A 72,089-nucleotide genomic window follows, 5' to 3' on the forward strand; every position below is an offset into this window, starting at 1 on the left:
ACTTTTGAGCCTGGAGAAAGGTAGTGACCATTTCCGCTTCATCCATGGGAGGCTTCACCCTCGACGCCTGCTCGCGCCACTTAATAGCATACTCTCTGAAGCTTTCTGAAGGTTTCTTTTTCAAGTTCGACAGAGAATTTCGGTCTGGTGCGATGTCGATGTTATACTGGAATTGTCTCACAAAATATCTAGCGAGATCATCCCAGACATGCCATCGGGACATGTCCTGGTCCATGTACCATTCCGAGGCTATTCCTATCAGACTTTCCCCGAAATATGCCATTAGCAATTCCTCTTTTCCGCCGGCTCCCCTTAATTGGTTGCAATATTTCTTTAGGTGAGCAATGGGGTCACCGTGCCCGTCGTACTTCTCAAACTTTGGGGTCTTGAAACCCACTGGTAGGTGTACGTGAGGGAATATGCATAGGTCGGCGTAAGAGACGCTCTTCTGTCCGCTCAAACCTTGCATATTCTTCAAACTCTGTTCAAGGCTTCTCATTCTTTTGGCCATCTCATTTTGTTCTGCAATTCTGGGGTTCTGATCCTGCCCATGGGCGAGCTCGTACTGAGGCTGTGAAGGATGGGTGCTGGTAACGAACCGAGTTGGTTCCATTGCGAAAGAGGGTGCCTGGAATGTAAAGGAGGATGAGTCAAAACCTGGCTTGTACGTAGTAGGCTGAGCCGTAATCGGGCAGGGCAGTGCAGTAAAGATGTTCATACTTGCATCGGTGGCTGACATTCGGGGATGAGGCTCAGAAGGCGATCCAGCAGAGAAGGCTGAAGTGGCTGGGTACCCGAACGGGGTAGCAGGATAATTTATGGGGATATTAGAAGTCCCGCTTGACCTGGAGAATAACTCAGGGAATCCGGGGACGACACTTGGCGACTCTTTCCCATTATTCCAGTCGTCCAGCATTTCCAACATGCGGAGCCGTAGGATTTTATTTTCCTCCGCAGTTGCAGACTCGGGTGTGAGGACAGCCGAGATCGAACTTTCCTCGGAAACAGGGATTGTTGGCATCGAAATCTCTGAAGACATTTCTACACTTCCTTTTGACCTTGTGAAGTAAGTGTGAGCACTGCCTCCTGTCTTAACAATAGGTAATAGAACACTCCCTTTCGACCTCGTGAAGTATGAGTGCGAGGCCAGACTTTCACCAAACCAAATGCCTTTTCCAAAAACCTGGAATAAACTTAATGACAAACGAACGGTTAATTCGAATTAAATAACAGATAAGCAACCTCACGTTGGGGCATGATGCACCTATATAGTTAAATGGATTCCTACATGTTTGCGACGAAAGCATGTGTCATTCCGGCATTCTTTTAGGCTTTTATTATTTTTTCTTTTTTTTAATCATTTCTCTCTTTTTTCTTTTCTTTGTTTTTCTCTTGCGTTTTTTTATTTTGCGGTAAAAAATGCGACCGGATCCGATGAGGATTGCCTATGTATCACGATACCAGGTGAATCAGATCATTACGTAGTTCAAGAACACAAATGAGTGTTAAAGAAACATGCCTTTTATTGTTGAAACGGTCTATTACAAACTACATTTTGCAAAATAAAGAGCAAACCTTGAAAACAAAACCTAGACTCAACGTAGACTAAAACAAACTGATGGGAAAACATGCCGAAAATGCTAAGATACAGACTCGACTTATGAGTACATTATGGTTTTGAAAATTGGTGCCCGCGGGGCATCATTCGTCCTCGCCGCGGTCCTAGGTGTGAGATCCCTCTCAAGCTGCTCCAGCTCATGCATGGTCTATTTGACATAACCCATCACTGCCGAGAGGACGGTAACATTGGTCATGTCCTCACATCGTAGGCATCGCCTGGTGATGGCATGGGCAATGGCCTTGATCCTATCTCTGGTTTACTTCTTCTCTATGAGTAGGCGTTTTATCTGATCACTACATATCTTGAATACCTGAGAATCCTGTATATGCTGATTCTTCAGTCGCCGTACTTCTAACTTCATTTGGGCTAATGAGTCGTACCAGTATCTGCTCTCAATTTGGAAATCCTTAGCCTGATTAGCTGCTTTGATCTCAAGCATAGCCATCTCTCTCTTCATTTTGGCAACCGTTTTCTCGTGGTCGCGTTTGGATTGGTTCAAGTATCGGCGATGCTTCTCTATTCTTATTCCCCACTGTTCCTCGAGATTTGCCATAATCTTTCCCGATTCTTCTAAACCATCTCGCCATTCCGCGACTTCTCTTTTTAAACCCTTAATCAACTGCTGGTCTGATCAACTTCTGGGTTGTTCATCAAGACACAATCTCAATTTTTGGATTTGGGCCTTAAGTTCTTCATTCTCTTGGACCAATTTATTCTTTTCGCTTTGATCCGACGCGATTTGTATGCTGTTATTGAATTTCAGACTGTCAATTTGTAGCTTCAAATCACCGATCTCTGCCCGATACCCCTTTTCTTTTGCTAACCAGTTCTATTGCCCTTGGGATGATTCCACAAAATCTTTGAGATGCGGTCTCTTAGCTGGTCTTTCGCAAGACAGGTCGCCTCTGAACCAAGCGTGATACCCTGGGGCAACTTCCCCTTTTGTTATATCTATCACACAAGTGCTTGCTGTCAGATGTTGGCACTCACTCCAGATTTGGCGAACTTCTTCTTCGGGGAAACGACCGTCTGGACTGATTTCAATCACTTGGGTACTCAGATCTTCATTTTTCGGCACCACTTGATATCTCCCAAGTTGCCTCAAAACCCGATATGGTGCGTAGGGTTGGATGCTTTTAAGTCCCATCAACAAGAAATGGGGCCTGGTTGCCGGCATGTATATGATTTCCTCAACAGGCGACCATCCGAGCGTCCACTGGATTTGGCTAGCAGTGAGAGTTCAGAAAAATGAGGTCCATGATGTGACGCCCTCAGGTAGATTGAAACCTTTGACTCTAGTGTAGAATTCTCCAATACAAGTCTTTTCGGGCGAACCGTAACCCAAGAGCGGGGAGCGGTGGCATAAATGATCGGTCATCCATATTTGCAACAGTAGGTTACATCCTTCGAAAAAGTCGCCCCTGGCTCGACAAGCAGTGAGAGCCCGGAAAATGTCAGCCATAATCATAGGCGCTAAAGTACTTTTATCTTGGGTGAGCAAAGTACTGACGACCCCAGTTATTTTTAGATCGATGTTGCCGTCCTTCCTTGGGAACACTATAAGACCCAAGAAGGCCGTCATAAAAGCTAACAGCCTGTGTTCGTCCCACTTTTGTCGGTTGCCTTTACTACACAGTTTGAAATCCGGCTTATTGAACCCGCCCTCGTGACCGTATCTAGCATACATAAGGTGGAGACTGCAGAAACCTTTGGCAAGATCTGGATGGTGAAATGTTCGGGGTATTTTCAGAAAATCCAGAAACCGGTGTACCGTGACGGCCCTAGGTGCAATCAAGTATTTGAACCTTAACGGAGCTTCATCACCCCCAATGTATCCCGCTATTTCTTCCAATGTCGGGGTGAGTTCGAAGTCTGAGAAATGAAATACATTGTGCGCCGAATCCCAGTAAGTGACCAATGATCTGATAATATCGCCCCGAGGCTGAATGTCTAGTAAATCCGGGAGATTTTTCAGATATTTCCTCACTTTGCCTTGCCCCTCCTTGCCTAAGTCGTTCCACCATAATCACAACTCAAAAGGGATCTTGGTCATTATTGAAAACGGTTCGTTTTATATCGTGCTCATCCTGCACATTTATTTAGGGTGATAAACTGTTATTACTCAAAAATTAAAATTATCTAGATTTTTTTTTAGAGATTTTTTTTGCAAAAACGGGAGGTTGGACCCGATAAAGGTTGCCTACGTATCTCACCCCGTGCGAGAATCAAACCGGCGTAGTTCGGTCGGATCAAAATAGGGAAAACAAAAAATAAAATCCTCTAAAGAAAAGAAGAATAACTCTTTTTTATTATTATTTATTTTTTGAAAAGAGACCAAGGAAATACTTATACATTTTAAACTTCCTTTTATTTTTCATTTTTTTGAAATTTCAAAGATCTTTTAAAGAGATACTACAAATGAAACAAATTTTTTTTATTAACTTTTTTATTTATATATATTTTGGATTTTGAAAGCGATTAAAAGGAATAGTCAAACTGAAAGACAAGCTTTGTTTTTTTTTTTTCATTTTTTTTCTTTTATATATATATTTTTTTTTAAAAAGAAAATTCCGGTGAGGTTTTGACATTACTTGGACATTGGTTTTTTTTTCCAAAAGAATAAGTAATTATCTCCCTACCCTGCTATTCCTTTTTTTTTTTTGAAAATTTTTCGAAAACCGGTCAACATGCAGATCTGAAGCAAATAGATGCGCAAAACAAACGGGATGCAGCAGGATGGTCTTTTCATTCCAGGTTGTCTGTCCTAGACGGACCCAACCCCTGTGTTGAGTCCCCTATGTCAAATGCAACATGATGCAGATAAGCGTTCCTACTAGGGATCCGACATGAGGTTTCGTTATACTAGGTTTATAACCTGGGTAGATGTTCTAGACTGTGTACCCGAGCGGACAACTCGAGTCGAGGAGGGGCAACTTACCGGGAACCAAAAGGCCGTCCGGCTTCGTAACTTATCCGTCCTCTTTTTTATCTCAGGTATTAACACTAACAGAATAGGGAGCCTCGACCAGCGAGCTTCTCCCCTGAGGTAAGAAGAGAAAGGTTTCGGCACAGTTTATATACAGTTCAGATAATATCAAAGTGGTAAAAGACAACATTTAGCACGTTATGCAAAAATATGTAATAAAGATCAAATAATAAAGCCAAATATAACAATTATTCTAAGCTCGAATTCTTGAACCCTGAACCAGTGGTTCTGGGAACATAAATATTCCCCAGCAGAGTCGCCAGAGCTCTCACACCTCCTTTTTGCGCGCTCCGCCCCGAAGGGTAGAAAATGCGCGAGGGAGTTTTTCCAATTTAAGTGACAATATTCGAAATGAGATTATTTCTTTAATTCAGAGTCGCCACTTGGGAAAGGTTTGGCTTTTGGTGTCCCAAGTTACCGGTTTATCTTGAATCCCAAATCGAGGAAGTTTTCGACTTTTCCAAATGAAGTCTGCGAACCAGAAATTCTAAGTAAGGAATTCTGTTGACCCGAGGGAAGGTGTTAGGCACCCTCGAATCCCGTGGTTCTAGCACGGTCGCTTAAATTGTTATAATGGCTAAATATCTGATTTAAATACATGTTATGACTTACGTGCTTTTATTAAGTTTAAACCGCTTTTATTATTATCATTTATTTTTATAAAATTGCAACGTCGTGAAAATGCATCTCGAACCACGTCACAATCAATGCACCCGTGGTTGTCGACACATTTTGACTCCGTTGAGATTTGGATTTGGGTCACATCAATGTGCACCCGTGTTTAAGAAGGTTAAATTATTAAAGGTGCGCCTAAAGCAACTAGCGTATTGTTATTTTGGAAAGTCGTAAAATTCGCTAAACGGCCTGTTCTGAATTCTAAGTATTTTAGTATATACATTTAGAGGGCCCCGCAGCTTGTTCATTTTTTTTGTTTGTCGAGGCTCGTCTCAATTTTATTTAAAGGATAAACCTATAGTGACTATATTTTCTATTAGGTTCGCCTTTAATAAAATGAAAGAAGGAGAAATACACGCTAATTACATGCTTGACCAACTTCGGATTCTTATTTGATTATCTGATTAGTTGTTCATAAGGCGTGAATTGTTTTGTGCCTTATTTCATGGATGAACATGTTGTTAAATTGCTAGAGGAGATTAACATACAAGATTAATGAAACTGCTAAAGCCTATGTTAAATGTTCTTCAAACCCGAATTTGAGACTCATTTATTTAAACCAGGTCAGTAGAATTAACTATCGGAAGCTGCTACTAATAGGGTTTGAACGTGGTCATGTGAACTACCTAACGAGATCCGATAAAGTTAGAACTCTAAAGATTAAAACTACATTATATTTGGCAAGGTTAAGGCGTTCTGCTCTATACATGCAAAATATAGCCGAAAGGTTAAAGCATTCTGCTCTATGCATACAAAATATGGCCGAAAGGAAGTCTAATTATCTGTGTGCCAAACACTCATGCATTCCTTGTCATACAACCCACTAAATAACTGAAATCACAATTTTAAAACAAACTAAGCTCCAATTAAGTACAGGCTACCTAATGTGTTTCTTTATTGAGTTACAAACTAAACAAGTTACACAAATCTAATAACATTCATAAAAACTGTAACTGCAGTAACGAATAATTAAAACTCCAGCGTATCTTTTATTTCATGCTTTCATTGTTACATAAGATGCGAAGTTCTAGTATGTACCTGGATGTTGGATACAACAGAAGAAGCAGGGAGGTCAGTAGAGCAATAGAAGTAATACCAAACAGCAGCAGTAACAGCAGGTAACAAATAGAACAAATCCCAATGCAAGATGCAGCTAGAGTCGATGGAAAAATGGCAGAATGACAGCAATAACCAGTAGTATGGAATCAGAATTCAAGCAGAACAAATCCAGAAATGAACTAATGCTACACACAACCATTAACCTCAGTCAGGACTCAGAAGAAATTAGTGTGGAGCAGGCAAGTCCAGACCAGTGAAAATCAAGACAATAATGGAAATGCAGTTCCTATTTTTCTCTGTTATGCCTCTCTCAATGTGTATCTGTATAAGCCTCTCTGTGATATCCCTCTCACTATCTCTTTTCTTTTCAAAATCCAGTGCCAATTTTTAGTCTTGAAATCTATTTGAGTTATCAAGAATAATTCTTTTTCAGTTTTCTCTTTTTTTTCCCCACCTCAGTTCTCAATGTTCCCCCCTTATAAGCCTAACATCAGGCCATTTAAATAGCCTGTTAATCAATCAGAAAACCCCTCCCATGTGCTGTTTTTTCTCTTTTCAGTTTCCACTCAAACATTTAAGTATATCCCCTCCCATGATATTCCCTGACAAACATATATCTGGATGGGGCTCATTATTTCTAAATTAAAAACAGGGCATGGGCAGCAGGGGTGTGTTCTGACAACACCTGTTGACAGCTTATTTTAATCCTAAAAAGGCCCCTAAATGCACATGTTGTGCAGAAGTGCACATGACCACAATTCAGATTGCAAATAAACAAAACAAATCCTTTTGATTCAAATTAACAACTATAAGTAGCTAAAACTCAATTCCTAATTGATTCAAACAATGCTTAACAGAAGCAGATCAATTTTTATTGTTCAAATAGCTGAAACTAATTGACGACATATGTCGACTCGACTATACTAATCATAACACGTACAATCGAAACCATGATCAGACATCTAACAGTATCGAACACATGATTCGAATTGTAATGACTAAGCAGAAACTGTACCGAGGAATCAGTTAATTAGTCAAGTTCAAAGTTCAATTAATTGCACAGCACATACACATCTACACATTATCAGGGAATAGAAGAAAGACTCGATCAAACACAGAGGTTCAAGCAAGGTGGACAGGATACAGTTGGTAAAATTCAAAACACAAATTAAACAAGACATTTGGCCAACGAACAGACCTTTAATCAACACATGGATTGAATAAAGAAAAAGGAAAAACAAACTTACCTTAAATCCCCGAAAATTCAGAAAGCCTTAGCTGGACTTGAATAGACCTTTCTTGGGGTTGAACGGACTTTAATCGAAGTGTTTCTCAAATGAGAAACACTTCGATTAAGGTCCATTAGACCCTAATCACTTGGCTCAAACAGACGCGGACCAGGCCCTGGGGTTTTCTATGGTTCCTAGATGACAGATTTGGGTTTTGAGTCTCTACGGTTAGATTTGGACCAAACCAAGCATGGTTTGGTCACGAGGGAAGTCCGGGGACTGTCTGGTATGAATCTAGGGCAGATCGGTGTAGATCGAGTTTTGACTCGAATCTTCAAATGAAGATTCGAGAAGGTGGGATGGGATTCGATCTAAGCAGTTAACAGATCCATGTTCAGGGTGGTGAGGTGGTCCTACGGTGTTAAGGTGGGAATCACCGGCGTCCAGGCCGCCGGCTTTCATGGTGAAGGTGTACAGAGGCGGCTAGGGTTTGGGGGATTGAGGTCCGTGGAGGGGACGACTAAGGGGGTTTGGATAGGGGGGCAGGGTAATGGAGTGGGATTATATAGTAAGTGAATGATCGATTCCTGGCCGTCGGATGGAGTGAGATGAAGGGTCAGGATCTTTTGGCTAGTAAGGAACGGTGTCGTTTTAAACTAAAGGGGGTTGGGTCGGTCCGGGTGGAATGGGTCGGGTTTGTTCATGGGTTATGGGGAATGTGATCTTGGCCGTTGATCATTCTGAGATCAACGGCCCAGATCAAACCAGATCAATACGGCGTCGTTTGGACGCCCCCTGAGGTCAGCTGGTCTGGACCGGGTACTCATGGGGTTTTGGGTTGGGTTGTTTGGGCCAATTTGTTCTAAAATTGGACTGGCCCAAGTCCGAAAACTCTTTCTTCTTCTTTTTTTTTCTTTTTAATTTCTTAAATTAATTTGCCAAATAATACCATATAAAACCATAAACAACAATTTACATACAATTAACATTTAATTATACTAACATCACTTAATGACAAAAAATAAAAATGAAAGATGCACACATTTTTTATTTTTTATATATTTTTTTTGAATAAAATAAACACGGACGAGATTACAGATAACTAACAAATATGCCACATAAAATCCAAAACTTGTACAGCAGGACCATTTGTTATTATTTTATTTCTTTTGGAGCGATTGTCGCGTAAAACAAAAATCACATGCTCACAGTCGTACCCAAATAACGAGCAAAGTATGATGACACATAAGAAAAGGTAGAACCGGGATCAAATAATATAGAGGCATCTCTGTGGCAGACTTAAACAATACCTTTAATAATAGTATCGGAAGTAATAACATCTGGTCTAGCTGGAAGTGCATAGAAATGGCCTGACCGCTACCTGCTCGACCTCCCCCTATAGGGTGGCCCTTGGCTGACTAACCTCCACCTCTAGCTGGCTGGCGAGTGGTGGTGAAGTAGCTAGCACTGAAGCTGATGGCTAACTCCTCTGTTGAGATGAACCCGCAAGATGACGATGACACTGCCTCCACATATGACCCATCTCTCCACACTCATAACAACTCCCAGGTGCTAGAGAAGGGGACTGAAGGGAACCCCTAGCACCGGAATGACTAGCAGATGCACTTGACATAGAAGAGCCCTGAATCGATGGAGCACGGGATGAACTCTAAGTTGGAAGGGCACTAAGTGATGAATGGCCCTAATGAGAACTGTGAGAACCATGACCCGATGATGCCCCACGATAACCTGGGCGAGCTGGCTGAGCATGCCTGAATGGACGGCCTCTGTCGTATTGAAACTGACCTCTCGAAGGAGCACCACTATAACTACCAGATCCTCAAGGCCTCTTGGCCTCCATCTCCTTTCGCTCCTGGCGACGAACAGACTCAATCTCACGAGCAATGTCTACAACCTCCTCGAAAGTAGCACCAATCACCCTCTCCCTAGTCATGAGAATACGAAGCTGATAAGTGAGACCATCAACAAACCTCCTAATCCTCTCTCTATCTGTCGGAACCAACCAAATAGCATGACGAACTAATCAGAGAACCTCATCTCATATTGTATCACAGTCATCTCTCCCTGACACAACCACTCAAACTGCCTGCGCAGCTCCTCTCTGCGAGACTGTGGCACATACTTATGCAAGAAAAGAACGAAGAACAGCTGCCAGGTAAGGGGTGCTACACCAACATGCCTATTCCTCTCAAAAGCTTCACACCAAGTGAAGGCAGCTCAAGAAAACTGATAAGTAGTGAAAGCAACCCCGCTAGTCTCCAGAATACCCGCGATACGATGCATCCTCTAACACTTATCCAAGAAACCCTGGGCATCCTCACACTCTGCACCACTAAAGGTCGGAGGCTGAAGTCTACCAAACCTCTCCAACCTACGTTGCTCGTCCTCTGTCATAGCAGGAACTACATAGTCCTGAGCAGCTACAACCGGCTGGGCTAGATGTGCCCCCGGTTTCTGAAGTCCCTGCACGACCTGCTCAAGTGTGCGAGCAGTGGGAGTCTGAGTTCCTCCCCCGGCCTGAGAAGTAGCTGCAGTTGTAGTAACTGAGACCACCTGAGCTAGTCCAGTACAAACTGATAAGATCTAAGCCAAGGCCTCCTGAAGACCCGAATCACAATGGGCACAGCTGGTGCCTGAGCTAGTGCTGCTGGAGCGTCCACAACTGGGACCTGATCTTGAACTGTGGCGGCGGGTGGATCTGTAGGTGCTGCCCTAGCTGCTGTGCGGGCCACACCTCTACCCCTACCGCGACCACGACCGTGTCCTCGGCCTCTAGTGGCCATAGCTGGTGGTACTTGTGGTCATCCATCCTGACCGGTAGCACGTGTCCTCACCATCTGTGAGATAATAGAATAATAGAAGTTTAGTACTCGGATCAACAAATTTGCACGATAAGAATTTCAAGAATATGACGTTTCCAAAAGGTTCTACAGCCTCTCGAGGATAAATACAAACATCTCCGTACCGATCCGCGAGACTCTACTAAACCTGCTCATGACTCGTGAGACCTATGTAACCTAGGCTCTAATACCAACTTGTCACGACCCTAAACTCAGACCTGGTCGTGATGGCGCCTCTCGTGAAGACAAGGCCAGTTGACACACTCCCGATTCATTTTAAAACAATTCAACAATATGAATTAAGTCTAAAACGCAATAAATAATCCTAAAGTGAGTAGTGACAAAATAATTTGCGAAAAAACAAACCCAACACAGCCCGATATCGGGGTATCACTAGTCATGAGAATCTATCAATTTAATACAGGTTTGAAGAGTCTAAAAAGCTACTATAGAGTCACTAATAAGGGAAAAGAAATGAGATAAAGGGGGAGAAGCACGGGGCTGTGGACACCGAACAACTACCTTGTGAACATTGAAATCTGCTGGGATCTCTCAACCCTCGCTAGCAGGATTAGCAATGCCTGAATCTGCACACGGGGTGCAGGGAGTAAAGTGAATACTCCAACTCAGCGAGTAATAATCATAAATAAAGACTGAAGAATACGAAATCACGTAAGGCACATAATAGGCTATAAGGAAGCAGTAAAAGCGAGTAAAATAGTGAAGCAGTAAAGATGTGTAAAGTTACTGAGTTTAGTTTTTAAACTTCATAAAATGCCTTTTTAACAATTTAAACAATGAAATGACAGGCAAATAGTAAAGATAAACACATAAAGGATCGCCCCTCGGGCACAATGTTAACAAATCCGCCCTCGGGCAATATCTCAGAAATAATACCAGCTCCACGAGCTATATCTCACATCACAATGGGTACCCGCACTCACTGGGGGTGTGTAAACTCCTGGAGGGGCCCTTTACGGCCCAAGCACAATATCAAGCCATCTCGTGGCATCATCACTAGGCTCTCAGCCTCATATCAACAAGCCACCTCATGGCATACAAATCTCAGGCCCTCGGCCTCATAATCATAATCAGGTGTTTCCTCACATCATAGGCCCTCGGCCTTGCTCAGTCAAAATCCTCACAAGCCACTCGGGCAATAGTAAAATATAGTGCTCAACCCAAAATATCATTTAAGTGTTAAAGCAGAGTAAACATGGCTGAGTTATGAAAAACAGTAGATTATAGCATGACTGAGTTCAAATATAAAGTCAAAACAGTGAGGAAATATCAATAAAAATCCCATAAGGGTTCAAATATTTGGCACGAGGCCCAAATATGGCATTCAGCCTAAAACAAGATGATAGCAAATAGATTTCAGTCAAATATGCGATAAAATAGTCATTCGGGACGGACTAAGTCTCAAATCCCCAATAGTGCATGACCCCATGCTCGTCGTCTAGCGTGTGTGTCACCTTAATATAGCACAACGATGTGCAAATTCGGGGTTTTATACCCTCAGGACATCATTTACAATCATCACTCACCTCAATCCGGTCCAACTCTAGCCCGCGACGCCTTTGTCCCTCGAATTGGCCTCCACTCGCGTCAAATCTATCCAAAATCAGAACCACGACATCAAAATATGCTAAGGGAACGAAGCCCAAGGAAAAATATTCAATTTACAACATAAATCCCGAAATTACCAAAATTCGACCCCCAGGCCCACGTCTCGGATCCCGGTAAAAATCACATCAATGGATTCCTTATCACTCCCCGAGTTCATTCATACTAAAAGCATATAAATCCATCCACAAACGACCCATCAAATCCCAAATTGTAGGTCTAGTTCTTCAATTTTAGGCTTAATTTCCATGATTATTAGATAGATTTCACTTTAGAATCGAGTATTAAGTCCATGAATCTTACCTCCAAGTGTTTCCCCTTGAATACCTATTCAATCCTCTTCAAAAAGCTCCAAAAACACTCAAAAATGGTGGAAATAAACCCCAAAATCGCGGACAAGACAACTATTTAAACATTCTGCCCAGGCCTAAATTCCTTCTTCACGAACGCGGTCAATGCCTCGCATTCGCGAAGCACAAAATAACTTTGACCAAAAATCCTCTTACCCGAACGCGACATGCCCATCGCGAACGTGACATGCCCATCGCGAATGTGATAGTTCTTCAGACTAACTCTTCGCGAATGCACTCCCTCTCTCACGAACGCGATGAACAACTCGACCTCAAACCCAGCTAACCAATTTCCTTTACGCGAACGCGACTCCACCTCGCGAACGCGATGAATCACCTCCCAGCCCTTCGTGAACGCGAAACCTTCCTCGCGAACGCAAAAGCTAAAATATCAGCCTCCTTAACTAACCCTTCGCGAACGCGAGGACCTACTCGAGAACGCGGAGGTCAAATTCTCTACAACATTTCAACAGTTTTTCTGCAATTCCAAACAACATGAAATGGTCCGATTGACCACCCGAAACTCACCCGAGGCCCCCAGAACCTCAACCAAAAATGCCAACATATCCCATTACCTCATTCAAACTTGTTCCAACCTTCAAAATGCTCAAAACAACATCAGAACACTCAATTCACATCGGATTCATGCCTAAGAATTCTAAAATTTTCTAAATTACGCTTTTGATAAAAAACCCAACCAAACCACGTCCGAATGACCTAAAATTTTGCACACACATCACAAATGATACAACGGAACTACTGAAACTCTCGGAATTCCATTCCAACCCCTATATCAAAATCTCACTTATCAACCGGAAAATGCCAAAAATCCAATTTCGCCAATTCAAGCCTAAATATACTTCGGACCTCCAAAACACATTCCGATCACACTCCTAAGTCCCAAATCGCCTCCCAAAGCTATCCGAACCATCGGAACTCTTATCCAAGCCCTCTAACACATAAGTCAACATCCGGTTGACTTTTCCAACTTTAGCTTCCTCAAGAGAGACTAAGTGTCTCAAACCTTACCAAATCCTTTCCGAACCCGAGCCAACCAACCCGATCACATATAGAACCAAAAGACAAAGCAATAAGAAGCAAAAATGGGCGAAACAAAGCGATAACTCATGAGATGACTTGTCGGGTCGTCACATGAAGTGACTACTTCATTATAGCGTTTCTATCGTGACTCACTTTTTATGACAGTTGCCTCTTCTTATAAATACCTCCTTATGCCATTGCTTTAATGAAAACCTTCAATCTACATTATTCTTATTCCATAATAGTTCTTGTTCATCAGCTCATATTATACAACTATCTCTTCTTCAAATCCCAATCCTCGTAGAGTAGTTATAGTAGATGAATTTCCCCTTTCATCTACTCCTATCAGAAGTAGAAGAGGTGGAAGATTATGTAGTTTAGGGTCTATGTCTATTCGTAGTTCTTCTTCTCAACCCAGTGTTACTCCCCCTTCATCTTCTAGAACTAGGGCTTCTTCTTCTCATAGATCTTCTGCTAGAAGTAGGGATTCTAGTGAACCTCTTCGAGAGCCCAGTGTTGATGAGATTGTCCCTGGTGAACTTTCCTTCTCTACTGATCGAGAATCGATTAGAAATTAAGTTACATCTATGACTTCACATGATCATGTTGATGTTTACCCTTTCCAGATTACTGAGGGCTTGATTTCCCTTGTGCGAAGTGAATGCCATTGGAAATTTGATTTCCCAATTTTAGTCCCTAATGCAAATCAAAGGATTACTTCATACAAAGCTGGTTATTCTTTTGTTTATATATATCCCTTTACATTAGGCTTCAGACCACCTATTGATCTAGTCATTATAGAATTTTGATGTTTCTTTAATGTTTGCTTAGGACATATTGGTCATATTATATGGAGGGTTGTGGCATGCCTTAGATACTTGTCAAACTTGGTTGCTATCTGATTCATCTTTATTCCCCCGAGTTATTTTATTTTGGGGTGTTTACTCTCGTGGCCAGGAGTAAGAGTGTTTTAGTGAGCCCCAAAGATGATAAGGATCGTAGTTGGTATGCCCGATTCGTTTCTACTCCCACAAGTAGGTTAGTGGGAGAAGAGAATATGCCTTTTACAGAAAAGTGCAACTTTGCACGTAAGTTTCTTTTCAGATTTTCTATTTCTCTTCTTCTTCTTTTTTGTGAAGAACCTGCAATCTCATAGTTGTTTTACTTTTCTTTTTCAGCAACCATGGAAGCGGTTGAGGAGATTCTAGACTTTCGTGGTTGGGTAGAAAAATTGTTGATTGTTATTAATATGGAAGGAAGGTCTTAGAAGTACCTTTCTAATAGGTTTGGTTGGAAAGTGAAGACTCGTGGTATCTTTCCTTTTAATTTTCTTCCATGCATCCATATTTACTTGAAAATTTTCTAACTTCTTTCTTTGTTAGAGTTTCCTATTTGGGGTGTTAGCACAGCATCTATGCTGCTTCAAGACTTTCTCTTTCTAGGGCTCAAGATATGATTTTGAATTCTTCATCAAAGAGAAAAGCTGACAAGGCACCCGGTTCAGAGGTTGAAGAGGATCAAGAGGTGCGCTCGCTAGTTCGCAGGTTTCGAGTTAGAGACGTGTTATTTCGAATGATGAAGTTACTCCTCCTCTAAGTACAGTTCCCATGCACGAGACCAAAAGTCCCACTTTGGTGAGCTCTGATGAAGAGATGCTTCTCGTACCCCATGACTCTACATAACAGCTTTTTGCTCATGGGTTTGACCATGATAATTTTGACTTTATTTCTGAGGAAGCACCTCTTGCCTCTTTTCCAGTGTCTGTTCCAGTTGATCCTCAGTTCTCCGCACCCGTTGTTGCTGCTACTGCTCCGCCCGTGGCTGTTTTGACTCCCTCGACTGTTCCTACTATTACAACTTCTCATGTTGAAGTTGGTTCCTCTAGTAACAGTAGGGTAATGAAAAACGTTACCATCGAGGTTCCTGAGGATGGCAATCTTTTGAAGAAATCTGGCAAGCTGATGTATGGATGAAATCATTGATTGGCCCAGTTGAGAAGTCAAAGTTGGAAAGTAACAGTTCTTTAACGTGAATGAATGATATTGTTCATTCATCTTTAAAGGTATAAGCCTTAGCTTTTTATTTTGTATGTGACTTTCTTTTCATCTGTATTCTATAATCACACTTTCCTTTTCCTTGTGTATATCAACCTAATTGGCACGGAGCTGATGAAGAGGATCATCCATACTGAGCAATTAATGAACGACTATCGCATTGAAGTAGACAACTGGAAGGAACAGTTTGATAGCCTTGAACTTGAGAAAGAAATTTTAGATAAGAAGAAGTGTACCTTGGAGGAACAAGTGAAGATAATGGCGGTAGAGTTGGCGGTTGAAAAGCCTCTTCTAGTCAAGTGGGCAAGGATAAAGTCCTCCTCAAGTCTTCATTTGTCGAGCAACTTTCCAAAGCCACTGAGAAAATTAGAAGTTTGAAAGAACTGTTGAACCAAAAGGAAGTTTATACCGGGAAGCTTGTTCAAACGCTCACCCAAACTCAAGAAGATCTTCGTGTTTCTTCTGACAAGGTTCAGTTCTTAGAGAGGTCATTCGCCCCCTTACAAGCTTCTTATGATGTTGCTTTGACTTAAAAGGATGAGCTAATTGCCGAAATTGAGCAATGGGAGAGGAATTATGAAGCCCTTAAGGATAAAGCTATTGTTGATGTTAGTTGGGCTTTCTTGAACACATGCCTCAAAACTTTAATGGAATCAAGCCAGGAAGGCTTTGACTTGGCTGCTGAAATTGCAAAAACTAAAGAAACCATTGACAAAACTCAGCATCAAAACTTTTCAACACCTGAGGTTGACATGCCCGTGGGTGATGAACTTACTCTTGGTGAAGTTGTTATTCAAACCTCTTCTACTCAAGTTGAACCTCCTGCTGCTGATGATGCCATCTTGAATCCTTCTGATAATACTGGTTCAAAACCTGCCCTATAGTGAAAGTTTGATTGAAAGGTTTGTAGTTTTTTGCTTTTTTTTTGTGGAACGTTTGGAAGTTTACCCCAAGTCATGTTTGGGTTTTAGTAATATTTAAGAAATTTTACCCCTAGTTTGTTTGGGGTTTAGAATCAAATGATTAGGTTGTAACTAAGTTCTTATACTTAGTTTTAACCAAGTTTATATAATATTACTTTTCAAGTTTTTGTCTAACTCTTATAATATCTTTATTTTGAGTTCTGTTAGACCATCTTATCAGTTTATGGGTTTTGAAGACAAGTGTTTGCCTTATGTTTATAAATTTGGGCTTTATTTTCCGCCTATTTTAATGTTTGGGTTTTTGTTTTACCCTTTGCTATTTAAGTTTTGCATTAAAAATGCTTCAATGCTTCGTGACTCTTTTTGAATAAGCAAGAATTATAAAAGACGGCCTTTTTATAAATGATACTTAATGAAGAAGACGTCTCAACTTCATATTGATGTAAACATATGAAAGAAGAAGTAGGAACATACATATTTCTTAGAATGAACTGAGGAAGTTTTGTATTCTTGAACTTTCAAACTGTATACTTTACATGTATTCGAGTAATATCTACAACTCTTTTATAATTGTTTTCTTTATAACAAATTTAACAAAATTGAAGGGTATATCTTGCAACCCCCGATTAAATATTGCATATAACCTAGATACTCTTAATATTTTATAGTTTACATCTGCGAGTGTATACTTCATCATAGGTTTTTGAATTAGGCTTGAATTTTTGGCTCTTGATTTGCTCACTCTTAACTTTTGATTTGTTGGGTAGATTGCCTCAGGCTTGACTTAAATTCAGACTTTTCTAGTCTTCTTCGCCTTCCATATATATAGAGTCCCCCAAGTGTTAAGAGCTTTGAAGTATGAAATTTCGGACACTTGATTATTCCTTCCATGTGATCCATTTCCTGAAAAGAAAAAACATATGGGACTCGGAGGTATAATTTTACATGATGACTGCTTAACTCTTTTTATTTTCATCAGAAAGGTTGCAACCCAGACCGGGAATAATTTTTCATCTCGCATGTCTTTTAGGTCTAAGATCATCATTTGGAGGTTTCCCTTTCAGAAGTAATACTTCTTCAAATGAACAACATTTCAATTTGATGGGAGTACTTTGTCGTCCATTGTTTCTAACTCATATGCACCCTTTCCTGCAATACCTCGAATCATGTAACGTCCTTCCCTATTCGGAATCAACTCTCTTGCATTGGCTACTTTCATTGATTGAAAAACTTTTTTGAGTACAAAGTCCCCAATCTTGAAGTACCTAAGATGAGCTTTCTGATTGTAATATCGCTCAATAATTTGCTTCTGCGCTGCCATCCTTATCAAGGTTGTTTCTCTCCTTTCTTCAAGTAAATTGAGATTTATTTGCATCTCTTCCTCATTTGACTCTTCGGTTGCTTGGATGTATCTCGTACTTGGTTCACCTATTTCAATTAAAATTAAGGCTTCAACACCATACACAGGTGAGAACGGAGTTTCTCCCGTACCTATTTTGTTGTCGTGCGGTAAGCCCATAAGACTCCTGGTAACACTTCTGGCCACTTACCTTTTGACTCTTCTAATTTTTCTTCGAGTTATTAATGATAACCTTGTTTGTTAATTCAGCTTATCCATTGGCCACGGGATGATAAGGTGTTGAAGTTATCCTTTTAATCTGCTAACTCTAAAAGAATTCTGTGATTTTCGCACCTATGAATTGGGGGCCGCTATTACACACGATATCTTTTGGAACTCCAAACCGATATATGATGTTTCGCCAAATGAAGTCCATGACTTATTTTTCCTGTACCTGTTTGAAGGAACCTGCTTCTAGCCACTTGGTAAAATAATCAGTTAGTACTAGTAAAACTCGTACCTTTCCTCTGGCTTGTGGTAGTGGACCCACGATATCCATCCCCCACTTCATAAAAGACCGTGGTGCAATAATCGGATGTAATAACTCCGTTGGGAGATGCATGTTATTACCATATCATTAACATTGTCACATTTGGCCACAAAGATTTCCGCATCTTCCTCCATTTTTGGCCAATAATATCCTGTTCTAATTAGAGTTTTTACCAAGGATCTTCCTCCTGCGTAATTTCCACAATGTCCCTCATGTACTTTTCTCATCCCATACTCTGTTTGAGAAAGTCCAAGACACCTTGATAAAGGTCCACCGAACATCTTTCGATATAAATTACCTCGATCCAAACAATAACGCGCAGCTTTTTTGTGAAGTGCCTGTGCCTTTTTCTTATCTTCAAGTAGGATCCCGTACTGAAAAAAATTGATGATCTCGTTTCTCCAATCCCAAGTTAAATTATTGAAATTTACCTCATTTTTATCTTGGTTGAGTGGCGAATGAAACAAATATATTACGGAAGCATTTTCTTCATTTGTCACTTCTACAGCGGACGCAAGATTAGCCAGCGTGTCTGCTTCGACATTTTCTTCCCTGGGTATTTTCACGATTTTCCAAGATTGAAATTGTCTAATTAAATCTCGTGCCTTTTCCAAATATTGTTGCATCCTTGCCTCTCTAGCTATATAAGTCCCCTGTATTTGATTAACTACAAGCTGAGTCGCTCTTGATTACAACATGCTCTATTCCAAGCTCTCGTGCCAATTCTAGACCTGCAATTACAGCTTCATATTCTGCTTCATTGTTAGTAATGGGATGGCACTTTATGGATTGCCTTATAGTTTCTCCCGAAGGTGGGATTAGGACGATGCCTAAACCCGCTCCTTTAACATTTGAGGAGCCATCTGTAAATAGGGTCCAAGTGATTAGACCCGTTGAATGCATGCAGTTCTTTTTCTGCTTCTTTTATCATCCCTGGGCTGAAGTCTGCCATAAAAAATCTGTTAAAACCTATGATTTTATCGCAGTTCTAGGTTGGTTTGTGATATCATATTCACTTAGTTCTATAGCCCACTTGGCTAATCTACCTGATAATTCTTGTTTATGCAATAGATTTCATAAGGGGTAAGCGGTCACCACAGAGATAGGGTGACATTGAAAATAAGGCCTCAACTTTCTAGATGCCATTATTAACGCTAAAGCAAGTTTTTCAAAATGAGGATATCGAGTTTCAGCATCCAATAAGGACTTGCTAACATAATAAATTGGAGATTGTTTACCTTTGTCCTCCCGAACTAATATTGCGCTTACCGCCACTTTTGAAACATCGAGACAGATGAGTAGCCTTTCTCCGTCCTTTGGTTTAGCCAGCAACGGTGGGTTTGACAAGTATGCTTTTAGATTTTTGAGTACTTGTTGGCATTCCTCAGTCCACTCAAATTAATTTTGCTTTTTTCGATAACTTTTCTCCGAAGATTTAAAAATAAACCTCCCTAATGTTGTTATCCTACATGTCAACCTCTGCACCTCTTTTTGCTCATGAATACATCTGGTATCTCTACGATGGCTTTAATCTGTGCTGGATTTACTTCAATTCCTCAGTTAGAAACAAGAAAACCTAAATACTTACTTGAAGACATGCCAAATGCACATTTTTCAGGGTTTAACTTCATATTTAAATTGTGGAGAATATAAAATGTATCTGACAGATGTTGGATATGATCCCCCGCCTGTTGTGACTTGACTAGAATATCATCGATATAAACCTCCATGGTCTTTCCCAGATATTCTTGAAACATTTTTGTTACTAACCTCTTGTATGTGGCTCCAGCGTTCTTTAGGCCGAAAGGCATGACTTTATAATGGTAAATCCCTCTATTTGTAATAAAGGAAGTTTTTTCCTCATCTGAAGGATCCATTTTTATTTGATTATATCCTAAATATGCATCTAAAAAACTCAACAATTCGTGTCCTGCAGTAGTATCAATTAGTTGATCTATGTGTGATAAAGGAAAATAATCTTTAGGGAAAGCTTTATTCAAGTCAGTATAGTCTATACAAACTCGCCATTTACCATTCTTTTTGGGCACCACTACAGTATTAGCTGGCTAATTAGGATATTTTACCTCGCGGATAGACCCAATTTTTTAAAAGTTTTTGTACCTCATCCTCAATCACCTGGTTTTTGAAGGATCCTTGCTTCTTTTTGTTCTGTTTGATTGGTGGATACGTTGGATCTTTATTCAGCTTATGGGTCATCACCTCAGGTGGTATACCTGTCATATCTATATGCGACCAAGCAAAGCAATCTGCATTAGCTTTTAAAAATTCAATTAACTTACCTTTCATCTCTAGGCTCAGGTTAGTTCCTATGTAAACTTTTCTGTCCGGCCAATATAAAAACAACACCACCGCTTCGAGTTCCTTAATTATTATTTTGATGTTTTTCTCTTCTGTCTCTTGAATAGTATCACGCCTTGAGTCCACTTCTATTTGTCCATCTCTAGTTGAGGTTTGTGTTGTCGAATCCTCAACTGAATTATATAATTGCTATTTTTTGTCTGCAACATCATTTTTCATGCTTGAATCTGCCAATGAATTGATACTTCTAGAAGCCTGTTGATCACTACGGATTTATCTAATTCCCCATTGCGAAGGGAACTTAATAACCTGATGTAAGGTAGACGGAACAACATCCATCTCGTGAATCCAAGGTCTGTCGAGGATCATTTTGTATGCCATGTCCATATCTATTACTTGAAATTTCGTATCTTTGACTACTCCTTCTGCGAATGCGGTGAGCACTATCTCCCCTTTTGTAACAACGCTTGAATTTTCAAATTCAGATAAGGTACGTGCTCAACTTGTCGCCAGCTTGCATCTCATTTACCACTCTTAAAAGAATGATATTTACAGCGCTACCTGGATCAATCAAAACTCGTTTGACATTAGTATCATGTACAAGTAAAGATATTACCAGTGCATAATTGTGTGGAATCATCACGCCATCTACGTCTGTATCATCAAATGTTATGTTGTCTTCTTCCAAAACTTGGCGTGGTCCCTTTCCGTGGGTGAATGTGACTTTTGAAACCTTTTTCGCAGCTGTATATGTCACACCGTTTAGCTCCTCTCCTCCGCTTATCACGTAACCGTTCTTTTTGGTGACGGAGGTTTGGTGGCTCTTGTATATTTTTTATATATGCTTGCTTACCCTTCTCACTAAACAAGTTGGTTAAATAGCCTTGTTTTAATAAGTGCTCTACTTCACCTTGTAGCAATCTACAATTTGTTGTTTTATGCCTGTGATCATTATGAAACTCGCACCAGAAATCTGGGTTTCTTCTATTGGGTTCGATCTCATTTCTTTTGGCCACTGCATTTTATCTCCCATGCTTCTTAAAACATCTACCAACTCATATGTGCTAACATTGAAACTGTAATCACCAATCTTTGCTTTTGTACTTCTGTTGTCGTCCTGTGTGTCTCGCTCCTTTCCAAACTTGGATGACGAACCAGTGTCTCTATCCCTTGATCTAGAACTGTATCTCAGGTTCTCCTGTTTAGATCATGAATCCTTTCCTGCTGGTCCCATGTAAGGCTCGTACCTGTTCTTACTGGACTTTTTTCAGTTTCTGGTTGCCTCGAACTTACTCTTTCACCTCCCCTGACTGAGTAGTAGTATCTTCTTCTATCCGCAGCTTCGTGCTATACCTGTTGCAAACATCATTCCAAGTTGTTGCAGGGAATTCTCGTAAACTCTCTTTTATTTGGCTAATTATAAAATAATTTGGTCTTATTAGGACCAAAAATAATACATTACATCAAGAAATGCTTTTGAAATCATTTTTGAGGTAATTTTGTAATTATTTCATGGAAATAAAATGCTGGATAAATTAATAAAAATATAAAAAAATATCAATTGCTAATCAATGCATGATTTTGAAGACATATATGCAATTTGAAATATCTTTTGGGAAAAATTAGGTATCAACACCTGAAAATTCTATTGATTCTTTCGCTGAGCTTGCAGATTCATTTATAAAAGCACACTTGGGAGCGCAAAAATCAAAAAGAGGATGGAAGGCATCTTCAAAATAAAACAAGGAGATACAGAGCTACTCAGGAAATTCGTGGATAGATTCCAGCGTGAAAGGATGATGTTACCACGTGTACCTGATAATTGGGAGGCTATGGCATTTGCAAGTAACCTAAATGAAAAAAAGCTGAGAATCCACGAGGAGACTAAATACCTTTTGGCTATAATTACAATAACTTTGCAATTATAGCCCAATCATATGATTTTGTACTATTTTCATCCAGAAATTAATCATGTGTATTTTTAAATACTAAATAAATATTTTTAAATTATTTTCTATGCATGAAATTCATTTTTATAATTAACAACTATTTTTGTAATTTTTTTTAATTAATTTACATTGGGTATTTAATAAATAGCCACTTTCATTTCAATTATAGCCTAATTAAATCAAACCCCAACCCAATTAAAACGGCCCAAATACCCCAGGCCCAATACCTTATCCTACCCGACCCAATCCCTTATCTAATCTGGACCGTTGATCAATTTTAATCAACGATCCAGATCTCCACTTTCCATAATTAACCTAAAAGACTACCCCCCCAAGCCCTCATTCCGATTCTCTCATTCTCTCTTCTGCTCCGCTGTTACATCCTCTCATGTCTTTCAAGCTCTCTCTGCTAAACCCTAAGCTCCTCTCACCGGCCGTTGGCTCGCTGGTAACAATGGTGGCTCAACCACCATCCCTAGCCTCCATGGCTCCCTCACATGCCAGATCTTTGCTACCTTGAGGTCCTCAAGGGGACCAGAGGCTGTTCAACTCACACCCATGGCCTTTTCATGCCGTTATTAGGCCACCCTTGGCCGTTCGAGTAAGATCTTTATATTTTCCGGCTAGATCCATGGCTTCTAAGTCGGAATCTCTTTATCTCTGGGTTATCTCTCTCTGAAACCCTAACTCATCTCTTGACTCTTCAGTATACCACAGATCTGAGTATATTTTGAGTTATCTTTACTATTTTCTTAAGAATCTCTCCAATTTTTCAAAAATGTCTTTTCATCTTCAAACTAGGATTTCTTAACACCTTTTCAAAATGACTTTTCCTTCTGATTTTCCGTATTATTCTATGATTTTTACTACGTATGAACGTTTATTCATGTTTTTACCCTTTTATTTGATTTATTATGTTAAAACCTTAAGTCCCTTGGTCCTAATCCTAGGTTCTGAGTCTGTCTCTGATGATTTGATCCGTATGTGTGCTTGTTTCTCATGAACGTTCTGAGTTTCTGAAATTTTACCCTATTATGTTCATTAGGGTTTCTAATTTTTGCTTCTTCCGCTTATATTATGTTTATTCTGTCAATTCCTATAATTATTACTATTTTTTCTAGTTGAATCCCTGATTCTATGTGATTTTTACTACTGTGCTCATTAGGGTTTCTGATTTTTTGCCTCTTCTTGCCTATTATGTGTTTTTCCGTGTATGCATAGAGACTTGTGGTAATCTCCCCTTAATCAGTACTACTCATGTTTGAATCCCTAATTTCCAATAATTGATACCTTTCACTAATCTCTTGTGATGATTTCCTTTCTAATTTTCAACCTCTAAGATATTTTCTTTCCTTATGTTTTGGTCGACTATGCTGTCAATCGATTTTTAAGTATTTTCCTTAATTATATTTTTCTGAACCTAGCCTAATTACTTGTTCTATACTTACTATGCCTGAAAATATTTCCTTATGTGCTATGTTCCAGTGTTATGTGATCTCTTTTCTTATTTGTCTTTACCGTTTGAAGTTAACTCCCTTAATTGAGGAGTAATTACATTGATTTTATACTGATTGGTTCTGAGTCCCCATAATTACTGCTTGACTTTGATTTTTACCTTATTATTCTACCTAGTATCAAACTATATATACATACTCTCTCATTAACACAAACACACGAACACATTGGTTTAAAAAAAGTATCTCTCACACTTAAAGCTTTCTGCTTTCTTTCTTTACTGCTTGCTACTGTCTTGAATTAGCCGGCTGTGAGCCAAGGATAATTATTGTGCTCTCTTATCCTCCACTTTGTGTTTACTATCTTCTTTACTGGTATGTTCTGATTTTAATTCAAGTTTCAAAAACAATATGTTTCTTTTACTACTTCATTCATCCTGTTTCTAGTATGTTTTTATCTATGGTTTTGTTGTGCAACTTGTAGTTGAGATGTTTTCTTGTCTATCTGGTTATGTTATGTACTACCCCCATTAGGATCAGCATGCTTATGAAATATTACCCCCCCTTGAAGTATGTCTCAATGTGACTCTGTTCCATTTTATGTTTAACTGGTTTTAGTATGAACCTTTCTTTGGCAAAAACATTTGTACCTTAAGTTACTTGGTTCTGTGTTAATTCTGAAGTTCATGGTGTACCCTAATCCCTATCTGTAGCTATGTGCACTTCTGTCTATTGTGTGTTCATTGCATACGCTTTATATGTCCCCAATTCCCATTACCCCTATGTGAAGGTTGTTCTTTGTATGCTGCAGAACCTATTTTGGTTCTGTGTTGGGTATGTTGTTTATTTGATTCCACAACTCTTATCAAAAGACTATTTTACTGAGCAACTCTCTTTATTATATAAAACTATTTCAACTGAGTCTCTTTCAACACTATTTTCATTCAAACCTTTTCAAAACTATGTCAAGCACTCTCACACTACTCTTAGGTCCTTAAGTTCTGGCCCCTCTGATGTGTGACTGCTTAGGGACCCCTATGAGATCTCTCTAAACTCTGATGCATTGGAGTTGGATCTTCCACACTGCACTTACTCAATTATGGTTGTGAAATATGGGTATGAGCACTGTCCGGGATCCCTTGAGGTCCTTTAGGGAGCTCTGACACACCCAGATATGAGAAAGGCTATAAAATAATCTGGGCATTTGAGGTTCTGGAAATCTGGGCCTGTTTTCAGGCTCCCTATAGTGTAACTTCTTATTTTTCTTTATCTATGTAATTCATTTCAATACTGGTTCGTAATAATTATTGTAAATGAATATTGGGGTTAGCTAGTGAAAAGGGGAGGGTAGTCATATATGTTATAAATATCAATGGGTAGAAACCATGCTTTAGGTTTACATTTCCCATATGTGCATTAGAATCCATGTTTAGGACCAATACATGCAAAGCATATCATGCATTAGATACCATGCTCCTAGGTTTCATGTATACTGTTTTCAGCATCTCATTTTGACATCCTTATTATCACTTAGAAATCCTGTTTCTAGGATAAACGACAACATTAAAATAAACTATTATTTATGCATATTTTGAAATCATATTGTAACCTGCTATGCGTTTAGAAATCCTGCTTTAGTAATTCTGCATATAAACCATTCTGAACCTTATATGTGCATATTAGATACCATATTTAAGATCTCGTTCATACTCGCTCAGTCACACCTAGTTAATCTACTGATGCATGAAAAAGGATATAAAACAATCTCACGTCTAATTATCTTGTTTAAGTAAAACTGGTAATAATTCTGTATCTTGTAAAACTTAGAACAACATGCTTTAGGTAAAATATCTTCTACCATGTTTTAATAGTTCTGGTAATAATTGTGCATTACCCCAAGCCTAGGCAAGCCTTAGGTAATTAAATTTCTTATAAACCTGGAAACTATCTCTTTGTGTTTATTGCTTAATGATTAACATGCTTAAAAACAGTAAGCAAACTGATTAGGCCCTTGCTTCTAAGTTTAAAAAAAAATCTGCATGTCTCTTGTGTTCTGATATTCACTTAGACATCATGCCTTAGGATCTTGTTTAATAATACTACCCTTATTTGTGTTCGAGTCGTGTTGTTAAGTGCATTATTTGTGGAGGTAAACATGAGCCTCTAATTTCTTCTTTCCTGCCTTATTTGCTAAAGTCCTATTTGTTCTTGCCTGTCGCCTAGTATTTTCTCCTTTTAAACCTTAAGGGTCTGTCTAGAACTGCATATAGGTAGAGGTCCTGATTTCCTCCAAGACCATTCAGAAGGGACGGGTAACAACACGCAATAGAGATCGTTAAACAACACTCGCTATAATAACCATTAAGGGGTGGGAAGGGTAGATATGAATATGATGACTATGCGCTAATGTCACGTGTATCCCCTCATTGAGGAGTGTTTACCGGACATTGCGTGGAGTGATCCTGTAGGCTAACCAACCTAGGATCCCTCCTTCCCAAATTCCCTTTACTTTTCATATGTGTACAATTTGTTTAAGCCTTTCCTTTGTCTCATTATTTGAGTCATGCTCTTACTTGTAATTATGTGTTTAAAACTATTTATTCGTTAATGGACTATTTCAAAAGTATAAGTTCGGTCAGGACCCACCGTTGTGGACCGAGAAGGGTGCCTAACACCTTCCCCTCAAGGTTATTTCGAGCCCTTACCCTAAATCTCTGGTAATTCAAATCAATCCAAGAGTTAATCGCTATGGGTGCCCTAACGCACCATAATCGGTTAGGTGGCGACTCTTCAAATACCCAATTCCCAAAAGGAAATAAGTTATTACCCCCCATGAATGTCGAAACCCGGACTTTCTCCGCGGAGGAAAAAAGGGGGTGCGACAGCATGACGACTCTGCTAGGTATACCTTTAGGCTCTTACCATAACGAACTTGTCTTTTGTGAATCAGTCCAAGCATGTTTTACCCCGTACCCTTTCCCCTTATTTGAATTTAACTGCCTATTTTAAGCATTTATATTTCTTTTATTCATGAAACTGACATGCCTCTTTGTTTTCCTTTTCCATAACTGTATTTCAACTATTTAAATATTGTATTTATTTTTTCCTACGTGCAAATACCTGACTACATGATATTAATTGTTGCATAAATCATGCTCCATATCATATTCTACTCATGCGTATCAAATCCTATAGCAACGTTTAATGAGTGGTTGCGCTCTTCCTATTTATTACCCTTAAATTCGGAAAGGCTTATTTGTGGTAAAACCAGTCGATCAGCAGTGCAGTCGACGATTTCGTGTCTTTCCCCCTCAAGTTGTCCGCTTGAGGGTACTAGTCTAAAATCCCATAGTAACCTTACTCTGATCGAAATTGTGCATGCATCATGGTCAAACCTAGTCGGATCAATTATATTGTCCATATAATGATCCTTTAAGATGAGCCTTATCCAAAGTCCACCGGGGTTTCCATAATTCCAACGGATACAACCACATTCTGTGCATTAATTTGGAGAACAAAATACCAATATGCTAATCATGAATGTATAAATAGTCGAGTATGGTGGGGAAAAAGGCCTAACCCTTTTTTGTTTTGCAAAAAATGAGGAACGAGGTCCCCAACTTCGGTATGGTTAGTACACCCTTACTCTTGCTAGACTAGTGAAGAAATCTTCCATCAGATGACCAAATTAATGAATGGAAAGAGAATCTAGCGAAAAGCTGGAATATCTGGAATAAAACCTGTTAGAATTGGAAGGAAAAGTGAGGAAGAAAGTCACCGACTGCCAGAATGCTGAGGGAAACTGTATTGGGAAAAAACTGAGTTTATATTAAAAGATGATGTGGCATGACACGTGGATTAGTTAAATGGTCAAAGCGCAGCAATTGACTAAGAGGCACGAATGGAAACAGCCACAGGAAGAAGAATTTAAATAGGCACGAGACGATGTATAGATACGAGTCTCGTACCAATTTAAATTATCTACAGCCAACGGATAGAAGGCATTGAAAGCAAAGATCTGGTGACAGAAAGGAGTCCAAATTCATTATTAAATACTTGATACGTTATGAAATCGGTATTTAATAGGAATGATTGTATAACGGCTTATTTAATATCATTTATTACTCATGATTATATCATTAAAGCTGAGGCTTCATTCCTTTACCTAGAATTATATGTAAAAGGAAGAAGCATCATCATTTGTAAGGACACAGAATACTATTGAGAATTTATTAAAATATACATCTATTTGCTTCTTTACCATCGTTCTCAAAAGTATTTTATTTTTGTCTCCTGATTATCAGTAACCCGAATTTCTTTTTAGCTTTGACCAAAGACTCAGATTTTTGGTTAAACAAATTGGTTCCGTTACCGGGAATCTGATAATCTTTCCTTTTAAGCTACACCATGTCAAACAACAACGCCGACAACAATAGTAACAACACATTGGGAAACCATGAGAATCAAATACATCAAAATCAAGATAATGTGGTTCCCTCTCCTCTAAATTCACCACGTCAATCTCGTGAAGGCACTCATGTTACTGAATCACGTGCTGATCAACAAGAGCAATCTGAACATTTTGAAGGAGTTACAACTGAAGCTTTACAAAAGCTAATTGATGCACAGGTCGGCAAAGCTCTTCAGGCACTTGTTAGTCGATTGCCTGCTGCCCCACCTACACCAACTCCTAATAATAATACATTGGAGAACCCCCGTTCTGGTCTTGATAATTCTGGAAATGGAGCAACCCCCAGTGAACCACAAGAAGGGGGACCAGGTAATTTAAATAATTCGTATTTGCAAAATTTAGTACTAACCTTGCAGAAACAGCTTAAGGAACAAAATGAGCGTATTGAACAAATCCCTGGAGTTCCACCTGTAATAAAAGGAGTAGACATGGACAAATACTCACAACAACCATGGAAGCCTAGTGTTGCTCCCCTTCCAATTTCGAAAAAGTTCAAAATGCCTGACATCCCGAAATATGATGGTACTACAGACCCACGTGACCACGTAACTGCATTTACAACCGGCGTAAAAGGCAACGACTTGACCAAACAAGAAATTGAATCAGTATTGGTCAAGAAATTTGGAGAAACACTCACCAAGGGTGCATTAACCTGGTATTCTCTTTTATCTGAAAATTCTATTAATTCTTTTGCTGAGCTTGCAGATTCTTTTATTAAAGCACATTCGGGAGCACAAAAGGTTGAGAAAAGGATGGAAGATATTTTCAAAATCAAACAAGGGGATTCAGAGTTGCTTAGAAACTTCGTTGATAGATTCCAGCGTGAAAGAATGACTCTACCTCGTGTGCCTGACAATTGGGCTGCTATAGCTTTTGCAAGTAATTTAAATGACAAAAGTTCTGAAGCCACGAGACGACTCAAAGAAAGTCTTAGAGAATTTCCTGCAACCACATGGAATGATGTTTACAACAGGTATAGCACGAAGTTGCGAATCGAAGAAGATACCGTACCTAAGCTCCATCATGAAAAAAGGGGCGGTACCCGAAGGTCAGAAACCGAAAAAATATCAGGTAAAAACAGGTACGATCCATATATGGGACCCGCAGGAAATGACCCACGGTCGAAACAAGATAGCCAGCAATATGATCAAAAATCAAGGAATCGGGATTCTGGTTCTTTTTCAAAGTTCAGGAATGATCGAAACAGACAAGAATCACGAGATGATGACAGGAGTTTAAAGGCACGATTCAGTGGATATAATTTTAATGTATCTACCTCTGAGCTCGTATCTGTTTTAAGAAGCATGGGAGATAAGGTACGGTGGCCGAAAGAGATGCGGTCAAATCCAAGTAGACGCAATCCAGATCATTGGTGCGAATTTCACAACGATCACGGGCACAAAACTTCAGAATGCAGATTCCTGCAGAGTGAAGTGGATCATTTATTAAAGCAAGGGTACCTCACTGAGTTATTTAGTGAGAAAGGAAAACAAGCTTATATGAAAAACAGACAAGAGCCACCACAACCTCCTTCACCCAAAAGGACAGTGAATGTCATAAGCGGGGGAGAGGACATTCACGGCGTAACCTATACAGCCTCCAACAAGGTTTCTAAGGTAACAATTACACACGGGAAACGGGTGCGGCAGGTCCTTGAAAATGAAAGTATTTCATTTGATGACGCAGATACCGAAGGAGTAACAACTCCACATAATGACGCACTGGTAATATCTTTACTTGTACATGATACTAATGTAAAACGAGTTTTGATTGATCCATGGAGTTCTGTAAACATTATATTATTAAGGGTACTACGAGAGATGCAAGCTGAAGACAAAATGATACCCAAGGCGCACACCTTGTCAGGCTTTGACAATTCAAGTGTAGTAACAAAAGGTGAGGTATTTCTAACAACTTTTGCTATGGGTGTTGTGAAGGAAACTAAATTTCAGGTAGTTGATATGGAAATGGCCTACAATATGATCATGGGGAGACCATGGATACACGATATGGACGTTGTCCCATCAACTCTACATCAGGTTATTAAATTCCCATCACCATGGGGAATTTACCAAATTCGTGGGGATCAGCAGATGGCTAAAAGTGTCAACGCTGTAACAAGTACGAGCGCTGAGAATAAAGAAAAGTAGCAATTACAGGAAACAGTTGAAGGTAAAAAAGATCAAACTTCAACTGAACAGGAAAACACGGATTTGGACTCAAGACCTGACACAATTCAAGAACCTGAAGAAAATGAAAGCATCAAAACGACAATTGAAGATCTTGAGGCAGTGATGTTATTTGATCAATGGCCTGAACGGAAGGTTTATGTCGGGGCCAATTTAACCACGAACATGCGAGGTATGATAATCGAATTTTTAAAAACTAACTTAGACTGCTTTGCTTGGTCCCACGCTGACATGACAGGTATTCCACCGAATGTGGTAACTCACAAACTCAATGAGGACCCCTCTTTCACACCAATAAAGCAAAAGAAACGGAAACAAGGTGCTTTCAAGAACCAGGTGATTCAGGAGGAAGTCCAAAAGTTATTAAAAATCGGATCAATCCGTGAGGTAAAATATCCTACTTGGTTAGCTAATACGGTGGTCGTACCCAAGAAAATTGGTAAGTGGCGTGTTTGTGTAGATTATACCGATTTAAATAAAGACTGTCCAAAAGATTCCTTTCCCTTACCGCATATAGATCAACTAATTGATGCAACCGCAGGTCATGAACTTTTAAGTTTTTTAGATGCATACTCAGGATATAATCAGATTAAAATGGATCCTGGTGATGAAGATAAAACTTCTTTCATCACAGACAGGGGGACTTACTGTTATAAAGTAATGCCCTTTGGCCTCAAATATGCTGGGGCAACCTATCAAAGGTTGGTCACCAAAATGTTCCAAGAACATTTAGGAAAAACGATGGAGGTATATATAGACGATATGCTCGTCAAAACCCAGCAATCTCACGACCATGTTTCTCATCTATCTGTTACTTTTGAAATTTTGCGAAAATTTAATATGAAACTCAACCCAGAAAAATGTGCATTTGGGGTTGCATCAGGTAAGTTTTTAGGTTTTCTTGTTTCTAATCGTGGCATTAAAGAGAATCCTTCTCAGATCAAAGCAATAGAAGAAATCCCGGATATACTTACTAATAAAAAGGAAGTACAAAGATTAACGGGAAGAATTGCAGCTTTGGGGAGATTTATTTCCAAATCCTCGGAAAGGTGTTTTAAGTTTTTCTCTGCACTTAAAAAGCAAGATCATTTTGAATGGAATGAAGATTGCCAACAAGCTCTTAGAAATTTGAAAGCTTATTTGTCAAAACCACCATTGTTGGCAAAACCGAAGGTGGGGGAAAAACTTCTCATTTATCTGGCCGTGTCTGAAGTCGCAGTAAGTGCTGTTTTAGTCTGCGAGGACCAAAGTAAACAATCTCCTATTTATTATGTAAGTAAGTCCTTATTGGAAGCTGAGACACGATACCCACAGCTAGAAAAATTAGCATTAGCTTTGATCATGGCATCTAGAAAGTTAAGACCTTATTTTCAATGTCATCCCATTGTAGTTGTTACTGCTTTTCCACTTCGAAATATTTTGCATAAACACGAACTTTCAGGAAGATTAGCAAAATGGGCTATAGAACTAAGTGAGTATGAAGTTATTTATCAACCCAGGACCGCTATAAAGTCTCAAGTACTAGCTGATTTCGTGGCTGATTTTAGCCAGGGGATGCATTTAGAAGCAGAAAAAGAATTATTAGTTTTTAATGGTGCGAACCCGGGGACTTGGGTTTTATACGCTGATGGTTCATCTAATGTAAAAGGGGTAGGCTTAGGAATAGTCCTCGTACCACCTGCGGGTGAGACCATTAGACAGGCTATAAAATGTCATTCTATAACTAACAATGAAGCAGAGTATGAGGTTGTAATTGCAGGTTTAGAATTGGCACGAGAACTCGGCATAACACAGATTATAATCAAGAGTGATTCTCAACTCGTGGTTAATCAGATGCTGGGGACTTATACAGCCAGAGAGTCACGAATGCAAGAATACCTCGCAAAGGTACGGGAGTTAATAAAGCAATTCCAAACTTGGAAAGTAGTGCAGATCCCAAGGGATGAGAATGTAGAGGCAGATGCTTTAGCTAACCTTGCATCCGCAGCAGACGTGGCAAACAATATAGATGCTTCAGTCATACATCTATTTCATTCCATTCTTGAACCTGATAAAAACGAGGTAAATTTTAATCATCTAACATGGGATTGGAGAAATGAAATTGTTGCCTTCTTACAGCACGGAACCGTGCCTAATGACAAAGGAAAGGCTTACGCGCTTCGCAAAAAAGCTGCACGATATTGTTTATATCAAGGTAATCTTTATCGAAAGATGTTCGGCGGACCACTAGCAAGGTGTCTCGGTCCCTCTCAAACCGAATATGTCATGAGAGAAGTACATGAAGGACATTGTGGGAATCACGCAGGAGGACGGTCACTGGTAAGAACGTTAATTCGCACAGGATATTATTGGCCTAAGATGGAAGAAGAGGCAACCAGTTTCGTGTCCAAATGTGATAAATGTCAAAGGTACGGCAATAATATGCACAGACCAGCTGAGTTACTACATCCTGTTTTAGCCCCTTGGCCCTTTATGAAATGGGGAATGGATATCGTAGGTCCACTTCCACAAGCAAAAGGTCAGGTAAAATTTCTACTTGTACTTACGGATTATTTCACTAAATGGGTGGAAGCAGGGGCATTTAAACAGGTACGAGAAAAAGAAGTTAAAGACTTCAATGGCGAAATATAATATGCCGCTTTGGAGTACCAAAAGAGATCGTGTGTGACAATGGACCACAATTTATTGGAGCACAAGTTACAGAATTTCTTCGAAGTTGGCAGATCAAAAGAATAACGTCTACGCCATATCATCCGGTGGGGAATGGACAAGCAGAATCAACTAACAAAGTTATTATTAATAACTTGAAAAAGAGGTTACAAGATTCAAAAGGTAATTGGCCTGAGGTGTTACCTGGAGTACTATGGGCTTATCGTACAACGACCAAAACAGGCACTGGAGAAACACCATTTTCGATGGTTTATGGTACAGAAGCCTTAATTCCAGTTGAAATAGGTGAGCCAAGCACACGATACGATCAGGCAACGGAGGAATCTAATAATGAAGAGATGCGGGTTAGCCTAGATTTACTTGAAGGAAGAAGAGAAGCTGCTTTGATAAGAATGGCAGCACAAAAGCAAGTAATAGAACGATATTACAATAGGAAAGCACGCCTCAGATTTTTCAAAATTGGGGACTTCGTGCTTAAAAAGGTGTTCCAATCTGCAAAAGCTGCTAAATCAGGAAAGCTAAGTCCAACATGGGATGGACCATACAAAGTCCGTGGCATTGCGGGAAAAGGAGCATACCAGTTGGAAACAATGGATGGTAAAGTTTTACCCTCACATTGGAATGTTGTCCACTTAAAAAGATATTACTTTTAAGAAAGTACCTACGGTCAGGTATCATCATGTTAAAATTTCTCTCTTGGTTTATTAATATTTTACTAACGATTTTAGATGCTAGGCAAAATATCCTAACTCGTGCCAAATGATGAGTCACAACCTGCAAGGAAAAATGGAGTATTCTTAAATTCCTAGCCCAGGGTTATAATTAATCTGATGGAAATACACACGAGTTAGGCAGTCTTCATCTATAATCGCACCGTCGAGTCCCGTATATCTTTCTGTTTCAGGAAAAGGGCCAAAGTAAAAGAAATAAACAAGTGCTCGAGGCTTCATACTTCACCGCTCAAACACTTGGGGGACTGTAGATTATACACAGATATGTGTAGAGAAAGAAACAGATACGAGTATCGAACAAAAATCGGCTACAAAGAAGCAAGTGTTGAGAAAAAGTTACGAAGTCTTTAGCATTCATGAGAACAACAGAGTCATCTCTCAAACTCATAAACAAAGTCACCTCTCAAACCCTTCTTAACATGTAAAGATAGGGTCATGACTATGTACTGAAACAGGTTATGAAGAAAAACCTTGTTTATTTTATGTTATTTACAAATCTGTTACAAGAAAAATAGTTACGAGAAAGTTGTAGATGTATTGTAATACATGTAACAGTCAAACACTTGTTAAAAGTTTATGAATAAAAACTTGCCAAAGTTGTTTCATATAAAACGTGTGTTTTCCTATTACTTTCATCGTATTATAACACCATTATGAAGTTGAGACGTCTTCTTCATTAAGTGTCGATAAAATAAAAGGGCCCTCTTTTATAAGCCTCATGTTAATAAGTCATGAGAAGTATCATAAAGCATTTTCAAAGGATAAAAATGCTAAACTATTCTATAAGTCCTAAATAAGTAAGGTAAAGGCAAGAATAGAACACATTGCAGTACTAACAAAACTTCTTAATATAATTAAAAAGACTAAGTAGAAACTTAGTCAATAAAAGTTTATACAAGTGTCCCATTATGATAACTGGGGACTTTCACCAAAAAATCCCTTAAAAACTAAGGGATAAAACCATCATTCAATTGAAGGGGTTAGCGCATCAGAAGTTGCAATATTAATTTCACTTTCAGCCATAGGCACGGTGGCAACTTCTGAAGAAGCAGTAACAAGAACGGTTTCAGCTGAGCTTGAAATGTTAGGATCAACGAGGGAAGCAAGAGTCACGGAAGCTTCAACTTCCACAGACTGAGTCATAGAAGTTTCACCCTCTGAAGCTGGAATTGCAACATTTTCAGCTGAAGCAGGAATTGTAATCCCAATTGCTGCAGTATTCACTTCTTCATTTAAAAGTTCTTCTGTTCCAGGAACTTCAAGTGCAGGAGAAGGAGTATCAGCAGACTGTTGGCTTTTCTCGATGGTATCTATGACTTTGGCCAGTTCAGACTGCAAGTCAAAACCTTCTTGAGCAGCTTCCGTCAAAGCATCACGACGAGATTTCAGGAAAGCCCAACTCACTTTTATGTTAAAATTTTCCTCTAGAAGTCCATATTCCTTTTCCCACATAGCAAGATCGTTTTTTAAGATTTGATATTCAGCTAAATGGGAATCAAGGGAAGCTTCAAGAGAAGCATGAGAACTCTTCAAGGCATGAATCTCGTCAGAGGAAGTCTGTAAGTCAGCCTGAGCTTGAGTCAAGCTTTGCACTAACTCTCCTGCATATTCTTCCTTCCTAGCCAAAAGTGCCTTCAGCTCTCTAACTTCTTCACTAGCCCTGGATAATTGTTCTGACAAAGAGCATTCCAAAAGCTCTTTGTCTCTTTTCAATTGGCTTGAAGAGGCTTTGACAGTTGCCAGTTCAGAAGTTAAACCACGGTTTTGCTGCTCCAGGAGATTTTTATCTTCTTGCAACTCCTCTATGGTCCCTTGAGCATTCTCGCACTGCTCCTTCCAATTGGTTGCTTCAAGCTGGGCTCCCCTAGCTATTTCCTCGGCCTCGTGCATAGTCTTTTCAGACTCATGAGCTCTTCTTTCCAGTAGGAAAATTCTTCCCATTAATTCCGTGCCAATAAGGTTAGCCTACAGAGGTAAGTCATGGAAATGAGAGATTGAAGATAATTTAAAAAAAAACTTGTTGGTAAAAATACCTTCAAAGTAGAATGAACTACGTCATTCATCAGAGTTAAGCAGCTATGGCTCTCCATCTTCTTCTTCTCGATATCTCCAATTAGAGGTTCGATCCAAACATCGGCTCTGCCGGTCTTCCTCAAGAGGTTATGATTGGCAGGAACCTCCAAAGTAACACTTCTCATAGTCATACTTCCACTGCTAGAACCTGTCTCTGTATGATGAACAGAGGGAAGAGGAGCAATGGAAGGAATGGAAGGAAAAGATGTAGAAACCAACACAGGAGCGGAAGCAGGTGCGGTAGAAATAGCCAAGGGAATGGATATAGGAGCGGTAGAGACTGGCAAAAGAACGGAAGTCGTCAAAACTGGTAACGAAATACTTACAGCTGGCAGAGGAATGGAGGAAATAGGAACAAATGAGGAAAGAGGAGCTTCATCAAAAACAGGGCCGAGATCGCCACTCCCGAAACCTTTGTCAAAAAGATGCTGAATTGATTCATCATTATATCTTGGTTCGGTGTCCTCATCAGATTGAATCAAAACAGGCTCGGTGGCGGAGGTACGAGCAGGAGTGTTTTCAATTTCATCATCAATGATTATTCGTCTCCTGACCCTCGGCCTGGTAATTAGGGAGGTACTCTCCTCTTCTTCTTCAGAACTTTCCTTTGTAGCTTTCCTTTTAGGCAGCAAGGCTCGAGCCTTATCCAAATCAAGAGCAGCATTCGCAGACATGCGAATGGCCATAGCTACTTCAGCCGTCATTCCTCTAATGCCAAATCCTGATTAAAGGATGGATATACATGATTAAAGTTGAGGAAAAAGCGCTTAACATGTAAAAAAAATTTCATATAAAAGGGGGATACCATGTGTTTTGACTTTCCAGCCATGTAAGGAAGAAATTGATTTCCAAGTTCTCTGCTCCCTAGAAGCAATCTTCAAAAGTGAGTCTACCCAACCACGAAAGTTGGGAATAGGTTCCACATTACCCATGGTTGCTACAAAAAACCAAGAAGGGACGAGATTGAAAAACAACTTTCTTTTGAAATTCTCAAAAGTAGGTACGGTAAATAAAAGGAAACCTACGTTCAAAATTTCACTTCTCAGGGAAGGGAATATTTGCTTCACCAATCAAGTCCACTGTATGGACAGCAACGTAACGGATATACCATCCACGATCTTTGTCATCCTCAGGATTTACCAAAACCTTTTTGCTCCTCACAGTTAAGGTAAAAACCACATGGCGTATTAAGTTAGGATGGTATAGATGAATGAGGTGAGAAAAGGTGAAATTGACATTGGCCTTGGAAGATAAATATCTCAAACAAGCCACTGTTCTCCACACCAATGGACCGATTTGGGCCAAACAAATTGTAAAGAAACGACAAAAATCGAGAATAACTGGGTCAATCGGAGGATTGAAACCTAAAGTGAAAGGGTAAGTGTAAACAGAAGAATACCCACTTCTAAAAGAGGAAATTCTTTGATTTGGGGAAGGAATTGACATTCGAAGACTATCCTTCCAGTTACAATCTCTTCTTATGGTGGGGATTGTAAGCTCGGTTACTATTGTTGGGTAAGTATCGGCTCTTTCTAAATTTTTAATTTGTTTTTGAAGAGACATTTTGTCACTTTCAAAAGACAAATCACCGGGAACTATATCATCAACAGAGGGTTCTTTAGAAGGATCAAGAATTTCCCTACTCTTAGAAGAAGGGGCTTTTGGGATAGAACTCCTTGAAGAAGAATCAGAGGAGCCGCCTCGCGTAGATTCTAACCCTATTCGAAGCCTACCTCCTCCGCCTCTTCTGTGTCTAACAGGGGCGTTGGGGAATTGATCTAGAATTGGAAATTTTTTATGGTTAGGGTTTGAAGAAGACATTGTTAAGAAGGAAGTATGTGTTGAAGATTTGTGAAGAAGACAAAGGAGGACAAAGTTATGTGTAAAATGGGAACCGTCAACTTTTTAAGTGTAATGATGAAAAGCCTATAATAAAGGCAGCTATCACTTCGTAAATAGTGAGAGTGAAGAAGTCTCGAAAAAGAGTATGAATAGTGGAATCAATTAGAAAATGACACACGGGCAGAACATTAAATGGAAAAGACTGATGAGACGTTAGTACTGTCATGAGCATTAATTGTGGTAAAAATTCCTTTTACATGAAGATCCACTTCCCAATTATTTAATTGATAAAAAAAATGGAAAGTGGGGGGACTATCTGTATTGGGAAAAAACTGAGTTTATATTAAAAGATGATGTGGCATGACACGTGGATTAGTTAAATGGTCAAAGCGCAGCAATTGACTAAGAGGCACGGATGGAAACAGCCACGGGAAGAAGAATTTAAATAGGCACGAGACGACGTATAGATACGAGTCTCGTACCAATTTAAATTATCTACAGCCAACGGATAGAAGGCATTGAAAGCAAAGATCTGGTGACAGAAAGGAGTCCAAATTCATTATTAAATACTTGATACGTTATGAAATCAGTATTTAATAGGAATGATTGTATAACGGCTTATTTAATATCATTTATTACTCATGATTATATCATTAAAGCTGAGGCTTCATTCCTTTACCTAGAATTATCTATAAAAGGAAGAAGCATCATCATTTGTAAGGATACGGAATACTATTGAGAATTTATTGAAATATACATCTATTTGCTTCTTTACCATCGTTCTCAAAAGTATTTTATTTTTGTCTCCTGATTATCAGTAACCCGAATTTCTTTTTAGCTTTGACCAAAGACTCAGATTTTTGGTTAAACAGAAACGAAGGAAGACATTTGGCAGAGGCATTCTTATTGGTGAACCTACGCGAACTGGAGGATTTGATCAACGAGAGCATTCAGCTTGAGGAAGGTCCTTGTGGGACCAAATAGGCTAGATTATTTACTTTCCTAAAATGTAATAAGGTCAAGTGCCAGTGGTGACTTATTTTTATTATCTTTGTGTCGTTTTGGGATTCATCTATTTTTATATTATGAAATGAAGCATTTATTGGCATTTAAATTTCTCCAAATTTATTGGTCTCTAGGCCTACCTCAGGCACAATGAGGTTGCCAAAGTAGGACACTAATTTACATTTCCGCAATATGTGTTTAAATATTGCTCACATTTCAAAATCCTCACTGACTTGTTACCTTTTTTGTTTTTTCCTTATTTTATTATTCTCATCCCCTTAGGTTTGTTCACTCATATTGGCCTCGTCAGCACACCAGATCTAGAGGCCCTCCACCTCTTCCTCCTCCAAGCAACACAAAAGGCAGAGGAAAAGTAAAAATGGACGACTTAAGTGGTATCCGAAAGGAGAATGTTGAGAACGCAGAAACCTCAGATGGCCGTAGTACTCCGGCCCCAAATGTTCTAGTCCTGAGATTGGAACAAAAGATATTACAATTGAAATGAGAACTTGAGCAGGTTCGTAACTTGGAAAACTTGTCACTCACCATAAATGTCCCCAACATCCACCAACAAACCACAAAGAACCCAGCACCTCCCCATAACGCACAAAACCAACATCCACAAAATCCTCCCGCACCAAATCAATATGCAACTCCACCCCAAAATCTCAATCCATTACCAATACCAACTCCGCCACAACATCACCATCAGCCAATTCAGTACCCACCAACCACCACTTACTACATACTGCAACCCGTTCCCGATCCCCAAAACTCCACCAACGACCATCATTACACCCAAGTCCCTGGAACCCATCAAAGAAACCCTATATACATAGAAACCATACCTCGCTCCATCCAACCCGTATCCTACACACAGGAATCCTCCGAAAAGGACCTGCTCATTAAAAACATGGCTGAAGAACTCAAGAAGCTGACCAGCCGAGTTCAAGGTGTCGAATGCGGCAAAAGAATGGAAGGTTTGAATTATGAAGACCTATGCATACAACCGGATGTAGAACTACCAGAGGGATACAAACCTCCCATGTTTGAGATGTTTGACGGCACAGGTGATCCCAGAGTCCATCTGAGGACCTATTGCAACAAACTTGTTGGGGTCGGGAAAGACGAAAAGATTCGAATGAAACTCTTTATGAGGAGTCTTAGCGGGGATGTTTTGTCTTGGTACATCAGCCAAGATCCCAAGAAATGGTCCAATTGGGTAAGTATGGCATCAGATTTCATGGACCGGTTCAGGTTCAATACAGAGAATGCACCGGATGTCTTTTACATTCAGAATCTTAAGAAGAAATCTACTGAGACTTTTCATGAGTATGCTACTTGTTGAAGGTCGGAAGAGGCCAAGGTCAGGCCATCTTTGGACGAGGAATAGATGAACAAATTCTTCGTCAGAGCACAGGATCCGCTATATTATGAAAGGTTGTTGGTTATCAAAAATCATAAATTCTCTGACATCATCAAACTTGGAGAAAGGATCGAAGAAGGAATCAAGAGCGGGATGGTAACGAATTTTGAGGCACTGCATGCCACAAATAAGGCATTACAATCAGGTGGTATATCAAAAAAAAATGTTGGGGTAGTAACGGTGGCCCAAGGCCCGAAATCTCCACTTACATATCAAACACCTCCACTCACATACCAAATACATCCACCATATCAAACACCTCCACCCACATATCAAACACCTCCTCCCACATACCAAGCATCACCACCTACATATCAACATCCATCTCCCAGATATTCCCAATCAGCCACTGTCCATCACACCTATAACTCCCAACCATCCCATTTCTAATCACCTCCAACTTGCCAAAACTTTCCAAGACCTAACTTCGACCGCAAGCTACCCAGATAATACACCGCCATTGCTGAGGCCATCGACCAATTTTATGAAAGGTTGAAAGCCGCATGTTACGTCACTCTTATTCTCGTTGTGGCATTAGAAAACCCATCCCAATGGGTCAATCCAAACAAAACTTGTGCATACCATTCTGGTATGAAGGGGCACACCACTGCTGAGTGTCGAACATTGAAGGATAAGATCCAGACGCTAATTGACAACAAAGTCATACAGGCAAAGGAAGCCACACCTAATGTCCGCGACAATCCCCTCCCTGATCATAGAGGTGGTGGAGACATGTGATAGAGACGAACGAAGAATAGGACCCTGAGGGGTCTATTGGGCTCATTCGAGAAGGTGATAACTTTAAAGTTGAAGTCATATTTACTCCTATTGTGGTACATACTCAGTCACCAATCGAGGTTGAGGTAACTGCATTAATTCCATTCGAGGTGGAGGTGGCTCCGCCTGCAGCCAACCCTGCTCCATTTGAAGTAGAAGTTGTCACACCTTTCACTATGACAGTATCAACCACACCTCCATTCAACTCAAAAGCAATACCCTGGGATTATTTTGTGAGGCTCGGCGAAAAGGGAAGGCCAAGGTAGAGGAAACTAACACCGCACAAAGAATGACTAGGATTGGAAGAGTCTATACGCCTAAACACTTGGGAGGATCAAGCAAGGATGTCACTACTAGGCAGCCTGTCATTGAGACAATGCCAGATGACCTGTGGAGAAAAGTACAAGCAAAGGAGTATTCTATCATTGACCATCTGAACAAAACCCCAGCTCAGATATCTATCATGTCATTGTTGCAAATTTCAGAGGTACATAAAAATGCTTTAATAAAAGTGCTGAGCGAGGCTTATGCACCCAATAACATCACTGGCGGAGAAATGGCCAATATGGTGGAGCAAGTATTGGAATGTCATAAGATTATCTTCCACGAAGATGAACTACCACCTGAGGGGTTGAATCACAATCGGGCATTGCACATTACAATGCAATTGGAAGACAAATTCATTGCCAGGGTCTTGGTTGACGGAGGTTCAAGCCTAAATATTTGTCCATTGGACACTCTGGAAAGGTTGGACAAAGGTTTCCATGAAATACGGGTAGGAAGCATGAATATGAAAGCTTTTGATGGGTCCCAAAGGGCCACGATTGGGGAAATCAATCTTTGCTTGCAGATGGGGCCAACTAGGTTCGACGTCGAGTTTCAGGTGCATGACATACCAGCCTCATATAATCTTCTGTTGGGTCGGCCATGGATCCATGTCGTTGGAGCCGTGCCTTCCACACTACATCAAGTCATAAAGTTCGAATGGAATCGTCAGGATGTGATTATTCACGGAGATGGGAGTAACCCCATTTACACTAGTCAAACCATCCCGGCTATTGGACATAGAAGAAGGCTAGGAGGGGAAACCTATCATCACATTGAACGGGTCAATGCCATCTAGAAGGATAAATGGTGGAACAGTAAAATAGAAAGCATATTGGCTTGGTCTGGATATGAACCCGGCAAAGGATTGGGAAAGAACCTCCAAGGTATTACCAAACCAATACAGCTGAAAAATCATGGTACAACCTTTTGGCTCGGATACCAGTACACATGGCAAGAGTATAAAAATTGGTCGCCTCCATGGCGTGGACCGTACTACCCTCTCGAGCAACCTGTTCCATGTTTGGAATAAGCTTTTCACCAAGCTGATACGATATGGGGGACTGTATAAGAGGAAGCACTAGCTGGGTTGAACAATTTGTTCTTAGAGGATAAGGATGGACTGCAGTGCCATAATTGAGGAGGAGAAGGGGGAGGAAGAAGGCCTCACCATTTACACTGTAAAGAAGGAAGTTATTCTCAGGAATTGGACCTCCACACTATCCCAAGCCCGTCGAGTCCCTGGGTAGCTTGGCAGATTTTACTTCTATAGCCATTCTAGGCATTAAAATTTCCAGTAATTTTGTTTTAAGATTTAATTGTTTCAAAATAAATGCTTAATTCATTGAACCGTACTTTGTCTGGATGATTTTTTCAGTTTTGATCAAATGCATTTGCTCTTTATTATTCATTACTATTTTTACACTTTTCCTTTCTACATTGTTATTTTACATTGTCTTTGGATTGCGTCACATAAAATGCACCCGCGATCCGGAACGTATTTTTATTCAATGTTTTGGGATTTGGATTTGGGTCGCATAAATGCGCACCCGTGTTTAGGAATGTATTATTATTAAAATCGTGCCTAAAGCGATTAGCGTATTATTATTTCTGGGTAAGACCGTGGAACTCACTAAACAGTCCATCCCGAATTCTAAATACTCAATTAAACATTTATTGAGGGCCCCGCAATTGGTGCATTTTATTGGGCGAGGCTCATCTCATTTTATTTTTAAAGGACAGTCCTAAAATGTCTACATTTTTTCTTATTAAATTTGTCTCTACAAAATAAAAGAGAAAATATCTTAATTTATTTACATGCTTGAGTTGTTATAGATGGATTTCGAATATGATTCATAAATCTGAAAATGATGCAAACCGGACAGTCCGTTGCCACTGCGGGCCTAGGCCCAACGTGTATGATATAAAACTAGACCTGAGCCGTCTTATTCACATGTTACTACCTAGTTACATTATACTAGGCATGTTCTCAGTTTGTCAAATTAAAAAAAAATTAGCAATCTAATTTTAATCCTAGACCATTTACATGCTGAAATTAACCAATATCAATTAACTAAACAATATTCCTACCAAGTTCCTACTAGATGGCCTATTCGTTTGATTTTTGACTTGACGAAGTTACTACACCATTTATTTATTTTTTAGGCAATATATAGATAGTTCATCCGTTAAGCTATCGTCGGATGTTCCACTATATGTATTAAATAGCTACATGATTCTGATTTTTTGCAAGCTAAATAATTTATACATACAAATAAAATTCAGAATATAATTAAAGTAAATTTAGAATTTCAACTCTTCATTTTCGTATTCATGCTTCCTGTTTCAGTTTACAATAATCAACGTGTCAGTTGTGTACCTGATATTGGAAACAAAAGAAGATGAAGATGAGAATCAGCAGCAGTAATAACAATACAGCACAGCAACAACAGTCCAGCAACAGTAACAACCCAGGAACAGACCGGTGGAGTAGTAATCCCAAAACAAAAGCTTCAAGCTTTTATGAAACAACAACAATTAATGCTGATTTCAAACAATGAAAGAAAGCAGAAGATTTTTTTTAGTTTTTTTTTTATTTGAAAGTTTAAATATTTTTCGCGAATTTTTCTTTCTCTCTTAAATATTCAGCTTTTTTTTTCTCTCTCTCTTATTCTCTCTATTCTTCTCTGTCCATTCTTTTTCTTATTCTCCTTCTTATTCTTCTTTTATTTTTCTAAAACTAAATTCTTAAAATCCTTAAATTATTATTAAGAACTAAAATAAGTTATAAAAGCGTAAATTAACTCCCAATAACAATTAACGCATAATTAAGTAATAATTAAGCATAAAATTGTATATTTGTACATTAAATGCTAAAAATGCAAAAGATGCCTATTTTTGTAATTTTCATTTTTTTGTAAAACAAACTTAATTACTAACAATTGTAGAATTAAATCCTACATGCAAAATGCGACATATTTTTGTATTTTTATTAATTTAACAAATAAACATGCACAGACAAATACAAATAATTATCCAAAAATATCACAAAATTGCACACCAAGGAAAATCATTTTATTTTTGAATTTTTTGGGAGTAATTCTCATATAGGGCAAAAATCACGTGCTTACAACTGCCCCTCTTTGCCCGAAGACACGAAGGATTTTCGTGCAAAGATAAAGTGAGCGATTTTTGCCCATCCGAGTACTCCGTGTGAAGCATTTTTTGAAAAATATTTGACCGAACCTTTGCTTCAGAGGTTTCCTACATATCCTGGGCTAAACAGGAATCAGGTCAATGTAGTTCGGGAACTTTTGGTAGCTGGGACTACCATGGGATTGCAATGCTTGTTGTTACTGCTGTTGTTGTTGCTACTACCGCTTTACTGACCTCCTTATTACAACCAAAGGAAATTGAAACTGAACTAACTACTTATGCCTGTCAACTGCTAGTTACAAGATTCCTATCTATAATTCTTTTGCAACTTGATCTTGGGTCTTAGCTGATTCAGCTTGTAGACTTCGATCCAAATCTTGATACTTGCAAGTTGTAGGCGCTTGTTTATTTCTACAGTATTCAATGAAACGGGATTGGCGGAGCTCGGGAATTTGATCCAATTTTTGAGCGACCTGCCCTTTGTTTGTTCCAATATGTGGGAACATCTTCTTTTTTTTCTTTTGTTCTTTTCTTCTTTTCTTTATTCTGGATTGAGACTCATCCCGTAGGTCGTCTCGATCCATGCACCTCAGGGTCAGACCTGCTGAGACAACAAAACAAACGAACGAAATTTTCTGCCCCAGTTTCACTAGGAAAATTTCGTGAGTTAATTGTCATGAAAATTTACAGCAATGATGAGGGGATTGAAAAAAAAAAACCTAGTCTACAAAGCGCAACTCAGGGATTGGAGCCCTAATGTTGTAAAAGGTAAAAATGCACAACTCAGGGATTGGAGCCCTAATGTCGGCTAAAGGAAGGTTGCTCAACTCAGGGATTGGAGCCCTAATGTCGGCTAACAGAAAAAATGCTCAGTTCAGGGATTGGAGCCCTAATGCTGGCTAACAGAAAAATGCTCAGTTCAGGGATTGGAGCCCTAATGCTGGCTAAATGAAAAACGCTCAGTTCAGGGATTGGAGCCCTAATGCTGGCTAACAGAAAAAAAATGCTCAGTTCAGGGGTTGGAGCTCTAATGCTGGCTAAATAGAAACTTTCTCAACTTAGGGATCGGAGCCCTAAATTGGGAGGATTGCCAGGTTATGCTGGAAAGGGTCCACGGGTTATGCCGGGAAGTCATCTGGTTATGCCAGAAAATTCACCGGGTTATGCTGGAGAAGTCATCGGGTTATGCCGGAAAAGGGAAAGAGGTCTCTGGGTTATGCCAAGGAGGTCCACGGGTTATGCCGGGAAAGGGAAAGAGTCTTCTGGTTATGCCGGGGAAGTCATCGGGTTATGCCGGGAAGATTCATCGGGTTATGCCGTAGAAGTCATCGGGTTATGCCAGAAAAGGGAAAGAAGTCCCTGGGTTATGCCAGGGAGGGAAAGAGGTCCTCGGGTTATGCCGGGGAAGTCATCGGGTCACGCCGGAAAAGGGAAAAAGTCCTCGGGTTATGCCGGGGAAGTCATCGGGTCATGCCGAAAAAGGGAGAGAGTCCTCGGGTTATGCCGGGGGAAGTCATCGGGTTATGCCGGAAAAGGGAAAAAGTCCTCGGGTTATGCCGGGGGAGTCATCGGGTTATGCCCGAAAAGGGAAAGAGGTCCCTGGGTTATACCAGAGAGGTCCACGGGTTATGCCGGGAAAGGGAAAGAGTCCTTGGGTTTTGTCGGGGAAGTCATCGGGTTATGCCGGAAAAGGGAAAGAGGTCCCTGGGTTATGCCAGGGAGGTCCACGGGTTATGCCGGGAAAGGGAAAGAGTCCTCGGGTTTTGCCGGGAAAGGGAAAGAGTCCTCGGGTTTTGCCGTAGAAGTTACCGGGTTATGCCGGAAAAGGGAGTGAGTCCTCGGGTTATGCCGGGGAAATCATCGGGTTATGCCGGAAAAGGGAAAAAGTTCTCGGGTTATGCCGGGGAAGTCATCGGGTAATACCGGAAAGGGAAAAAGTCCTCAGGTTATGCCGGGGAAGTTATCGGGTTATGCCGGAAAAGGGAGAAAGTCCTCGGGTTTTGCCGGGGAAGTCATCGGGTTATGCCGTGAAGACAAAAGAGGTCCCTGGGTTATGCCAGGGAGGTCCACGGGTTATGCCGGGAAAGGGAAAGAGTCCTCGGGTTTTGCCGGGGAAGTCATCAGGTTATGCCGGAAAAGGGAGAGAGTCCTCGGGTTATGCCGGGGAAGTCATCGGGTTATGCCGGGAAAGGGAAAGAACCCTAGGGTTATGCCGGGGATTTGGATAGAAAAAGCTCCTTGGGTTATGCCAGGGAGATCCGTGGTTTATACCGGGATAGTTGAGAAATGAAGTCCTATGCTACCACGATTTGTTTTTCTTTTGGGGATTTTTATTTTTCTTTCTTAACTTCTTTCTTTTCTTTGGTTTTCCTTTATATATATATATATATATATATATATATATATATATATATATATATATATATATATATATATATATATATATATATATTTTATTTATCAAAAATGCATGAAAGAATTTCGGGAAACTTACTTTTGGTCGTTTTCCCACTGCAAAGCTGTTTCAACGCTCGCGCGCTTCATGTCTTTTGGGCTACACCTGCTTCTTGCATGGTTGCTTTGGATTGCACCTATCTCAATTTTCCTAAACAAAAAAAAATTGTCAGTTTGAAAACGGTGGTTGATTCGGTGGCCTTGATCGTTCCAATTGCTTGGTCTTGGACTAATTCCTGTTGAGAAACTTTGCCATTGATTGGATTCACAAGCGACCCGTTTTAAACTGATCAAACTCGCATTTCCGGATTTGTGATGATTTGTTCGTGTAAGGCTTTGGTTCTTTCATCCCATTCTGTTTGGGGATTCTTTACGAGGCCAACTCAGTGGGGATTTTTATTGGGGAGACTCTGTGGGGATTTGTACAAGGCAGACTCGTTGGGGATTTGCTGGGGCAGACTCTTTGGGGGATTGTACAAGGGGAGACTCTGTGGGGATTTTTACAAAGGGAGACCCTGTGGGGATTTGTACAAAGGGAGACCCTGTGGGGATTTGCCGTTTTTTTTTTGGGTGCAGATTTTTTTTGATCCTCAAACCTATACTGCAGTGGCTAATATCGTGGGACTTAACCTTTCCAACTTTATTTTACCTTTGTAGGCCTTTATTTTATGTCTTCTTTCTTCCAACTTCAATTTTAGAGCATTTGGGGGTACCTTGGTTTCTTCAACTTTGCTGAGGCGATTAACCATGTGAAACTCAACCCTTTCAACTTCAATTGCCTTTATAGGCTGCCATGGCCAGTCGAGGTCGTCTTGATGCCCCTGCTGAGGCTGGGTGCCTTTTGCACATTAGCGTGTATCAAACGAAAGCCCTGTAAATCAGTCTTGCCATTCTTTCTTTGTCTTGGTTTTGGAACAGTGTTAGACCAAAAGGGATTCAAAGAGAAACAAATAATTGAATAGAGAATGAGTTTAAAACTAGAAGTGTCCCTTTCTGGGAAAGGAGAGAAGGACTTATCCGGAGTACATGCGGACTTCAATGAACATGACATGCCTTTTGGACTAGATGCTTGATCTATGTAAACCGTTTGACTCTTAAAAATTCATCACAACTTTGCCTTGAATACCGAGGAACCTTGCTAGGACTCTGTTGATGCCGATGGCTGTGAGGATCTTATTTTCGATCATGGGCGTCCTTTGTGGGTTTTCACGAGCGGGAATTTTTCATCTCATTTCTTACCATCTCCTTATAGTGCATGTGTGGGTTTTCACTAAAAAGACTCTCATTTGATTTCCTTTGCTTACCGTCGCCTTACGGTGCCCTTGTGGGTTTTCACCAATAAGGCTCTCTCATTTCATTCCTCTCATTTTGTTGTATCAGACCCAAATAACTCCATCCTCCCATTTTGAAACGCTTTGCCGATTGATCAGAAGGACTTGAACAAGGTTTGGGGTGAAAAGAATTTGGATTGAACTAAAACTTTGGAACCTTTTAGGCGGGACCATTGCTGAACCGTTATAACTTCTGCCCCAGTTTAACTTTTGGGGAAAAACTGGACTTTTGTTTTGGTGTGACTGAACCCCAAGGAGAGTTTGCCTACGTATCCTTTCGGAATCATGTCAAACGTAGTTCAGGCCACCTTTTTTTGGATTTTCTTTTGTTTTTTCTGTTTTGCTTTGTTTTCCGCTTCCTTTCCTTTTTTCTTTTCTTTTTTTTGTATATATATTTTCTTATTTTTCTAATTCTTTCTTCTTCTTCCTTTTATTATTTGTCTTTTTTTATTTCAAATTCTCTTTTTCTTTCATTTTATTTTCAATAATACTTTCAGGTTCCAAAGAGGGTAATCAAAGAAGAGTAACCAGCTCAAATGGGTTTGCAAGGGTGGATAGTGTTTGGGTAGTGAGAATGAAAGCCTTCGTCATCTCAAACGAAAAATATTAGAACTATATATTGGATCCAATATAGTACCTTTGACCGCATTTGCATTGGCAGTTATTTCAAGGGCATTTCTTTCGATTCCGCCCAAATACAAATGCTCCTTCTGGCAATAATTTCCATGATGTATGGACCTTTCCGATTATAAGCAAACTTTCCTCGTGCTTCCTGGTGATGAGGAAGAATACACCTTAACATCAGTTGCCATGTTTCAATTTTACAGGCGCGGGCCATTCTTTGTTGGTACAATTGCTCGTGACAAACTGCGGTCATTAAGGTTGACATTCCATTCGAGTCTAAACCTTCTCACTGTCCTCAAACTCTGCTTCAGTGACGGAGATTTCCCAAACCATGGACCAAATTTCTTTAGTTGTTCCTATTCAAATTTCTCAAACTCTTTATATTTCAAATTTTGACTTATTATTCGAAGTCTGACGGAGTTCTTGGGATCTGGGCATGAAGTCCGCAAGCATGTCATGTTATTTAAAGCTGCATTATCAGAATTGAAGAGAACTAAAAAAAGAAAATATAGCAAAACTCTGAAAAAGTAGGTGAACGATGAAACATGATTTTATTTCTTGGAATTGGGAAGATAAACAGGGTTGACATTCAAGAAATTAAAAACAGGAAACTGAAGAAAACATCTGAGTTACACCCTGGGGTAGCTCGCGATGCAGAGAAAGTGGCAGGATAGGTCCACTAGGACTCCCGCTTGATCAGGAATGGCGTAGCCTTCCAGTTTTGAAGCTTGGCGCTTGGTCCCATGTATGATACCTCAGCGGTGCTAGTGCCCTCTCCTGGCTGGACCATGTGTGTTTCGCATAGCTTTTTCCTCATCGCCTCACATATTTCCCTACTCTCTTCAACCGTGAACACCTCATCATCTTCCTCTTTACTGTACTTTGGCTTCTGTGGTATGCATCCAATAACCACTGGCTCATTCAGCCGAGGTGGTTTGATCGTCCCCCATACCATATAGGCCTACTTGGATACATCAATTTTCTTTTCCGGTTCAGTCTCGGTGATTTTACTCTTCTTTTCCCCTTTCTCTTGCTTCGGGGTTGCCTTGGGCTTCCTTTCTGCATTAGCAATAGCAATTATGGCCTTAAGCGCCGGATCGAATTCTTTGTCTTCACAAATCATCCCGATCATCGGCCCGTTGTTGTGAGCGGGCAGCGGATTATTGGTCACATTTGGGACATCCTCATCTTTCAACACAATTTTCCCTTGCTCTAACAAATTCTCTATCGCTTGTTTCAATGTCCAACAGTTGTTTGTATCGTGCCCTTCTACCCCTAAATGGTATGCACACCTGACACCCCGCTGATATGATGGTGATTCCGGGTTTTGCCCGTTTGGGGGTATGGGCTGCAGCAAATTCATCTGGACAAGCTTAGGGAACAAGGTGGAGTAGGGTTCACCGATTGGTGTATAGTTGGGTCTCCTGGGTGGTTCCCGAGGACGGAAGTTATTCTAGGAAGGTCGAGGATTATAGTGGTTTTGGTGAGGAGGCTGGTTTCTTTGGAATGGAGGTTGATTTCTGTTAGCCTGTGGTTGCGGTCGGCTGAAAGGTTGAGCATTCATAACCGCATAAAGTGGTGGAGCATAGACCATATCAGAATGAGGATAGTAGTGTTGAGGGGTTATTTCAGATAACACAGGTCTAGGGGCCTGGTATCTTCTTCCCCATGATGCTGCCATGGTTGTTTCTTCTCTTGTCCTATTCTTTGCCATTCCTCCAAACCCGCCTTAGATGGCTTGGGAGGTTGCTCTAGTGGATGTCTGACTTAAAATCCTACCTGTTTTCAAACCGTGTTCTACCATGTCACCAATTTTGATGGCCTCTGCAAAAGGTTTTCCTATGGCCGACATCATGTTCCGAAAGTAATCGGGCTCTTGGGCTTGCAGGAAGACAGTGACCATTTCTATCTCGTCCATTGGAGGTTTCACTCTTGAAGCTTGTACGCGCCACTTAACTGCATATTCTCTGAAATTTTCTGAGGGTTTCTTCTTTAGATTTGTCAGAGAGTTCCTATTTGGAGCAATATCAACGTTGTACTGGAACTGCCTGACGAAATCTCTAGCAAGATCATCCCAGATATACCAGCGAGACATATCTTGGTCCATGTACCACTCAGATGCGATGCCAACCAGACTTTCTCCGAAATAGGCCATGAGTAGTTCTTCCTTTCCACCGGCTCCTCGCAGCTGATTGCAATATCTTTTGAGATGAGCAATAGGATCACCATGCCCATCGTACTTCTCGAATTTTGGGGTTTTGAATCCCAATGGAAGGTGTACATGAGGGAACATGCATAAATCGGCATAGGATACACTTTTCTGTCCGCTCGAGCCTTGTATGCTTTTGAGACTCTGTTCCATACTCCTCATCTTCCTCACAATCTCTTCTCGCTCGTGAGTTTTGGTGGTCTTTTCTTGTCCCGCAGCGAACTCAAATTGGAGTGGTTGAGGGTAAGTGCTGGTGGTAAACCGAGTTGGTTCCAGTGAGAAGGATGGTGCTTGAAATGTGAATGAGGACGAGTCAGAATTAGGCCTGTGTGTAGCGGGTTGTGCCACGATTGGACAGGGCGGTGCCGCGAATGTACCTGTAGCTACATCTGTTGTTGACCTCCGGGGATAAGAATCAGAGGGTGATCCAGCAGAGTGGGCTGAAATGGTAGGGTTACCCGAATGGGATAGTTGGATAACTTATGGGGATGTTGGAAGTCCCACTTGTCCTGGAGAACAACTCAGGGAACCCAGGGATTATACTTGGTGGCTCTTTTCCGTTATTCCAGTCATCCAACATTTCCAACATGCGGAGCCGCAGGATTCTGTTTTCCTCAGCAGTTGCTGACTCGGGCGTCAGGACGGCCGAGATTGAACTTTCCTCAGAGACAGGAATTGTCGGCAAAGGGATTTCTGAAGACATCTCTATGCTTCCCTTTGATCTTGTGAAGTAAGTATGTGAGGCCAGACTTCCACCGAACCAAACCACCTTTTTTTTTCTAAAAACCTGAAGTACTCAGCAGCAAACAAAAGGTTAGTTCGAAAAAAATAACAGATAGGTAACCTCACGTTGGGGCATGATGCACCTATACAGTTAAGTGAATTTCTACATGTTTGCAACAAAGACATACGTCATTCCGGCTTCTCTTAAGGCTTTCCTTTATTTATCTTTTTTTTATTATATTTTTTATTTTATTTTATTATTTCCTATTATTATTATTTCATTATTTGCAGTTAAAAATGTGACCGGATCTGATGAGGATTGCCTACGTATCACGATGTCGCGTGAATCAGATCTTGCGTAGTTCGGGAATCGAAAATGGAGTAACTAAACTAACCCCTTTTTTGAATTTTTGAAAGAAATGCTTTAAAAGAAGAAAGAAAATATATATTTTTTTTATTTTGATTTTTGTTTTATTTTTTTAAAGAAAGACTTCTAAAAAATTATTTGCTTTTGACTTGAACTTTGGGAATTTTTTTTTTTAAAAAAAAAAAGAAAAGAAAAATGAGTTTGGTTGATTTTTTTTCATTTGTTTCACCCCTTCTTTACGGAAGAAAGAATATATTTTTTTTTGATTTATGATGTTGCCTCTTAAATTTTTGAAAGAGGGACCTTTAAGAAAATGATGTGGAATTTCTGAGTTTTTATTTTTTTACAAAAGCACTTCTAAAGAAAAGCCCTAATATTTTTGGAATTCAATTTTTCAAATATTTTTTTTATGGACATTTACAAAAGAAAGACTAAAAAGAAAAGAGTATTTTTGGATTTTTGTTGTTGATTTTTAATTCTTATTTCATTTTTTCGCATGAAAGACTTCAGAATGAAGGAAACTATATATTTTTTTTATTTGAGTTTAAAAAAAAACTTCTATATTATTTTTTATTTCTTTTTTATTTTTATTTTCTAAAGAAAGATTTATAAATAAGGAACTAAAGGAAAATATTTTTGGATTTTTTTGAGAATTGGGGTCGGAACCGATGAGGTTTGCCTACGTATCTCACACCCGGTGAGAATCAGACCCGTGTAGTTCTGTTCGATCAGGAATAGAGGAAATAAACTAAACCCCCTCTGAATACAATCTTTTAAAGAAAAGGAAAAAATATATTTATTTTTTTCTGGATTTTTATATTTTGTTTTATTTTTGAAAAGAGATAAAGACCAAAGAAAATCTTTTTAAGGAAGTATTTGGACTATTAGTTTTAATTTATAAAAGAGATACTACAAAAGAAACAACATTGTTTTTTGAATTTTGAATTTTCCCTTCTTCTTTTTTTTTACTTTTAAATAAATATATATATTTATTTTTTTTGATTTTTTTTTTTTTGATTTTGAAAGTGATAAAAGAATTTTTTTTATATGTTTTTTTTTTAATAAATCAAACTAAAAGACAAATTTTGTTTTTATTTTTTTCTTTTCTCTTTTTTTTTTTTTTAGAAAGTTCCGGCGAGGTTTTGACACTACTTGGACATTTCCAAAAAATAGGTGATTATCTCCCTACGCTGCTACTATTTTTCCTATTTTTTTGAATTTATTTTTTTAAATCGATTTGCATGCAGATCTGAAGCAAATAAATGCGCCAAACAAACGGGATGCAGCAGGATGGTCTTTTCATTTCAGGTTGTCTGTCCTAGACGGACCCAACCCCTGTGTTGAGTCCCCTATGTCAAATGCAACATGATGCAAATAAGCGTTCCTACTAGGGATTCGGTATGAGGTTTCGTTATACTAGGTTTATAACCTGGGTATATGTTCTAGACTGTGTACCCGAGCAGACAACTCGAGTCGAGGAGGAGGCAACTTATCGGGAACCAAAAGGTCATCCGGCTTCGTAACTTGTCCGAGCCTCTTTTTTTTATTTCAGGGTATTGACACTAACAGAATGGGGAGTCTCGACCAGCGAGCTTCTCCCCGGAGGTAAGAAGAGAAGGGTTTAGGCACAGTTTATATACAGTTCAGATAATATCAAAGCGGTAAAAGACAATATTTAGCACGTTATGCCAAAACATGTAATAAAGATCAGATAATAAAGCCAACTATAACAATTATTCTAAGCTCGAATTCTTGAACCCTGAACCAGTGGTTCTGGGTTAATTTCCCCAGCGGAGTCGCCAGAGCTGTCACACCTCCTTTTTCCGCCCCCGCGAGGGTACAAGAGTTTTTTCCAATTAAAGGACAATCGAAACATGATTTGTTTGTTTATTTCAGAGTCGCCACTTGGGAGATTTAAGGTGTCCCAAGTCACCTATTTTAATCCCGAATCAAGGAAAAGAATGACTCTGTATTACAGTCCGCGAACCAGAAATTCGGATAAGGAATTCTGTTAACCCGGGAGAAGGTGTTAGGCATTCCCGAGTTCCGTGGTTCTAGCACGGTCGCTCAACTATCCTATTCGGCTTGTTTATTTGATTTTATACAATTATGCGCTCATGTGCAAGTTTTAACTCTTTACCGCTTTTATCATTATATTTTTAAAAGAATGTGAACATCGTTTAAAAACATGTTTTTGGATTGCGTCACATAAAATGCACCCGCGATCCGGAACGTATTTTTATTCAATGTTTTGGGATTTGGATTTGGGTCGCATAAATGCGCACCCGTGTTTAGGAATGTATTATTATTAAAATCGTTCCTAAAGCGATTAGCGTATTATTATTTCTGGGTAAGACCGTGGAACTCACTAAACAGTCCATCCCGAATTCTAAATACTCAATTAAACATTTATTGAGGGCCCCACAATTGGTGCATTTTATTGGGCGAGGCTCATCTCATTTTATTTTTAAAGGACAGTCCTAAAATGTCTACATTTTTTCTTATTAAATTTGTCTCTACAAAATAAAAGAGAAAATATCTTAATTTGTTTACATGCTTGAGTTGTTATAGATGGATTTCGAATATGATTCATAAATCTGAAAATGATGCAAACCGGACAGTCCGTTGCCACTGCGGGCCCAGGCCCAACGTGTATGACATAAAACTAGACCTGGGCCGTCTTATTCACATGTTACTACCTAGTTACATTATACTAGGCATGTTCTTAGTTTGTCAAATTAAAAAAAAACTTAGCAATCTAATTTTAATCCTAGACCATTTACATGCTGAAATTAACCAATATCATTTAACTAAACAATATTCCTACCAAGTTACTACTAGATGGCCTATTCGTTTGATTTTTGACTTGACGAAGTTACTACACCATTTATTTATTTTTTAGGCAATATATAGATAGTTCATCCGTTAAGCTATTGTCGGATGTTCCACTATATGTATTAAATAGCTACATGATTCTGATTTTTTGCAAGCTAAATAATTTATATATACAAATAAAATTTAGAATATAATTAAAGTAAATTTAGAATTTCAACTCTTCATTTTCGTATTCATGCTTCCTGTTTCAGTTTACAATAATCAACGTGTCAGTTGTGTACCTGATATTGGAAACAAAAGAAGATGAAGATGAGAATCAGCAGCAGTAATAACAATACAGCACAGCAACAACAGTCCAGCAACAGTAACAACTCAGGAACAGACCGGTGGAGTAGTAATCCCAAAACAAAAGCTTCAAGCTTTTATGAAACAACAACAATTAATGCTGATTTCAAACAATGAAAGAAAGCAGAAGATTTTTTTTAGTTTTTTTTTATTTGAAAGTTTAAATATTTTTCGGAATTTTTCTTTCTCTCTTAAATATTCAGCTTTTTTTTTTCTCTCTCTTATTCTCTCTATTCTTCTCTGTCCGTTCTTTTTCTTATTCTCCTTCTTATTCTTCTTTTATTTTTCTAAAACTAAATTCTAAAAATCCTTAAATTATTATTAAGAACTAAAATAAGTTATAAAAGCGCAAATTAACTCCCAATAACAATTAACACATAATTAAGTAATAATTAAGCATAAAATTGTATATTTGGACATTAAATGCTAAAAATGCAAAAGATGCCTATTTTTGTAATTTTCATTTTTTTGTAAAACAAACTTAATTACTAACAATTGTAGAATTAAATCCTACATGCAAAATGCGACATATTTTTGTATTTTTATTAATTTAACAAATGAACATGCACAGACAAATACAAATAATTATCCAAAAATCTCACAAAATTGCACACCAATGAAAATCATTTTATTTTTGAATTTTTTGGGAGTAATTCTCATATAGGGCAAAAATCGCGTGCTTACAGTCACAAACAGAGAAGGAAGAGTACATTCGCTTTCTAAAAGAGTATGAGGATATTTTTGCATGGTCATATGATGACATGACCGGTTTGAGCACGTCCATAGTGGCTCACAAGCTGCCCACTAATCATATGTGTCCACCAGTCACGCAGAAACTCCGAAATTTCAAGCCAGATATGAGCCTGAAAATCAAGGAGGAAGTTACCAAGCAGATAAAAGCCAAAGTTCTCTGTGTGGTTGAGTACCTAACTTGGTTAGCTAACATTGTTCCAGTTCCGAAGAAAGATGGGAAGGTCAGAGTATGTGTTGACTATCGGGATTTAAATAGAGGAATTCCCAATGACGACTTCCCACTGCCAAATATACACGTCATGATCGATAATTGCGCCAAGAATGAACTCCAATTTTTTATAGATTGCTTCGCAGGTTATCACCAGATCTGGATGGAGGAAAAAGATGCAGAGAAGACAGTTTTTATTACACCATGGGGGTATACTGCTATAAGATGATGCCATTTGGTCTAAAGAATGCTGGGGCTACCTACATGAGAGCCCTAACAACTATCTTCCATGATATGATACATAAGGAAATAGAGGTGTATGTGGACGATATCATCATCAAATCCAAGAGGGCCGCAAATCACATCGCAGACTTGAGAAAGTTCTTTGACAGGTTAAGGAGGTACAAACTAAAGTCGAACCCCGCAAAGTGTGCATTCGGGGTTCTTGCAGGGGAATTATTGGGATACATCGTCAGTCGTCAAGGGATCGAGCTGGATCCATATAAATTCAAGGCTATTCAGGAGTTACCACCACCTAAGAGCAAAAAGGGTGTGATGAGCTTCCTAGGATGTCTCAACTATATCAGTCACTTCATAGCACAATCCACAGTCATATGTGAACCCATCTTCAAGATGCTGAGGAAAGATGCTGAAACAAGTTGGACCAAAGATTGTCACAAAACTTTTGACAAAATCAAGGAGTACCTGTCCACACCACCGGTTCTGGTCCCGCCAGAACCAGGACGACCTTTGCTGCTCTATCTATCTGTATTAGATAGAGCCTTCGGATGTGTTTTGGGACAACATGACAAAACAGGATGAAAAGAGCAAGCCATATATTACTTGAGTAAGAAGTTCACACCTTATGAAGTACAGTACTCTCTGCTCGAACGCACTTGTTGTGCTTTGACCTAGACGGCTCAGAAATTAAGGCATTACTTCTGTGCCTACACTACATACCTCATATCCAGGATGGACCCTCTGAAGTACATATTCCAGAAACCCATGCCAATTGGAAAGTTGGCCAAATGGCAGATACTATTGAGTGAGTTTGACATCGTCTACTTAACTTAAAAGGCGGTCAAGGGACAAGCATTGGCAGATCACTTTGCTGAAAATCCGGTGGGAGGAGAATACAAACCTTTGAAAATGTATTTTCCTGATGAAGAAGTATCATTCGTAGGAGAAGACATTACCTAAGAATACGACGGTTGGAGGATGTTCTTTGATGGAGATGCAAATTTCAAAGGAGTAGGCATTGGAGCAGTTTTGGTATGAGAAATGGGTCAATATTATCCGGTATCCGCTAAACTCAGATTTCATGCACCAACAATATGGCGGAGTATGAAGCTTGCATACTAGGGCTCAACATGGCCGTCGACATGAACATTCAGCAGCTGCTGGTAATCGGTGATTCAGATTTGCTTGTACACCAGGTACAAGGAGAGTGGGCCACCAAGAATTCCAAGATGTTTCCATATCTGCACCATGTGCATGAATTGAGAAAAAGGTTCACAAAGATAGAATTCCGTCATGTGTCTAGAATTCAGAATGAGTTTGTCGATGCATTGTCCACCTTATCATCTATGATACAACATCCAGATAAGATTTATATTGATCCCATTCCGGTGAGGATCCATAATCAACCGGCATATTGTACTCATGTTGAAGAAGAAACAAATGGAAAGCCTTGGTTCCATGACATCAAGGAGTATTTGTCAAAGGGAGAATATCCGGAGCATGCAAATCACACTCAGAAGCACACACTCCGGAGATTGTCCAATCATTTCTTACATAATGGAGGAAACTTGTATAGGAGAACTATTAATTTAGGTCTACTAAGATGTGACGACGCAAAAGAAGCTTCTAAATTGCTTGAGGACGTACATGCTAGGACCTGCAGCCCACATATGAATGGTTTTGTCTTGGCTAAGAAGATACTTAGGGCCGGTTACTTTTGGTTGACTATGGAGACAAATTGCATCCAGTATGTCCGCAAGTGCTTTCAATGCCAGGTGCATGCTGATATGATAAAACTGCTGCCAAACGAGCTCAATACAATGAGCTCACCTTGGCCATTCGTCGCCTAGGGAATGGATGTCATTGGTCCAATCGAGCCCACTGCTTCAAACAGACATAGGTTTATTCTGGTATCCATTGATTACTTCACAAAATGGGTAGAGGCTGCATCTTACAAAGTTGTAACCAAGAAAGTCATCGCAGATTTTGTCAAGGATCGAATTGTTTGTCGATTCGGAGTCCCCGAGTCCATTGTTACTAATAATGGTGCCAATCTCAACAGTGATCTGATGAAAGCTATGTGTGAAACTTTCAAAATCAAGCACAAGAATTCCACAGCCTACAGACCTCAGATGAATAGAGCCGTAGAAGCCGCCAACAAAAACATCAAGAAGATACTAAGGAAGATGGTAGAGAACCACAAACAATGGCATGAGAAGCTACCTTTTGCTTTATTGGGATACCACACTACAGTTCGCACATCAACCCAGGTAACTCCCTATATGCTGGTTTATGGTATCGAGGCTGTCATCCTAGCCGAGGTAGAGATTCCTTCTCTAAGAGTCATATAAGAAGCTAAACTCAACGATGTCGAGTGGGTAAAGAGCCGCCATTAACAATTGGCCCTTATAGATGGAAAGAGGATGAACGCAGTGTGTCACAACCAACTTTATCAGAACAGAATGTCCAGAGCTTTCAACAAAAGGGTCAAATCAAGGCAATTTGCACCAGGTCAGTTGGTGCTGAAGAAGATCTTCCCACATCAAGATAAAGCCAAAGGGAAATTCTCTCCCAACTGGCAAGGTCCGTACATGGTTCATAGGGTGCTAACAGGGGGAGCACTCATACTTGCAGAAATAGATGGAGAAATCTGGCCAAAATCAATCAATTCAAATGCAGTCAAGAGATATTATACTTAGATTATTTACACTTCCTCATCTGATGTAATTGAACTACACTTGACCTGATTCCCGTTTAAAAGGGGATACGTAAGTAGCCTTGTGGGTTCAGTCATATTATAATAAAATCTTCATTTCCCCCAAGATTAGAAACTGGGGCAGAATTTTGAGAAGGGTCCTCAAAATTCCGGAACAAGTCCAGCCAACGCCAACATGTGTCAGACGGTCAGTAATCAGTTAAGAAACTGGGGTGGAATTTTGAGAAGGATTCTCAAAATTTCGAAGAAGGTTCAACAAGATCCATTATCCGCAAACAGCTGAAGGATCATCTACTAAACTGGGCAGAATTTTGAGCCCCCTCAAAATTCCGACATAAGGGAGCTGCAATGCCTTTGAGACGTGTTACAGTCACTAGTTTATCTAAATGTATCAATATATTTCTGAAATAACTCTATTTTTATCAACAATTGTGTATTTTTCGAAAAAACTCTATTTCCATAACAGTCAGGTGTTACCTAGGGGAACTCGAAAGGGGCTTTCAGAATGGAGCATAGCAAGGCCACAGGACAAAGCACGAACCAACCTCCCCCTCACAGAACTTACAATTTTTCTTTGGACGCAGGCACATCTGACATAACGATAACATCCGCAAATGCAGGAACGCAGCAAGATTACTATAAATCAGGACATCAGACACCGAATGTAACTCTAGCTAAGACATACACTACTCTTATTTGCTACTTGCTCTCTGCATGAGGCTAATCCTTGCCTCCATACTTGCATGAGGCTAATCCCTGCCTCCATATTTGCATGAGTCTAATTCTTGCCTCCACATCTGCATGAGGCTAATCCCTGCCTCCATATCTGCATGAGGCTAATCCCTGCCCCCATATTTGTATGAGGTTGTCCCTGCCTCCACATTTGCATGAGGCTAATCCCTGCCTCCACATTTGCATGAGGCTAATCCCTGCCTCCACATTTGCATGAGGCTAATCCTTGCCTCCACATCTGCATGAGGCTAATCCATGCCTCCGTACTTGCATGAGGCTAATCCTTGCCTCCGTATCTGTAAGAGTCTAATCATTGCCCTCATACCTACGTGAGGCTAATCATTGCCTCCATATTTGCATGAGGCTAATCCTTGCCTCCACACCTGCATGAGGCTAATCCTTTCCTCCATACCTGCATGACGCTAATCCTTGCCTCCCTATTTGCATGAGGCTAATCCTTGCCTCCACACCTGCATGAGGCTAATCCTTACCTCCATACCTGCATGAGGCTAATCCTTGCCTCCATATTTGCATGAGGCTAATCCCTGCCTCCATATTTGCATGAGGCTAATCCTTGCCTCCATACCTGCATGAGGCTAATCCCTGCCTCCATATCTGCATGAGGCTAATCCTTGCCTCCATACTTGTATGAGGCTAATCCTTGCCTCCCGCATTTGCATGAGGCTAATCCCTGCCTCCCTACTTGCATGAGGCTAATCCTTGCCTCCACACCTGCGTGAGGCTAATCCTTGCCTCCAAATCTACATGAGGCTAATCCTTGCCTCCCTATTTGCATGAGGCTAATCCTTGCCTTCCGTACTTGCATGAGGCTAATCCTTGCCTCCGTATCTGCATGAGGCTAATCCCTGCCTCCCTACTTGCATGAGGCTAATCCTTGCCTCCATATTTGCATGAGGCTAATCCTTGCCTCTATAATTGCATGAGGCTAATCCTTGACTCCCCATATGCATAGGACTAAGCACTGTCCCTCTTTGCACGAATATTGCTCTCTTTCTAGTACTATTTATTTGCTTCGCAATCGGGCTAAGCTCTGCCCTCCGTTTCACAAGACTAAGCATTGTCCTGTTAACATCATATTACTACATATCATGGGCTGAAATATGGCCAATCTATCCAAAGGCGTCATAGTATAAAAGGCATCATCCTCATAGCCGGAAGACACCATGCCATGGCCTGAGGATCCCTCAATTTTGCATATCATTATTCAAAGGCGTCATAGTTTAGAGGCACCATCTTCATGGCCCGAGAACATCATTTTATAGCATGCGAATCTCTCATTAAGCAATTCATGGCCCAGGACGTCATGGTCTAAGGACGTCATCATTAACCGTCCAAAGACAACATTCATACTCAAACGGGAACTTGCATCATGTTTAAATTTATGCATAGTATACGCTTGTATTGCTTCTATTTGTAGGTAACCTGGCGAGCGACGGCTATCCTAGTAGGAGCGATCCCTCTCCAGTTCTCCCGACCATATCAAACCTAACCTCTTCCATAAAACCGTTCATTCATCCAGCCCTGGATGTTGCGTACGTTATTGTAATGACTTCACCGGTATACTCCGCCGATGGATCCGGAACTACATACGGCCTAATTCCTATAAAACCAGGGATAAGTAGGCAGCCCAGAAGCCAGAGTGCGGCCTAATCTCTCGAACTGTTTCGCTTGGTCAAAATTGGCCATCATATCTTTACCCGACAAACTCTTTCATCCTTTCTGGGTAAAGAGGGGCAGCTGGTGATACCCAATTTTTCCCAAAAAATATTTCAAATTGCATATATGTCTTCAAAATCCTGCATTGATTAGCAATTGATGTTTTTTCACAATTTTTCTATATTTTTAGTAATTTATCCAGCATTTTATTTCCAAGAAATAATTACAAAATTACCTCACAAATGATTTCAAAAGCATTTCTTGATGTAATGTATTATTTTTGGTCCTATTAAGACCAAACTATTTCATAATTAACCAAATTGGCACCTTTTGGCATAATTGAAATAACTTTGTATTATAGCTCAATCATATGATTTTGTACTATTTTCATCCACAAATTAATCATGTGTATTTTTAAATGCTAAATAACATTTTTAAATTATTTTCTACGCATGAAATTCATTTTTATAATTAACAGCTATTTGTAAATTATTTTAATAAATTTACATTAGGTATTTAACAAATAGCCACTTTCATTTCAATTATAGCCTAATTAAATCAGACACCAACCCAATTAAAATGGCCCAAATACCCCAGGCCCAATATCTTATCCTACCCGACCCAATCCCTTGTCTAATCTGGACCGTTGATCAATTTTAATCAACGGTCCTGATCTCCCCAAACCATAATATACTTACTATGCTTAAAAATATTTCTTTATGTGCTATGTTCCAGTCTTATGTGATCTCTTTCCTTATTTGTCTTTACCGTTTGAAGTTAACTCCCTTAGTTGAGGAGTACTTACATTGATTTTATACTGATTGATTCAGAGTCCCCATAATTACTTTGATTTTTACCTTATTATTCTTCCTAGTTTCAAACTATATATACATACTCTATCATTAACACAAACACACGAACACATTGGTTTTGAAAAAAACTATCTCTCACACTCAAAGTTTTCTGCTTTCTTTCTTTGCTACTTGCTACAATCTTGAATTAGCCGGTTGTGAGCCATGGCTAATAATTGTGCTCTCATATCCTCCACTTTGTGTTTACTATCTTCTTTACTAGTATGTTCTGATTTTAATTCAAGTTTCAAAAACAATATGTTTCTTTTACTACTTCAATTCATCCTGTTTCTAGTATGTTTCTATCTATGGTTTTGTTGTGCAACTTGCAGTTGAGATGCTTTCTTATCTATCTGGTTATCTTATATACTACCCCCATTAGGATCAGCATGCTTATGAAATGTTACCCCCCCCCCCACCCCCGTAGTATGTCTCAATGTGACTCTGTTCCATTTTATGTTTAACTGGTATTAGTATGAACCTTTCTTTGGCAAAACAATTTGTACCTTAAGTTACTTGGTTTTGTGTTAATTCTGAAGTTTATGTTGTACCCTAATCCCATGAACCCCCCCTAGAATACTTCTGATTTCGTAGCTATGTGCACTTCTGTCTGTTATGTATTCATTGCATACGCTTTATATGTCCCCAATTCCCATTACCCCTATGTGTAGGCTATTCTTTGAATGTTGCAGAACCTGTTTTTGTTCTGTGTTGGGTCTGTTGTTTATTTGATTCCACAACACTTGTCAAAAAACTATTTTACTGAGCAACTTTCTTTATTAAATAAAACTATTTCAACTGAGTCTCTTTCAACAATGTTTTCATTCAAAAATTTTCAAAACTATGTCAAGCACTCTTACACTACTCTTAGGTCCTTAAATTTTGGCCCCTCCGATGTGTGACTGCTTAAGGACCCCTATGAGATCCCTCTGAAATCTGATGCATTGGAGTTGGCACTTCCACACTGCACTTACTCAATTATGGTTGTGAAATCTGGGTGTGAGCACTGTTCGGGATCCCTTGAGGTCCTTAGGGAGCTCTGACACACCCGGATATGAGAAAGTCTATGAAACAATCTGGGCATTTGAGGTTATGGAAATCTGGGCTTGTTTTCAGGCTCCCTATAGTGTAACTTCTTATTTTTATTTATCTATGTAATTCATTTCAATACTGGTTTATAATAATAATTGTAAACGAATATTGGGGTTGGCTAGTGAAAAGGGGAGGGTAGTCATATATGTTATCAATATCAATGGGTAGAAATCATGCCTTAGGTTTACATTTCCCATATGTGCATTAGAATCCATGTTTAGGACCAATACATGCAAAGCATATCATGCATTAGATACCATGCTCCTAGGTTTCATGTATACTGTTTTCAGCATCTCATTTTGACATCCTTATTATCACTTAGAAATCATGTTTCTAGGATAAACGACAACATTAAAATAAACTGTTACTTATGCATATTTTGAAATCATGTTGTAACGTGCTGTACTTTTAGAAATCCTGCTTTAGGAATTTTGCATATAAACCATTCTGAACCTTAGATGTGCATATTAGATACCATGTTTAGGATCTCGTTCATACTCGCTCAGTGACACCTAGTTAAACTACTGATGCATGAAAAAGGATATAAAACAGTCTCATGTCTCATTATCTTGTTTAAGTAAAACTGGTAATAATTCTATATCTTGTAAAACTTAGAACAACATGCTTTAGGTAAAATATCTTCTATCATGTTTTAATAGTTCTGGTAACAACTGTGCATTACCCCAAGCCTAGGCAAGCCTTAGGTAATCAAATTTCTTAAAAATTGGAAACTGCCTCTTTGTGTTTACTGCTTAATTGTTAACAGGCTTAAAATCAGTAAGCAAACTGATTAGGCCCCTACTTTTAAGTTTAAAAAAATAAATCTGCATGTCTCTCGTGTTCTGATATTTACTTAGACATCATGCCTTAGGATCATATTTAATAATACTGCCCTTACTTGTGTTCGAGTCGTGCAGCTTATGTGCATTATTAGTGGAGGTAAACATGAGCCTCTAATTGCTTCTTCTCTGCCTTATTTGCTGAAGTCCTATTTGTTCTTGCCTGTCACCTAGTATTTTCTCCTTTTAAACCTTAAGGGTCTGTCTAGAACTGCCTATAGGTAGAGGTCATGATTTCCTCCAGGACCATTAAGAAGGGACGGGTAATAGCACGCAATATAGATCATTAAACAACACTCGCATTAATAACCGCTAAGGGATGGGAAGGGTAGATATGAATATGATGACTACACATTAATGTCACATGTAGACCCTCATTGAGGAGTGTTTACCGGAAATTGCGTGGGGTGATCCTGTAGGCTAACCAACCTAGGACCCCTTCTTCCCAAATTTCCTTTACTTTCCATATGTATACAATTTGTTTAAGCCTTTCCTTTGTCTCATTATTTGAGTCATGCTCTTACTTGTAATTATGTGTTTAAAACTATTTATTTGTTAATGGACTATTTCAAAAGTATAAGTTCGGTCAGGACCCACCGTTGTGGACCGAGAAGGGTGCCTAACACCTTCCCCTCAAGGTTATTTTGAACCCTTACCCTAAATCTCTGGTAATGCAAACCAATCCAAGAGTTAATCGCTTTGGGTGCCCTAACGCACCATAATCCGTAAGGTGGCTGATAACTAGGGATTTTGAAGTATTTTATACTCCTTCTTGCTTATGTTTTGATTAGAAATTCGTACAAAATAGTCCCAAAAGGCTCACAAGTTGTGCTTGATTGCAGGTTTGATCAACAAAGTGACAAGATATCAAAGATCAGCTCAAAAGGAGTGAAACTTGCACAAGTACCAAGACAAGACAAAGCTTAGGCAAAACAAGCCCAATGCGGCCGCACACCGTTCTGTGCGGTCCGCACAAGAGGGTTGAGAGAGGTGGCATTCAGTCAAAAAGGGCAATGCGGCCGCACTAGGTTTTGTGCGGTCCGCACTAGGATCAATGCGGCCGCACTAGGTTTTGTGCGGAACGCGGCCTCACTCGATTTAGTGCAGTCCGCAGTAAGTAGGATCAGAGAGTGCCAACTTCCGAGTTTCAAGCCAATGCAGTCTGCGCTTCATTTTATGCGGACCGCACTAGAAGCCTCCGCGGCCGCAGTCCATTCTCTGCGGTCCGCAGTGCCTGAGTCAGAGAGATAGGTTTTCAAGTGCAGAGCCTTAGTGCGGTCCGCACTAGCCCTGCAGGGGTATTTTTGTCCAGATTTTTTAGCTTAGTATAAATGGCTTCTTTTCCCATTTTTTGGGTATCAAATAGTTTTTAGTTGTAGCTGCGCTTGTGGGTTCGAAGTCTTTAGCTATTTTGGGAAATTTTATCTACATTTCAACATTGAATCTTATTTTTTATCTTAGTAATTAATTAGTATTAGTTGTTCTTCATCTATTTCTTGTTTTTCTTCTTCAATTATGAGTAGCTAAACCCATAAGCTAGTGTTGTGGCTCAACCCTAATGTGGGTAATTGATGGGTCTTATGTTTTAGGGCTAGATTGACTATGGGTGTTTGATATTTGGGCTAATTTCATGTTTAATTGTTGAATTAGTGGTTGCAAATGCTAGTTTGTGTTTAGTTGACTTGAGCTCTTCTTGAAAAAGAGAGCTTGAGTCTTTGAAATTGGTCGAACAAGGAATTGGGGCGTACTCAAGAGATTGATAGCTCCAATTAAAGTGTTAAACTTCGAGGGAGTAATACCCGACTTGAACCTTGATTGCTTGCACAAATTTGCATGCCCAATTGGTCTTGAGAAAGTCAATTCGGGCAAAATCACTTGAACTACCGAGAGGTGTAGAGTGGATAAAAACATGCAACGGTTATATCATACTCCCTAAATATGTCAATCATGTCTTAGACTCAAGTATCTGTCAATTGACCACGTAGGCGAAAGTCACTACCCTAGTGCCTTTTAAAACATTTGAATAACCCATTTTAGTTTAACTCTTAGTTTAATCTAGTTTCATTTACCATTGTAGTTTGATAAAAATAGAAGTAAAATAAAAACCCCAAAAATGTATAGAAGTGTAATTTGGAACACATACGCAACTCTAAACTAGATAGATACCCGACTCTAAATTCTAGCTCTCTGTGGAAATCGATCCCGACCCTAAATCGGGTAAAAGCTCTTCGACCCTCTCTCCCTACTCAATAGTAGTGCAGGGTAGATTTTTATCAACTTTTTGGCGCCGTTGCCGGGGAGCTAATGGTTTTGGCTATCTATTTAGTTAGTTTTCTGTATTGTTCTTCTTTCCTTCTTTGTTACTAACTTGTTTGTGTCATAACTCAGGTACCAAATGGCAGTGAACAACGCTAATGACCCTCTTGGAAATGTGATTGTGGGGGAGGAGGTAGATGATGTTGGAGATGATGAGGTGCCTCTTGTACCTCAAGGACAATGTAGAGGCCGCCAGGCCAATGCGAATGATAATAACTATATTCCAGACCCTCCTCCGCCACTTCCAAGAGTGGCTCATAGAGTGCTTCCGAACCAAGGCAATGCAAGTGCTATTGTCCTACCCCGAATCCGGGCAAGCAATTTTCAAATAACCAATGGGATATTGACTTTACTAGAGCAGCGTGGGTACTTCACGAGCGCTACAAATCAAAATCTTACAAATATCTCAAGGGGTTCGTGGATACATGTTGGGGGAGCAAGCAAACTAATGTGTCCGAGGATGCACTCCGGTTAAGACTCTTCCCATTCTCACTTAGGGGTGTCACACCCCCTTTTTACCTACACCCGCAAGGGCGTAAACGAGTTTTTCCATTTAAAGGACAATCGGAACGGGGTTTAATTATTAATTATTCAGAGTCGCCACTTGGGAGATTAATGGTGTCCCAAGTCACCGGTTGAATCCCGAATCAAGGAAATTTATGACTCTATTAACAGTCCGCGAACCAGAAATCCGAGTAAGGAATTCTGTTAACCCGGGAGAAGGTGTTAGGCATTCCCAGGTTCCGTGGTTCTAGCACGGTCGCTTAACTGTTGTATTTGATTTTATCTGATTTTAATTCCGGCTAGGTTATGTGCCTTTTATTCGTAAACCGCTTTTATTATTATTTATTTTAAAGAATTACGATGTCGTGAAAGCGCGTTTCGAACCCCGTCGCAATCAATGCGCCCGTGATTGTCAACACATTTCAACTTCATCGAGATTTGGATTTGGGTCACATCAATGCGCACCCAAGTTTAGGAAAGTAATTTTATTAAGAGCGCGTCTAAAACAACTACGAGTTTGCACTTTGCGAGGGCCATGAAATTTCAACTAAATGGCACGCCTCGATTTCTAAAGGAATAAAATTAATTAAGCGAGAGCCATGCAATTGAGATTTTGTTTGGCGAGATTCGTCTTAACACTTATTAAAAGGCCCATTTGAGAGTGACTACAATTTTCTAGTGATCAAATATCCCTAAAAAGAAAAAAAAACTTAATTACGTGTAAGCTGAATAAAATTCAGTAGTCCAACCTCAACAATGAGCTGAACCACTGACGGGCTTCAGAAACGGCCAAATATTTGGTCAGGCAGGAGAAAGGGAAGCCCAGGTGACAGATAACAGCACATGGGATCGAATCCCTTAAGAAGCCCAAACTCATGAAGGTCGTCCGTGTGACAGCCTGAAGTGACTTATCGCTGAGCCCAGCGAGGCATTGATTTCAGCTTAACCAAACGCCCCCTGAAATTACCTCTAAATTAGTTTAAGTGTTCAATAATTAACAAAGGGGAAACAATACACATCTACTCGAATTAGAAGGATACGAGTCAATTGAATTCCAGTTTTATACACAGGCTAATTTATCCACTGATATTCCGGTGAGTTCTTAGACATCATCAAGGTGAAAACCAAGCTGTAAACACGATCTCAATAACATAAAGCAAGACTAACTACTTCTGAATTAATTCACGCCAACATTACTATCAACCTATCATGTAATCAACTAACACTAGTGTTCACTTCATAGTAATCACATGACTCCGAAATATAACAGTTTATATAGTCCATTTAGCACAAAAGCAAGCAAAACTTAAACAATATCCATGAATTAAACATTGAATACGTAGATCTGGGAATTAGCTAAATCAGAACTCAATTCTGCAAGTAAATTCATTCTTCTCATAATTCATTTCTGCCCACTTGAGCTCACAGTCATCAGGGGTACAATTGTGTACCTGGATAGGGGAAAATATGAGAAGGAGAGAAGTCAGCTACTTTGAACAGCAACAGCAACAAATTCAACAATATACCATCACAGAACAGGCCAGGAACTGCTTTTGAAAAATCAGAAATATAAGCAAACTCAACAGATCAGTCCAACACACACTCGGAATACACTCTTAGCCTTCACAGCTGAGCCTAGATGCTCTCAAATCCTGCTGGACCCAAATCTCCACTGAAGTCCAAACTAATAGGCCCCAAATTCACCTAAATCAGTTGTTAATCACTTTTGAACACTTTTTAAAAATAAAACCCTGAGCTGGAATGAAGAATGCCCAAGGAAGGACTGAGAATCACTAACACTAGTAATGAAACAGTAAAACTGTTTTTGATTTCTTCATTTTTTGGTGTTTTATTTTTTTGAGTACTAGAATTGAAATGCTAGGTGAAATTGAAAGCAAGGAGGAGAGCTTTTGGTGGGGATTTTTTTTTGGGCTGAAAGTTCAAGTCCCCTTCTCAAGGCACTTGATGCCCTTTTATAGGTGATACAAGAGGGTTAATCAGATTTTGGGTTTTCTTTTTAGTCCCTCCCCTATTTTCAGTTTAGTCCTCTTATTTTTAACTTGTTACTCAAGTAAGCACCTCTATTGTGCTGAAAAGTGCACTAAAATCCTATTCTACAAGGCCCTAGGGTATTCTTCTACCCGCAATACCTATACTGCCCTTTCATTACTTTGAAATTACTATTCCTATCAGAATTACCCTTTTCCATGCCCAAACTACCCCTGAAAGCTTCTCAAAGTTACTGATTCTACCCACATTCTCAACAGCTATAACCAATCCCCTAAATTAATCCAAAACTAACTAAAACTGATTAATTAGAACTCAGAAATTAACTAATCAAACTAACCAATCCCAATTGTTCAATCATACCAACTCAATCAAACTAGGAAAAACCGGAGACCAGGATCAATCAAAGCAAAGCTTAAGCTACTGATCAACATTAAATGAAATTAAACTAATTCTTAACCAATAAGCTCACAATCGACCATTCAAACATCAAACTCAGAACTAACAGAAATTGACAGAACTATACTAATACACAAAAATAAATCGTAAAATTAACAGAACACTTAATGAAATCAAGACTGTAATTAAACTTCAACCATGCAAGTAAAAAGAAACAGGAAAAACTCACGGAAGCACGAGAAACTCCGGCCAGTCACTGACGTCCGAATCCTTTCAGATTTTTGACACGCAACATCCCTAACCATGTGTTCTTACAAGAGAATGCATGGTTAAGGATATTACGGTTCGAAATCATAAAGATTTTGGTTTAGGGTTTTGGCCAGAAATTCTTAGATCTGAAATTCGAGCCGCCTCATCGAGATTTGAAGGAAAACAATCATGGATTTGGGTTGAGGGAAGACCGGGGATTGTGTGGTGTGATTTTGGGCTGGTTTAGATAAACCTGCGATCTGACCGGAAACTTCAATCGAAGATTCGACGAGCTCCAGCAACATTCGAGGAAAACTAATAACGGGAGTGGAAAGAGGGATTCATGGGGGATATATGGTGTTAATCGGGGTTTGAACGGTGTAAGTGGCGTTCACCGCCGGCGAGGGTTTTAGGGGCGGCGCGGATTAGAGTTTGAGAGAAGAGGTGGGGTGAGGAAGACGAGGGACTGGGGTGGGCTCTCCGACCATTTTAAATCAGAAACCTCGTTAGTTCTGGACCGTTGGATTGATGAGATCCAGCGGTCCTGATTTAGAGACCACGAAACGACATCGTTTCGATTAGAAAGGGAAACGGACCGGGTTGCTGGTACTTGGGCTGGTTTGGATGAGTGAAAAAAGGGCATTGGGCCAGGCGAATTTAGCAAAGAAGTGGCCCAAATTTTGGGTATTTTTAAGACCACCTATTCCACTATTATTTTCTTTTCTCTTTTATTTCCTTTTTCTCATTTTTAAATTTTTTTATAATTTTTCTAATTTTTATAAAGATGTAAAACTAACATGAAATCCTGATTGTTTCAAAACCAAGACTAATTAATTCCTAAAATTGTTTAAAAACTATTTCATGACGAATTCCCAATAAAATCATTAAAATGCAAAAGTGAACTAATTTTGTGATTTTCTTGTTTTGTTCTAAACAAATTAGACCTTAATTGATACTAAAAAATATAAAACTAAAACCTAAATGCAAAAATGCATATTTTTGTATTTTATAAAAATTAACATGCGCAAATAGAATGCAACAATTATTAGAAAATGACACCAAAATGCACAAAAATTGTAAAAATAAAGAAAAATTATTTTTTTGGGATTTTGGGAATAATCATATTTAGGGCAAAAATCATGTGCTCACAGCTGCCCCTCTTTGCTTGAAAACATGAAATGTTTTCGGGCAAAGATAAGTGAGCAAATACGAGCGATTTTTGCTCGTTTGAAAATTCCGAGTGAAGCATTTTTGAAAAGTTTGACTGCATCCTGCTTCGGAGGTTGCCTACATATCCTGGGCTAAACAGGAATCAGGTTAGTGTAGTTCGGGAATGTCTGGTAGCTGGGACTACCAGGAACTGTGATTTCACTGTGCTTGCTGTTGTTACTGCTTGCTGACCTCCCTTATTACACCACGTCAAAGATAAAAGAAACTAAACTAACTATGCTCTATGAATTACAAAAATCCTATCTAAATTCTTCAAACTTGCTCTTGTACTTCCTTGCTGCCTTGTTATCTTGTGTTTCCTTGTTGCCTCATTGTCTTGTGCTTTCTCGATAAAATTCCCTGTTGCTATTCCCCTGGTGAATTGAGATGTTATTCCCTCTCTCCAAACTGCTGAACTTGAATAAACTCGAACTCGAATGTATTCCTCTGTTATTCAGGCGGGCTCCTGACTGCTGAACTTAAAATTGAAACTACTTCTCTATTATCCAGGCGGGCTCCTGAATCGACTGCTTAAAATATTTAACACCTCCATTCTCCAGGCGGGCTCCTGACTGCTGAACTTAAAATTGAAACTACTCCTCTATTATCCAGGCGGGCTCCTGACTTCGACTGCTTAAAATATTTAACACCTCCATTTTCCAGGCGGGCTCCTGACTGCTGAACTTAAAATTGAAACTACTCCTCTATT

Source organism: Nicotiana tabacum, chromosome 11, assembly GCF_000715075.1.
Source record: "Nicotiana tabacum cultivar K326 chromosome 11, ASM71507v2, whole genome shotgun sequence".
Classification (NCBI taxonomy): Eukaryota; Viridiplantae; Streptophyta; class Magnoliopsida; order Solanales; family Solanaceae; genus Nicotiana; species Nicotiana tabacum.